At 44.5% G+C, this 55245-nt stretch overlaps 1 protein-coding gene and 1 non-coding gene across 2 annotated transcripts; one reads left to right on the plus strand and one right to left on the minus strand.

Annotated features, from left to right (window-relative positions):
- Positions 1-2443: 2443 nt before the first annotated feature.
- On the minus strand, positions 2444-51435 carry SLC9A4 (solute carrier family 9 member A4). Its single transcript, XM_068975019.1, has 12 exons — positions 51180-51435; positions 45063-45526; positions 31479-31738; positions 28983-29200; positions 25215-25417; positions 24568-24654; positions 22227-22297; positions 19268-19429; positions 12169-12265; positions 8552-8683; positions 7222-7309; positions 2444-2799 (listed from the first exon to the last, which is right to left on the minus strand). The coding sequence occupies exons 1-12, from the start codon at positions 51433-51435 to the stop codon at positions 2444-2446; spliced, it is 2394 nt and encodes a 797-aa protein (XP_068831120.1).
- On the plus strand, positions 31798-31901 carry LOC138093621 (U6 spliceosomal RNA). Its single transcript, XR_011146124.1, has one exon. It is a non-coding gene; the product is annotated as a U6 spliceosomal RNA (small nuclear RNA).
- Positions 51436-55245: the final 3810 nt, after the last annotated feature.

Below are 55245 nucleotides of genomic sequence, written 5' to 3' on the forward strand. Positions count from 1 at the left end.
ATACCTTTCCTCTTTCTGATTCGTTGTTTTTTTTTTTTTAACTCTGCATTTGTAACTTTGGGGACACCCTTGTCCCCGCCACACAGACCCTTTTGAATACAGTATAGTTAAATAACAGGGTTGCCTCCTGAACCGGATCCGGGACAAGTACAAACTCAAAACAAGGGCAGCCTTCACCGGCGAAACAGAACACCAGCGAAACCCAGAATCCGAGTTTCACTTGCTCTTAGTCACCCAAAAAAACTCCTGTGAGGAAACAAAATAAATGAAACCCCGTGGGACCTTCCTTCCCTTTAAACTGGTCCAGAGCCACGGTGCTAGGTGACCCTTTATTTTAAAGTTTCTAACTGGCTGTATTTCTCATATTTCCTTGAGTTCAAAGATAATATGTCAACAGAAATAAAATACAGAAATACAAATAATTGCTTAAAGGATAATTCACGTTTTCATGTCACTGTACTGAATGGGAGATGCACACTCCCAATCAATGATTTGGCTACAGCCGCTGCGAGCTTCCCAGGTGGCACTAGAGGTAAAGAACCCGCCTGCCAGTGCAGGAGACAAAAGACCCAAGTTTGATCCCTGGGTTGGGAAGATCCCCTGGAGGAGGAAATGGCAACCCACTGCAGTATTCTTGTCTGAGTAATTCCATGGACAGAGGAGCCTGGCCGGCTACAGTCCATGGGGTCACAAATAGTCGGACACGACTGCACACACATGCACGTTGATCCTAGATCTGCATTGCTCTGCCTGAAAACAGAGTAGTGACCCCCTTCATTCGTTTTACAACACGGTTCTAGTTTCTCTGCTGAGTAAAATGTCTGGGAGTGGGGCAGGAATTGTGACTTCTTACCTGTCATACTTCTTGAGCATCTTTGGCTTGGAAGCTGGTTAGAGTCTCAGAAAGAAAAATAATTTATTAAATCAAATACTGTGGGCAGATGAAACAACATATCACTTGTTAATTAGAGGAGTGGCCAGCTCTGAGGCAGGTGTCTCTTTTATTCCCAGTGACTTATGGCCCAATTAACAATTAACACCGACTGATGTTCTAAGAAAGAGCTTTCTGTCTGTGTGGCTGGGTTTTCTCAGGAGGAGTTAGAAATAAGATACTTGACAGAGTTGAGTTTGGAGAAAAACAATTAAAAACTCCAAGAAACCACCTGCATTATTTGTGGATAAAACATACTTGCAAAATCTCTAGACAACATCAACATACTTGCTGATTTTATTTATATAAAAAATGACTTTTCCTAATTTATAAAGTTGTCAGACATGCTAGGCTTCTCAGGTGGTGCAGTGGTAAAGAATCTGCCTGCCAATGCAGGAGACACGAGAGACAAGAGTTCGATCCCTGGGTGGGGAAGATCCCTTGGAGGAGAAAATGGAAACCCACTCCAGTATTCTCTCCAGTATTCTTGCCTAGAAAATTCCATGGACAGAGGAGCCTGGCAAGCTACAGTCCATGGGGTCGCAAAAGAATCGGACATGACTGAGCTACACAGCACAAACAAACTAGAAGCAGTCTTATACCCCAGGTTGGGAAGGAGAGAGACAGAATGCTCCTCTGACGTCACCTCCACCACAGCTGCAGAACCCTGAGTTAACATCATTTACAAAACAGAAATCCAGGACAGTAACATAGCCCTTGTCAGCCCCTGGCATCCACGTTTGTCCTAGAGAGAAGCCCATGGCCTCCGAGGGAAGCAGACGCTGAAGAGGCACCAGCCAGCTTCTCAAGGCCTCACTTTTGTCCCCTGGAAAATAAGAATGTCTGATACCACCTTCTCCAGCGTCCCTCCAGCTCTGAGACGTCTTATGGACCACCAATGCTGTACAAGGGCTTTCCTGGCAGCTCCGTGGTTAAGGATCCATCTGCCAGTGCAGGAGTTGTGAGTTCAATCCCTGGGTCAGGAAGATGCCCTGGTGAAGGAAATGACAACCCACTGCAGTCTTCTTGGCTGGAGAATCCCATGGACAGAAGAGCCTGGCGGGCTACAGCCCAAAGGGTCACAAAGAGTCAGACACGACTGAGAAACAGCACACGCAGACATGAATAGAGCCAAGGGGAATTGCTGCCCAGTCCTGCTTGTATCTCAGTAATTACACTAAGCGCACACTTAGTGAATAATTCCTGTGGGGATGGATGTCTGTCCTCTGCAGAGAAATCAGCTATGAAGCACAGCTGAGAATATGGCAAAACCAGCAAGTGTGTTCCTGGTCCTGTGAAAAATCTCCCTTATAGAGTCTTACAGGATCATGTCTAATAGAGTCTTACAGAATCATGTCTTACAGAATACAGAGTCTTGCTGTCTAATAGCTTCCAAAAACCCAAACTCAATAACTCTCTCCAGACCTCTGAACATCCTGCTTTCAACATAATCAGAAGACAGTGGACTCCGGAAAAACCCAGAAACAATCCCGTGGACGTGACACCACGATACTACTTCCTTTGGAGCAAAGGGCTGTGGGCCAAGTTGCAGTCCCCGCCAGGTCTGAGCTCCGATGACAATAGGGACCCAAATGCTGGGGCCTCCTCCTCACTCTCCTCCTCGGATTCGAACTCCTCATCCACTGCGTGAAAGAGCGGTTTGGGCCTCAAAATCGCCCTTCCGCCCCTGCCCAGGTGCTCTTCTTGGCTCGCATTTCTTCGGTAACCAAAGTGTGGTGGCATCCCTGCTCTGTGTAAGCTCCTCATCGGGATGACTTCAGGTGCCCATCGTCTTTCCTGAATCGACTCCTTTGGAGAGTGTGTGTTGAACATGATGGGAGGGAGTTCTGAGTCACTGCCGTCGTGATCTGGGACAGTATGATGAAAGGAAGAAAGAACAGGACTTAAGATCTGAGAGTGGGGATTTCATATCCAGATGCAGGAACTAAGAGGGTGGCATAGTCCTCCTGGTGTTTCAGCTCCTACACTCACCTGTGGCATCAGGTAAAGTCACGTGGCTGGGCACCCATCGCCACGGTCCATCCATAGAGCTTGCTCCTCCTGTCCCAGTCTTCCTGGGCTTTAGGAGGGGTGTCCAGGCAGGACTTCTCTATTTATACAACCAACTGGGCCCCAAAGGCAAAAGAGCATTGGAAGAGTGTACGTCGGCCTCAATCCAGCAGGAAGTTCCCACACATCTAGGGAAGTGGCGTCCTAACCCAGGAGGACAAGGGCTGAGTAGGGAGGGACAGTGATCCCCACGTCACAGCCCGGTAAGCTGTGGGGACATCAGGGCACTATCTGCTGAATGCCCACCTCCCTCCATGCCCTCCCCTGGAGCCCTGGTGGGCATGCGCTGACCCTGTCCTGCAGGATAAAGACTTCAGATTTGGGAAGAAAGTGAGTGCAAACAATTGTGGCCAGATACAGATGGAGCAGTATCTCAGACATCAATTATCTGACATTTGATTACAATTCTCTGATAAAATTAAGTCCCACTTCACTACTTTCCCTTCTCAGATTTCTGGGTTACCCACTCTTTTTGCTCACCTAACAAAATTTAGAGGCGCTTCTCTGGTGGCTCAGACAGTAAAGAATCTGTCTGTCAATGCAGGAGACCTGGTTCAATCCCTGGGTTGGAAAGATCCCCTGAAGGAGGGCATGGCAACCCACTCCAGGATTCTTGCCTGGGAAACTCCATGGACAGAGGAGCTCAGTGAGTACTGTTCATAGGGTCACAAAGAGTTGGACACAACTGAGCAACTAACAACAGCAGCAAAAAAGAACCCATGAAATTTAGAACCAATAGAGCACATTTGAAGGAAAACAAATTCACTGGGACTAAGATTTCATTTAATGTCTAGATTAATTCACATCGAACTGACATTTTAAAGCATCATCTTCCTTTGAAGAACACCCCTATCTACCCAAGTCAAGACTTCTTTGAGGTCCCTCAGTAGTAACAGTCATAATGGCTAATATTTCTTGCTTCCCAGGTGGCTCAGTTGTGAAGAATCTAACTGCTAACAGGAGATGCAGGGGACTCAGGCTCAATCCCTGGATCAGGAAGATCCCCTGGAGTAGGAAATAGCAACCCACTCCAGTATTCTTGCCTGGAGAATCCCATAGACAGAGAGGCCTGGCAGGTTACAGTTCATTGGGTCACAAAGAGTCAGACACAACTGAGCACAAGCATGGAATTTCTTGCACACTTACTTGGTTGGAGGCATTGGTCTAAGGGTTTTATCTGTGCTAAATGGCTTCACTCAGGGCAACACTTTTCTCTGTGAGGGGTACCAACATTCTCCTCTTTACAAAGAGGTAATGAAGCATGGAAAAGTAGAGCTTTATGCTTTCTTCATATAAGTCCTATATATATTTTCCTATGACTTTGCCATTTATACTGAGAGCATATATGAAAAGTCTTTTACGGCATCTATTGAAAGGGCCGTTAGACCGATTTACCTGGTAAATAATACATATGCATTTCCAAATGTTAAACAAACCCCACCTCTGGGATAAATCCTTTTTTGTAAGGTATAGTAAGCCTTTAATATTCTGCTGTTCTTTTATTTATAAGACTATTTAAGATTTGTACATTAGTAGTGGAAGCTGCTACCATAGCTTGTGATATTGACATTCATCTCAAGAGATGACGAGACTGTCAGGCTGTCTATCACTCAAGCAACCAGCTGTTTGTACCCAGAAGAGTTTTAAAAATTAAACTACTATACACCCTATAGCTGGTGTTATTTTGTCTTGTTTGTTTGATTTTGTGTGATAGCTCTTTTCATCATAAAATACTACTACTTACAAGAGTGTGACCTGGGAACAGATGACTAGACCAATGAAACAGAAGGAAGAGTCCGAAGCTCTCTTTGGGCATGCTCAGTTGCTTAGTCCTATCTGAGTATTTGTGACCCACCAGCCCACCAGGCTCCTCTGTCCATGGGATTTCCCAGGCAAGAATACTGGAGTGGGTCTCCACTTCCTCCTCCAGGGGATCTTCCTAATCCAGGGATCCAAACTGCATCTCTTGCATTGGCAGGTAGATTCCTTAGCACGGTGCCATCTGGGAAGCCCATGGGCTCTCATATAATTGACTGTCAGTTGGAGAAGACTCTTGAGAGGCCCTTGGACTGCAAGGAGGTCCAACCAGTCCCTTCTGAAGGAGCTCAGCCCTGAATATTGATCAGACGGACTGATGCTGAAGCTGAAGCTCCAGTACTTTGGCCACCTCATGCAAAGAGTTGACTCATTGGAAAAGACTCTGATGCTGGGAGGGATTGGGGGCAGGAGGAGAAGGGGATGACCAAGGATGAGATGGCTGGATGGCATCACTGACTCGATGGACGTGAGTCTGAGTAAACTCCGGGAGTTGGTGATGGACAGGGAGGCCTGGCGTGCTGCAGTTCATGGGGTCGCAAAGAGTCGGACACGACTGAGTGACTGGACTGAACTGAACTGAAGCCATTAATATGATTATTAGGTTCCTATCTATTGACATCAAAATGTTTCCACAACATAGGGCTGAGTGAACTGGACAATTTATAAAAATTCCCAAACAATGACTATACTGTGACAATGTGTCATGTAGTGCTATGTGTGATTTTTTTTTTTTTTTTTAAAGCAGGTTCTGAGGACCTCTGCCCACCGCCGCCACCTCACATGCCCTTGGCCTTCGGGCCTCCACCACCCCGGGCCCCAGCTCCGAGGAGCCAAGTAGGTCCTTCCGACGACAGGGGAAAAAATTAAAAAAAAAAAAAAAAGCAGGTTCTGGTAGGATAGGGATCAGAATGATGTAGGTAGAATTGTAGAGGATGCTTACCAAGATACTCTACAGTGAATATCTCTGGGTGTTAGGGTTTCAAGTGCTTTCAACCTTCTTTTTTATGCTTTTCTCTATTGGTTGATTTTGATTTTATATCAAACATGCTTTTATATCAGCAAAAGTTTCATTGTAAGGAATAATTATATTCATTCTTCAAACGTTTAATTCTCAAATCCTATGTGTTTAGTTTATTTAAATTTTCAATGTGATTTTTAGTCTTAAAAATTTTGTAATATTGAAACAGAGAACATGGCATATCATATGTCACTTTATGCTAATAGAAAATCAATTTATATACTTTTAAAAATAACAGCTTTTATGAGCACAATAGGCAGTTTCAATAATTCTAAAATTCTATTTAAGTATTAGATATTACGGGCTTTCTCGGTGGCCCAGTGGTAAAGAATCCACCCGCAATGCAAGAGGTGCATGAGACGCTGGTTCGATCCCTGGGTTGGGAAGATCCCCTGGAGGAGGTCCTGGCAACCCACTCCAGTACTCTTCCCTGGAGAATCCCATGGACAGAGGAGCCTGGTGGCCCAGAGGGTCACAGAGAGTCGGACACGACTGAGCATGCATTAGATATTAAATGGGAAACATCCAATCAGTAAATTTGGTGAAAGTATTTTAGTAAAATTTAGCCAACTTTGGAGAATTCTTCTAATTTATAAACCATAGGTGAATCCTATCACTTCAAAAAACTGCCCATTTTATGTTTCTCTAAGTCAAGGGTCAGCAATTGATGACCCCCAGGTATATCTCCCTGCTGTATCTTTTGGTACGGCTCCTGAGCTAAGAGTGATTGTTACATTTCTAAATGGCTGAAAAAAATTTTTAATGATATTTCCCAATAAATAAAAATTACAAAAATTTCACTGTTTATCAATAAAGTTATTAATTCAATTAATAAGGCTATGGTTTTCCCAGTAGTCATGTATGGACATGAGAGTTGGACCATAAAGAAGGCTGAGTGCTGGAGAATTGATGCTTTGAACTGTGGTACTGGAGAAAACTCTTGAGAGTCCCTTAGACTGAAAGGAGATAAGCCAGTCAAACCTAAAGGAAATCAACTCTGAATATTCATTGGAAAGACTAATGCTGAAGCTGAAGCTTTGATACTTTGGCCACCTGATGAGAACAGCCAACTCATTGGAAAAGACCCTGATGCTGGGAAAGATGGAGGACAGAAGGAGAAGGGGAAGACAGAGGGTGAGATGGTTAGATAGCAGCACTGATTCGATGGACATGAGTTCGAGCAAACTCCTGGAGATGGTGAAGACAGGGAAGCCTGGGGTGCTGCAGTCCATGGGGTCGCAAAGAGTCATGACTTAGCAACTGGACAATAACAACAACTGTGTTCTCTTTTGCTTGTCATGTGTGTACTTACATAATATTCTTGATTTTGCCTTTTGACCTACACGCCTGAAAATAAAGAGAGGCAGCCCTGGATGCAAGTTACCTGTGAATTCAGCCACCTTCATGTCTCTGCCTGCTGGCAGAGGGCTGCTATAGGGGAAGGAGAGGTAGCGGATGTTCTTGGTTCCAGCCTGCGGGCAACAGGAGAAATAAAAAGACGAGTTAGCCCCTGTAACGGAGGGCATCACATGGCAAATAAGGAGAAGGATACAGAGTCACAACGGCACAGCCTGTTTGCATCACTGTCTTTCAGTTACTTTAAGGAAAACAATGCTTCCACCTTCAATATTTTTCCCTTTCCTCTCCTGATGAAACAGACCACGATAAACCCCTCCAAGTTCCTCCAGTGGCCCACTGGGATCAGGGTAGAGATTAGGAGCTACTCCAGACTCAACGTCCATCCAGCGTCTCCTTATAAGGTTGCCTGGTGTGTGCTCAGCTGTGTCCAACTCTTTGCGACTCTATGGACTACAGCCGCCAGGCTCCTCTGTCTGTGGGATTTCTCAGGCAAGAACACTGGAGTGGGTTGCCATGCCCTCCTCCAGGGGATCTTCTTGATCCAGGGATCGAACCCGCATCTCCTGTGTCTCTTGCATTGCAGGCAAATTCTTTACCGATGAACCACCTAGGAAGCCCAAGATATGGCCTCAAAAGGAGCAGTTGAGACGCACAGCTGGCGCCATGAAGATAAGGTCCAGGAATCTTGGCAAGAACAGATTCCTCTCTGTACCTTCCTGGTAGAGAAGTAGGCTTCCCTGATCCTTGGGCCCCCCGTCCATGGAGGGGCCCCTGGAGTCCCATCTCTGGCCGCTCGTCTAGGCTCACAGTGCAGGGAGTATGTTCCAGTCACTGGCCCAGCCTGAGCAGGCGCAGTTTGCTGCCACGCACCCCATGGACTTCCAGGTGGCTCAGTGGTAAAGAATCCACCTGTCAATGCAGGAGGCCTGGGTTTGATCTCTAAGTCAGGAATATCTCCTGGAGAAGGAAATGGCAACCCACTCCAGTATTCTTCCCTGGGAAATCCATGGACAGAGGAGCCTGGTGGGCTACAGTTCACAGGGTCGCAAAAATTTGGACACAACTGACTGACCGAACAAAAACAACCCCGGGGACAGTTTGGGCCCCAAAGGCCCTCTAGGAACCTTATTAAAAACAGACAATGGACCGTTAGCCTCACGTTAGTGTGGGTTGGAGCTTGGGCCCCAAAAGCCATGGGCTCAGAGAAGGGGGTGTCTGCTGTCCCGTACCCCCTTCGCTTCGTCTTACTCTGGCGCCAAGGGAGTGGTTGTTTGTTTAAACAGTGATAGGAGTCACCCGAGGAGGCCCCGGTCGGGGACTGGCCCAGCTCAGGGTGAGTTGGCATCGCCCCTTACCGGCTTCCCCCAGGGCAGGCTGTGGCCTTTCTTCATGCTCTCCCTGAAGGTGTTCCGACGGCGGATCAGAATCTCCTTCGCCTGCTTCTCACTCGTCTGGGGTTGGAGGTTGTATTTGTTGTAGGACAAGGTCTGCAGAAAGAAGGGGGCATCAAACATGTACTGACATCTCTGCACAGCTTCCAGCCTCTGGAGACCACGGGAAAGTCATGCACAAAAACTAGTAGAGGGACTCCCTGGTGGTGCAGAAGCTAAGACTCCAGGCTGCCGATGCAGGGGACCCGGGTTCCATCCCTGGTCAGGCAACCAGATATCACATGAGGCAACTAAGAGTCCACTTGCTGCAACTAAATATCTTGCAAGATGGAAGTGATGAAGATGGGAGATCTCGTGTGCCACAACTAAGATCTGGTGCATCCAAATAAATAAATATTTTTAAAAATGATTAGTAGAAGGAGAAGGTGACACCCACACCCTCTGAGCCTTTGCCTCAATTACAGAGATGCCATCTGCAGCTCTGGAGGAAAGGTCTGAGATCCGGGCCAGCCCACCAGGATGGAGCTGCAGTTGGAGCCTGTGCCTCTGGCTCACAGGGGCAGTGGCCCCCGCTGTGCTGCCATCCTGTGACCCTCAGAGCGGTCCTCCCGGAGGTACAGATGCCCAACTGTGGATGCCACCTTTGTGACCATCCTCAGCACTGTAGGATGCTCAGTGTTGCTAATGGTCTTCCACTAGCAACGAAGCAGACAGACAGTTGTCCTGAACTGCATCCTGGAATTTTCCTTCACGAGAACAAGAGAACCGTGGTGGAGGGAGGAGTCACATGACCTATGTCAACACAAGATGATAGCCAACCAGGACCTCCTGTATAGCTCTTGGAACTCTGCTCAGTGTTCTGTAAAAAGCTAAATGGGAAAAGAATCTGAAAAAGAATGGACACATAGAGATGTGTAACTGAATCACGGTGCTGTACACCTAAAACTAACACATCGTTAATCAATGACACAAATAAAAAACAAATATTTTTTTAAAAATAAGAAAAAAATAAAGGAGACTTTAGGGGAAAAGTGTGGCTAATTCCAACTGCAATGTACTGTATTAGCTACATACTGATTCTGAAGACATTAATTTTGTCAAAAGAGTATAAAATATCTTATTGGTAATTTTTATTTTTATGACACATTGAAATATTTTGGATGTGTGCCCATGCCTGCATGCTAAGTCACTTTAGTCATGTCTGACTCTTTGTGACCCCATGGACTGTAGCTTTCCAGGTTCCTCTGTTCATGTGATTCTCCAGGCAAAAACACTAGAGTGGGTCGCCATGCCCTCCTCCAGGGCGTCTTTCCAATGCAGGGATAGAACCCGTGTCTCTTCTGTCTCCTGCATTGGCAGGCAGGTTCTTTTACCATTAGCTCATAAAGTAGGTTAAATAAAATATATTATGAAATTAAAAAAAAAAAAAAAAAGAAGATGGGATGAGACAGGAAAGACCGAAAGAGCAGGACAGGTGAGTCTCATTCTCTCATGGAACAAAAGTGGAAGCAAAAATCGTCTCCGGTAGAGCTCCTTGGTTTACCACGTATGTTCTCCCCACAGGACTCGCTATCACCTATCCGCTCATCTCGGGCAGCAAGGAAGGGAGATCCTGCAAAGCTTAGACGGGAGAAGCCTGGGGGCAGGCTGAACAGGCGCTGATAGAAGAAAGATGACTGTCTAGGAACGTGATAAGAGAAGAGAGGATGGACAGGCAGCCTCGTTTACGGTGGGCTGGAATTCCAGTATTTCTCTCATTTCCCCGTGAGTGAGTGAAAGTCGCTCAGTCGTGCCTGACTCTTTGCGACCCCATGGACTATACAGTCCATGGAATTCTCTAGGCCAGAATACTGGAATGGGTAGCCTTTCCCCTGCTTCAGCGGATCTTCCCAACCCAGGGATCAAGCCCAGGTCTCCTGCATTGCAGGCAGATTCTTTACCAGCTGAGCCACAAGAGAAGCCCAAGAATACTGGAGTGGGTAGCCTATCCCTTCTCCAGCAGATCTTCCTGACCCGGGAATCAAACTGGGCTCTCCTTCATTGCAGGCGGATTCTTTACCAACTGAGCACTTTCCCTAACCTCACTCTCCACCTCCATGGGGAGAGTCTCAGTACCAGGCACCCTTGGGGCTGTGACTCTTTTGCAGGCTGGTGTTCTTTCGACCAGGAAGTTCTTACCTACTTATCTAAGGCAGAAAGTGATAGTCTTGCTGAAATGGTTTCACTTGGAAAGATTTGAAAGCTGCTGGGTTTACTTGACGCGTGTTATTTGCTCCTGACCTGTGTTCCTCCAGCAGGTGCAGGGCCTTTTGCTGACACATTCCCCTTGATCTCTGACCTTCTCAAAACAGCAGCCAGAAAATATTCACCTACCCCAGATCATGTAATTCTGAAGTCATGGAAAGAGCTGTGGCTAGGCAGTTGGAAGACCTGGGTTCTTAACTCAAATTTGTTTTGTGACCTTAAACAAGTGAGAGAACTCTCCTAGGGCTTTCCACGTGGCTCATTGGTAAAGAACCCACCAGCCAGTGCAGAAGACTTGGGTTTGAGCCCTGGGTTGGGAAGACCCCCTGGAGAGGAAAATGGCAACCCACTCCAGTATTCTTGCCTGGAAAATCCCACGGACAGAGGAGCCTGGTAGGCTAGAGTCCATGGGGTCACAAAGAGTCAGACATGATGATAACAGAAACAAAAACCAAAACAACTCTTCTAACCTCAGCATCTTCTACTTGAAAATGAGGAACTGTGACTAAATGATTTTGGGGGAATCCCATGACATAGTCACAAAACCAAGGCCTTAGCAGTAAACTCACTTATAACCCTGCTCAACAATTGGGATGTTCCACTGAATCCTCAACCTTAAATAGCTCCTAATTAGAAGACATTAGTATAAATGTCATTTGATTAAGTCAAAATTTCAAAAGAACTCACCTGAATAGCCTCTATACCTTTTCTAAAACTGATAAATAGTATGCTTGATAGGTCTCTTTATTGTGGGGGGGAAAAAAAAATATATATATATATATATGTATATTGGCCAAGTGGCATGTGGATCTTAGTTCCCAGACCAGATATTGAACCCATGCCTTAGAAACTTGGTGTCTTAACCACTGCGAGGGACGTCCCTGACATGTCTCCCTTTTTTTCCCTCAGGCTTTCAGCACTGTGGTTTTGAAATTCTAATCTAAACCATCCCAGTTTTCTAAGCTCTATTACAACCAATCATGCTGAGACAGCTCCATCACCTCTGGCATCCTGGGGCCATATTTCTTCCCTGGTGGACAAGCTTCATCATCGGTCTGTCTCTAAACGGGGAGGGAGCCCTGCTGATCCTGGAAAGTCAGGTCTGCAGGTTGGGGCAGCCTGACCCCTAAGGCCAGCAACTGCATCTGCAGTTTTCTTTCTACCATGGGGGCCAATTTTGCTGCAGAAACATAACAATTAACTTTCTGTTTTCCAAACTAAGCAGAGAGAAGTTGCTCAGCAGGAAGGCTGCTTGGGAGAGGGTTACCTGAACAAGAACTGATATCTGGAGGACCGGTTCCTAGAACAGCAGTAGGGGACAAGTCTTATATACACACCCTTTGTCGAACTTGGTACATGTTGCGTGTCAGAATGTCCCTCATGGACGCCACGTCTTCAGGGGAAAGTCTTTTGGTTTCTTTTGTCCTCTGGGCCCTGGAGACATCATTGGAGGGAAGCTAAGTGTTATTCTTTCATCTTGGCAAGACAACCACAAAACCATCAATTTACTTTTAGGAGTTCCAATACCCAGAACCCCTGTTTTTCCATAAGCTTTCCTATTGTTTTAGGAAATTCGTAGAAAATATTGGCACATGTGTCTTGACTTGCATTTTGAACATATGGTTTCTTTGTCTATAACTTTTATGTGAGAATTATTCTAACTCAAATATATATATAATTTTTAAAATTTTAATAGGTTTGTTTTTATTTCAATGTACATTAGGAAAAATTACTACCAGCATATCAAACCACTTATTTACATTAATATAAATTTCCTATTTTAGAATCTTACAAAATATTTTTGCCCATAAAAAATTTGTACTGTATGTAAGGTGTAAAGAATAATATAATAAAAAAGCATGTGCACATCTACCATACAGCACAGAAACAGAACATTATGAGTAATTAGTTTTTCCTCCTCTTTGTCTCTCCCTGAACATTTCAGTTTAATCAAGTCTGAGAATTTTGTAGTTGTCCCTCCATTTCTAATGTATTTTTAAAAAGTGGTGACAAACCAGTTATTTTTTCCTCCATATCTATTATGAATCAATTATATGTTTATAAAAAAATAAAAATCAATGATTAGAAAATACATTCTTAGAAAGGATACCACAAAATGTAAATCAAATCATTCACCGTTAGAGTCAGCACAAATAAGCTTATTCCTTGAAGGCTCACAGATAACACCAGGTAGTCACATTTGGAATAGCACTAATTTATGCTTCCCAGGTAGCTCAGTGGTAAAGACTCTGCTGGCCAATGCAGAAGACGCAGGTTCGAACCCTGGGTGGGGAAGATCCTCTAGGGAAGGGAATGGCAACCCACTCCAGTATTCTTGCCTGGGTAATTCCATGAACAAAGGAGCCGGACAGGCCCCAGGTTGCAAGGAGTTGGACGAGACTTAGCAACTAAACAACAACAACCTATCCAGTATTAAAACTTTGAGTACATTTATCTTGGAATTCTCTCTTTAGGGATTTTATCTCAGGTTAAAGAATAATGGGAAGAAACTAAAATCGTATTTTACAAAGAGAGTTAAACTATCTCCACCTCCACCAGGAAAACCAGCCCAGCTTGGAGACACTGGACCCTCTGAGATTCTAGAAGCAGTTGACTTCTGGCCTCCTTGACCATGAGCACCTCCACCCCCCAACCCCTCCTGAAAGGGCTCAAAAGCCAAGTCAGGGCCAGGTTAGCCAACAATGCACAATTGTCCTCGGAGGTTCTCAGTCATGGCATCGCTATGTGCAGAATTCTCATGTGACACATATTCAATTTCAGTCACTTGGGTCTAGTGGTTGTAATTCCTAAAAACTTACCGTATGAATAATATATGCTCACTGTAGAACATATGAACAAAAAAAAGAGACAACTAAGGAAAATTAATCCTATCTTTTAATACTGTCACCTCCCTTGACATCTTGGTATAAACCCTTAAGGAGTTGTGATTTTTTTTTTCTTTCCTAGGTGGAGTTTTTTGAAATGCACACGTGTGCTAATTTACTATTTTCCACGTGTGCATGCATGCTCAGTTGTGTCCAACTCTCTGAGGCGTCATAGAATGCAGCTCTCCAGGCTCCTCTGTCCATGGGATTTCCCAGGCAAGAATATTGGAGTGGGTTGTCATTTCCTTCTCCAGGGGATCTTCTCAACTCAGGAATCAAACCTGCACCCCTTGCATGGGCAGGTGGAGTCTTTATTACATGCTTCTAAAGGTCTTAGGATAATTGACCGTAAAGATGAGTAGTTACTGCTTTCAATACAGGCCACTTTTTAAGTTCTTTCCCCGCCAAACAGTAGCATCATTGCCAATAAACAGCAAAGACATTTTGTAAGTACTGTACAACCGGTAAAAGGATTTCAACCATTTGAATCCTGAAAAATCACAGGACGCCAGCATTTACTTAGCAATGCAATCTGCCAACGGACTAATACCCTTTCTACTAAATCAGTGAAATCAGTTTCTATATCTCAGAGCTGAAAATATCAACAGTATTGATATTCAGTTACCACCCTCCGTGATTTAAACAATATTATCAAGCTATTTCAACCTAACTATTTAAATGTCCTTCAAACAAAATTCATTCTGATGTAGATACACCCACGTGTTCCCACAATCTGCATCTGCACACATTCCTTTATTATGGTGGAAGGAATCTATTGCTAAACAGAAACTACAGCTAATCAAACAGTTCCACTTCCTGTGTTCCTAATAAACTGACCAAAGAGGGAAAAACCATGGGTAAAGGAAATGATAAAGTTAAACCTGAGATAGGAGATCTCATTTGGCATTCTCCCCAGTTTATAATTAACCATTTTGGGAAGGATCAGATTGAGTTAAAGCCCATTTAGGTTGCTGGTTGGATATATAATGCAGGGGTCCCAGAGGCACTGCCTCATATTAATCCACACTGAGAAGCTGTAGCTATAAAATTATAAGCAAGAATTACTGACCCAACCAAGGTGATGCATGCATTTTCCTACCTGCTACTTCATTAGCAAAATCACCCCTGAAATGATCATATCACGAGCACAGAAAAGATAAAAAGCCATAGAAAAACTGAATGTTAGTAATCTCTAAGTCAAAAAAGTAAAATTATAAACTAAAAGACTCTTGGCACTGGAAGAAGACATAAAGGAAGTCTTGATCGCCTTAAAGAAAAGGTCACTGGTAATTTCATGGCCATTAAGATCAAACTGGGAAAACAGGGATGTAAATGTATTTGAATAAAGGTTCAGATTTCTCTTAATCTTTTGAAAAAAAAAAAAAAAACCCAGAGGCTCTAATAATGTAAAAAGAATTTTCAGGACTTCCCTGGTGGTTCAGTGGTTAAGAATCTGCCTGCTAATGCAGGGGACATGGGTTTGATCCCTAATCCTGGAAGATCTCACAGGCCATGGAGCAACTAAGTCCAGGCACCACAAGTACTGAAGCCTGCATGCACTCGAGCCAGTGGTCCACAAGAGAAGCCGGTGCAGTGAGAAGCCTCACCCCTGGAGAGTAGCCCCTTGATCTCCACAGCTAGAGAAAAGCCCACACACAGCAATGAAGACCCAGAGTGGTCAAAAATAACAATAAATACATACATTTATTTTTAAAAAGAGGTCTCAATTCTAAACACAGCAATGTAGGTATGAAATCTAGTAGATGTTATATTCATGCCATAATTTGAAGTCCCAAAAGATCAAATATGTCTGGATTTATCTGGAAGAATCCATGCTCCTTTAGTAGCTTTATACATGAAATCCAGGAAAACGTATGTTGACCAAAGGACATGCCCACTGAGTAAACAATGGTACCAACAGCTCTTCTCTGTGTGTGGCTGCCTTGTGTCTTCTTAGAAAGGTCACCAAAGTGACCATCACTGAGGATGAATGAGGACTGCATAATCATGGCCCCGGCTCCCCACAAGACAATACTCCATCACAGAAGTGAGCACAGCATGAGAATCTTCATTCTAGACTCTAGAATGACTCTAGAATGTCTTTGGTGTCAGCATGCATGACTGTAAACCCACACCTAGCAATATGTGATCAACTGAAAAATTCTTAAATTATAATCAACCAATATGTGCTATATATATATATATATATATATATATATATATATATATATATGACCTTATAAGTATTTGGGAGTTTTTAAAGACAATATTCAGAAGTCATATAGCTGTAGTGTGTTATGCCTATGTGTTTATTATAAATATTTTAATATCTCTTTGTGTGCTGAGTTGTTTCAGTAGTATCTGAGCCCACTAGGCTCCTCTGTCCATGGGATTTTCCAGGACACTCCAGAACCCACTACAGTGGGTTCCCATGCCCTCCTCCAGGGCATCTTCCTGACCCAGGGATCGAACCGGAATCTCTTATGTCTCCTGCACTGGTAAGCAGATTCTTTACCACTAGCACTTTAATAGCAACCAAATATTTTTTAATCAGCTTGAGCCTTCACCCACTGATGTTTCTGAAGAGCTTACTGCTCATGGGTAAAGAAAGCAAGGTGCCTCATATTTAGAATAATAATCCAAATACATACTTATCTATGCCATAGAGTTGTTTTGAGAGTCAAAATAATGCATGTAAAAGTAATGGAATTCTCTAGAATCAGCAAGGCAATGGCACCCCACTCCAGCACTCTTGCCTGGAAAATTCCGTGAACAGAGGAGCCTGGTGGGCCACAGTCCATGGGGTCGCTAAGAGTCAGACACGACTGAGTGACTTCCCTTTCACTTTTCACTTTCATGCATTGGAGAAGGAAATGGCAACCCACTCCAGTGTTCTTGCCTGGAGAATCCCAGGATGGGGGAACCTGGTGGGCTGCCGTCTATGGGGTCACACAGAGTTGGACACGACTGAAGTGACTTAGCAGCAGCAGCAGCATTGTCTACAGTGTGCATAGACAACTTCTGGGGGTAGTGTTCTCCTGAAGGTCACCGAGTTTAGGAATCTTAACCTCTTGGAGAACAATTGCTTCAACTTCTAAAGAAAAAAAATATGTGTGCGTCTTGTTGTTATGCTCTCATAGAGAATCACAAAAAGCGAGCTGAGTACACACTTCTTTTTCCTATTATTGTATGAAGGTTTGTTTTTTAAGAAATTAGCTGCTTTGATCTTAGAAGAGGAATTCCTCTTTGCTTGATGTCCTACAGATTTCTGATGAGATCAAATGAAGGCAATTTAAATACTAGACTTGTAGTAAATATCGATTTTACAAAACCTCTCCCACCTCGGTTAACTAACTAGTTTGGGCCACAGAAGGGGGTATCTCTAAGCTATAAGGCTCTCTTGCTAATCTTGAATGTCGGAAAAATGACTGACTCAGTCCAAACACAGCCTTCAAATGAAACTGGATTAAAATTTGCCTTGAGGTCACCTGCTTATGACCAATACAAAATAATACCGAGATCCAAAATATATTTTAGCATACAAGAGATTGGTTTCATTTGAGATAAGCACCCCTAACCCAGACAAGTCCTCACATCACTAGTGAGTAGATGTTTGAGGATGTTCCTCGTGGTCTAAGCTGCCTGCACCTCTCCTGTTGAGCATTAACAGTGAAAAAGTGAAAAAAGTGTTAGTCACTCAGCTGTGTCCAACTGTTTGCGACCCCTTGGACTATAGCCCACCAGACTCCTCTGTCCATGGGGATTCTCCAGGCAAGAATACTGGAATGGGTAGCCAGCCATTCCTTTCTCCGAGGGATCCTCCCGATCCAGGGATCAAACTTGGGTCTCCTGCATTGCAGGCAGATTCTTTACTGTCTGAGCCACGAGGGAAACCTTAGGTAAGGGGATGCCCAAAAGTTCAGGAATTAAGTGAAGTAGGATTTGAGTGCAATGCTGTAGAAAATAAAAGTAAATGCAAAATTATCAATGATGAATGAAATATTAATGGCAACATTTTAAACAAAGACAAGATCAATACCCCCCACTTTTCTTCCTGTCTCAGGGTCTCCTATGGCTCATCACGTCACTGCCAATTAATATACGTCAACATCTTCTCATTTTAGGACCGAAAGTTTCCTTAAAGCTATGTAAAACCAACCAACCGACCAACCAACCACAAAAACAGTCTCACCAAGAAATAAGGCAGAGAGCTTTCTGTTTATACCGAGACGCCCTCAGGGATGCGCTCCTTTGGCTCTTTTTCCCAGACTGGGATTTTTCCCACTTAAGAAAGGTGATGGTTTTTCTGATTCATTAGCAAGTAAGGGTGAGAAATAACACTCAGGCACTGAGGACAAGTTGATTGCTGTCTATTCTTATCTCTTGTCTGTTTGCTTTTCAAACATGAGGAAGTTAGGAGAAGGTGGGTACTCCTGATCTTCTCAAGATGCCAGAGTGGAGAGGCTGGAGTCACTTATGCAAAATATACATCGTGACTACTTTCCCCAATTTGTACACTGTTTCTTGGAGGAAAACTGGGCATCCTTGGTGGGAGGTGGAATAATTCTCATGACACTGAAGGGGTTCTTTTTAAATTCAGACCAATGTCAGTGTGCTCAGTCATGCCCCACTTTTTTCAATCTCATGGACTGTAGCCCGCCAGGCTCCTCTGTCCATGGGATTTCCCAGGCAAGAATACTGGAGTGGGTCTCCATTGCCTTCTCCAGGGGATCTTCCTGACACAGATATTGAACCCATGTCTCCTGCATCAGCAGGCAGATTCTTTACCACTGCACCACCTGGGAAGCCTCCATCAGGCCTAAAATGTCTACCAGCTCTTGGGACTATAGCTTTCCAGGTGCTCTGGCTGAAGCGCCAGGGATCCTCTTACAATGATGGAGTATGTACCAGACTTACCCCTCCCTACACGGCCCCTTTACCAACTCCCTAAGGTCCCCTGGCCCCTCTGTGCTCCTGCTCACAGCTGGTCTCACATAGACTCAAGTCATCTCCCAACTTCCCACAGAGCTTTGCCTGAGACCCAATTACAAACACAGCCTTCTCTTTAAATATCCCACCAGTCACCACAGCTCCTGCTCCTCACCCCTCGTCCCCCAATCCCAGTTAGCATCCTAGGATGCAGACCTGGTCTTCCATAGCAGACCGGAAGAGACGACTCACGGGAGAAGAGAACGTAAGACCAGCAGAGGCGCATCAGCAGGGCTTAAAGGGTAGACATGTCTAACCAGGAGGAGAAAGACTTCTAAATATGCTAAAAATATTCTATAAACTCACTTGCCCCTCCCTCCCAAAGAAAGATGTCAAAAAATTCTCCTTTTTTTTTGCTAGAAAGTACTTTTCAGAAATTAGGTGAAATTGATGGAGCATGGACCAGGCTACAAGGTGCCAAGAGGTAGATGTTACTCATCTCATTTTTACTTTGTTACATCTCTGCCTCTTCACTCCCAGGATCACCTTTAAATAGAACAATGAGCTACTGCTCTCTGTAATTCTGACGCTGAAAGTCCAGCTCAAGGGCAATGTCACTTACTGATGGGGGGTGGAAAAGGCTGTAGAACTTAGAACCCCCGACTCCACCATCTCAATCGCTTGTTTCATTTCCAGCTTCTTGTACAAAGAAACAAGGCTCGATTTTGGCAGATTCTTTCGGATGAGGATTTTCCGTAAATATTTATGATCAAACTTCTTAAACCTAAAAGTGAAAACCAATATTTTAGAAATCTTCGGGCTCTGTACATGTTATGTAAGTATATATACTTTTCTTGAAACAAAATACCACTTAACTGTATTATTCTCAAAAACGCTAGGACAGTGCCTGGAGTTCATAGACTCTGAACACTTTTTAAAAAAACATAGAATTCATACATTTCTTTTAAATAAAGAAAGAATGGCCAGATGGCCTGAATACATTGAAAATCAACCTAACAAAAGGAGGGACAAGCTATAATCAGGGCAAAAAGTAGGCATTAAATGGGAAGCAGGAGAGACCAGTTCAGTTCCCATTGTGGGAGAAGAAAGGAGGGGTTGATCGGGGCTTTTGTTGGTCCATCCTAGTAACTGGTAACAGTGGCAGCTGCACTTACAGAGATGCTGGCCTATTCAACCAGAACCCATAAGTTTAAACAGCCTGCTAGTTACAGTAGTTTCACTCATTATGCTGCAGACATTTTGGATCCTGCCAATTAGGTGGGGGCTGGTGGGAGAGCCCACGTAGACTCTGAATGATGGAGCATCTGAATAAGCCAGACACTGATGGCCGCTGATCATTGTCTCAAAGCTCGGGCTGCCCTGTTAGACTGAGCCACTCAGGGAACGTGGCGCCTTCAGTGTCAGCCATTTCTTTGGAGGAGGAATTTTCGATTCCTCCAGCCATCTTCCATTCAAAGAGTAATGTGTCTGCTGCTTTATTTCCTGGGTTGCTGGAATGTCATCTGGTGATGGGTCTCCTGATGTGTGGGGTGAATGGACTCTTAATCAGCCAAAGTTCCTCTGGGTTGAGCAGGCTCTGATTCATGGGCTCTGTGGTCTGTGTTTGGTTCATACCAGGCTCCCTCTGGCTCCAACAGGGTCATCCCTCAGCCCTCTTCATGAGAAGCAATGGTTTCTGTTTATTCCTCGATCTATTGCCATTGGCCCCTCAACTATCAGAACTTGTCTGAGTTCCTCAAGCTGGGCTCACCTTGACCTTGTGCTGGTCAAGACCAGTGGCTGCCATTGCCCTTGTGCAACTAGCCAGTGGCTCCTCCTGGTGGATGGCTTGGTGGCCACTTCCTATAAACCCTGCACATCCTGCTTCCCTTCTAGCCTTTCTCATGACTTCTTCCCAGGCTCCTCTGTCCTTCCTCTCCCTTTCCTGCCTCAGAGGAAAGGAAAAAGGAAAAAACAGAAAGCTTCTCCAAGTCCTGTCCTCGGGGAGCTTCCCCTCTTCCCAGGATCCCAGTCATCTCAGCCACACCCACATCTTTGGGTACCAAATACTGACAACTCACAATCTCTATCACCAGTCACGATTTCCTCCTGAACTTGAAACTCAGTTCCAAAAGGCGTTGAGTGAGTATGAGACACTTAAGCAGAATCTGCTATTAACTCTAAACGTTCTTCTACAGTCTATAAACTGAACCGTGACATTGCTACCTCCCTCTGCTCGCTATCTGAAGATCAGACGGTCATTCTCATTTTCCCTTGCTTCATCTTCCTTTTCTGATGTCATAGCCAGCATGTCTCCCCTAGAAGTATTTCAATATCCCTTCTGCTAATTCTTGACCTTCACTAGTCTGGAAGCTCTGTGGCTCATTGAAAACAAGACACCTAAACGCACATCCAGGTTCCACTGCATGGCAGGTTAATTGACTTCTCAGAGTTGGTTTGCTCATCTTTAAAATGAGAATAAGAACACAGGACAGTTAAGGAAATCATGTGAGAGATAACTGGTGTGAGAGATAATTCCTCTCTTTGTTTTTATTGGAGTATAATTGCTTTAAAATATCGGGTTAATAAACTCACGATTTATATAGTAAAATATATCCCCTCCCTTTTGAGCCTCCCTCCCACCCCTGGATCCCACCCTCTAGGTCATCACAGAGCACCAAGCCAAGCCCTCTGTTCTATACAGCACCTTCCCACTAGCTATCTGTTTTACACATGGTAGTGAATATATGCCAATGCTATGTGTCTCCCCATTTAATTTTTCTCTTTCTAATCCAGCTTCCACATCGTTGTGTAGTTTGCTTTCCAAAGTCCAAGTATGGCTACACTCCTATTTAATAGCCTTTTGATATGAGTCTTAAGGTCAAATTGAACTTTATAGTATCAATGGCTGTACAGAGACGCTGGACTCTGCACTGTAAAAGTGTGTCCTTGTCTTTCCAATCTTTCACCTTGTCTCATCTTTCTGACCATATCCAAACCAGGACATGCTCTCCCTCGCCTCTGCATATGGAAATGCACTGCTATTGCTGACACTTGGCAGGCTTGCATTCTCTGCATGCTCTGCCTCACTTATTTCCAAACCCACTTCCACATTATTATATACTCTATGCATTTGTCTCTGTTCTAACATGCCCCATGCATGCTCAGTCACTCAGTCTTGTCCAGCTCTTTGTACACCATGGACGGTAGCCCGCCAGGCTCCTCTGTCCATGGGATTCTCCAGGCAAGAATACTGGAGTGGGTTGACATTTCCTTCTCCAGGGGGATCTTCCTGAGCCAGGGATCGAACCCACATCTCCGGCACTGGCAGGTGGATTCTTTATTGCTGAGCCACCTCTCTAAAGCACTCAGTCCCAAGTTCACTGTCGCCCCCCGCCCCCCCCGGGAGTCCATTTCCCGGGACTTCTTCCTGCATTCTATGTGGCATGACTCCTGGCCCCTTTGTCTTCCTGGCCCCCTTCCTCAGGGTTCTCTCGAATTTCATGCTCAGCTCCCAGGGGAAGCTTCCGAGGTCCCCACGTCACATCTACCCCTCCCTGGGGCTGAAAGCGGCCTCTTACTTGTCTCTCACTTGGTAGTGGCTCCACTGCCCACACACATCTTCAACTCCAGCTTTCAGGTGGTCCATCAGCTGACAAGAAACACAGAAAAATGATTGCTAGTGAAGCATTAACCCTACAAGACACACAAGGAAAGTTAACACGCTGTGAAAAACAAAGGAGGCTTTAGTTTCCCAGCTCATATCTTCTTTTCTATCACTCTGTTGATAGAACTGAAGCTTACAATGCCTTTCCCAGTAATGCCACCAAGTTTCATAATTCAAAGGCTCTGTAGATAAGTTCTTCAATAAAGCACATAACTTCCAAGGAAAACAAGGTACTTGCTTTGCTATGAATACTATCTTTCTAGAATGATCAAGGACGATTCTCATTACTGAAATGACATGGATATAAAGCCTAATAACTAATTATCGCTCTAATTTCATTGCAAAAAGAAAAGAAAATGCCAGTCCCTTTTTATACAGTTTCTAAAAATATAGTTTTATGGATATTCTATTAAGGAAATGGCAGCCTACTCCAGTATTCTTGCCTGGGAAATCCCATAGGCAGAGGAGCCGGGTGGGCTACAGTCCACGGGTTTGCAAAAGGAGCCAGACGTGACAAAGGAACAAAATTATAACAATAAAATTATATCTGTTTTTATCTGATCTTTTTGTCTCAGTATTTACATTTCACCATCCATGCCAGTTATACTCCATTTGCTTTATCCAAATTGTTTATAAGAATTTAGGGAAAAACACAATCTCTTTGTAATTTATTAATTTACAAATAATCTAAGTTTGTAATCAGTGAAGTTTATCATGGCTTCTAAATTCTGGGGAGAAAGTAGATGAACATACTCAATTAATTCTGAAACAATTATGCACTTTCTACCAATAATTATATCTTTTGTGATAAAAAGAGATAAATACAAAAGGGGTGAAATATCCAGGTTCTATTATGTTAGGTATGCTACCTAATTTCTTAATGTAATGAGTAGAGGGGATAAAGACAGAGACAAAAATCTTCAATCAGGTTAAAGCACAATATTTTTTAAGCTCTGTGTATTTCTTATTTATTGCGGCTGTGCTGGGTTTTTGTTGCTACTGGGTCTTTTCCCTGGCTGGGCCAGTTGGGGGCCCCTCTTTCTAGAAGCAGTGTGTGCTCTTCTCTGGTGGTGCTCCTCTTGCTGGAGAGCACGGGCTCCAGGGCACGCAGGCTCTAGTAGTTACGGCTCCCAGCTCTAGGGCACAGGCCCAGTACTTGCACGGCACAGGCTGCTCTGAGGCAGGTGGGGTCTTCCAGGACCACAGATGGAATCTGTGTCTCCCGCACTGGCAGGCAGACTCTTTATTGCTGAACCACCAGGGAAGCCCAAAGCACTTGGGCTGTATTCCACTGTGTTTGGAGGAATACTTCTTTTAAAACGCTCACTCCCTATCCCCAGCTGTTAAATACTTCCAAATGGGCTTGGAAATGTTTTCGTTTGGATTTCCTGGAATTAAAATTATTTTATTTCCATGGGTGACTTTGGCCATGAAATTCTGCACCGACTTTGACTTCATCAGTTTTTTCAGCATCAGAGGTAAGGACTCTCAGACATGAAAGAAAACTACACATTATGTGGGTCAATGGTCTTGAAGCCTGTGGCTGGAAGCCTGAGTCTCCTGGACAGCGCCTGTGCCAAATGTCCCCAGTTACTGTTTGTACTTCACCTGTGTCCGTGCCGTACAAGAAAGCACTGTCTGGATGCTCTTCATTAGGAGCTGAAGCTTCTCACAGTACATCTTCCGTGCTTTCGTTCCCATTTCTATTCCCCAGAGCCATTTGTTGTTGTTTAGTCATGCAGTTGTGTCCGACTCTTTGCGACCCCATGGACTGCAGCATGTCAGTCTCCTCTGTCCATGGGATTCTCCAGGCTAGAATACTGGAGTGGGTTGCCATGCCCTTCTCCAGGGGACCTTCCCGGCCCAGAGATCAAACCTGGTGTCCTGCACTGCAGGCAGATTCTTTACCATCTGAGCCACAAAGAAAGCCCATAATGGCCTATATGGAAAAAAAAAAATCTAGGAAAAAAACAGACCCTTTCCTAGAACCTTCAGAAAGAAAGCCAGTCCTGTAAGATCTTGATTTCATCCCAGTGAGACTCACTGTGAACTTCTGACCTCCAGAACCATAAGATAATAACTGTAAGATTCAAGCAACTGAGTCTGTGATAATTTCCTATAGTAACACTGCTGGTGGAGCTGGAGAGGAAAGAGACCATGCCTAGTGACATGTCCACACCTCTAAGTCAAGTCCCATAGGCGACCAAGAGGGCACATCTTACTAACTTATTAATCATGACCAAGAGATAACTTACACGAGTATGGAGTTCTTCGTTGATGGATTCTTTTTTATTGGTCTTTCTGACATCCAGATACCTGACCAGAGGGCCAACTGTGATTCCCTACATTGTAAACAACAAAAGAAAGGGTTTTGTTGTAGCAAAGATTGTCACTGTAGAGACCACAAGTCTATTAGCAGAACTATGGGGACTCCCAATTTTTATGTCTTTGTTTTGTACTAGTTTCTCCTGAACAAATGCTCCAGTGTTTACTTTAGTTCTCATTCAATGTTTTTAAATTCTGCAATAAAAACAGGTATTATATTTTAAACCAAGGACCTAGTTTCATTCTTTAAACTCCCATTAGTTTGCTAAGCACTAATTCCAGTTAAAATAAAAACTATTTAGTACCAACTGGAATCTTATTTTCAGTAATACACATTAGAGGTGCTATCATTCTCCTGTACCTAAGAACATTTTGATTTTATGATTCAAAAGTCATCAAAATTTAGAGTTTACGGCATGACCCAAAACATGATCTAGACATATTTGGGAATTTAGTTTCAGTATGGAACACATTTCTGAAAATCAGATAACAGTATCCTTGTCTTGGCATTTTATTAATTTAACACACAATCCTGAGAGGAATAGACTTATTTCAAATAGGAAAGAAATCTACCAACCTGAATAAATACGGTAAAATATATAACGACCAGAGTAGCGGTGACAAACAGTTTCTTCCTAGGAAAAAGAGACAGAGGGAGCAAAAACGCAAGGGAAAAACTCCCAGCTCCTCGGACACCGCTGTAGAAAATCACGCACTGGTCCTTGACGGAGAAGGGGAAAGTCCGAAACTGGTTACTGACAGAGAAGAGGACAAATACGCCTAGAAGGGGGAGAACGTGTATTAGAGGAGAGGGCCATGAATGAGCAGACACAGTGCTAGTGAATACAGGTTGTGCCATGTGCCCCCAAGCAGGGCAACTGGATCCCATCACACCTACGACTGTCCGCGCCCAACAGACCAGCTCACAAAGCTTCTCACTTCCTGGCTGGTTGTGGCACAGCAGTGCTTCAAGGCAGAAGCCTTGTTCGTGACAGGGATGCTCTGGTACATTCCCGACAGGGATGCTCTGGTACATTCCCGACAGGAATGCTCACAAGTGTGTGTGTTTCCATGTGTGTGTGTATTTGGGATTTCCCAGGTGGCTCAGCCTGCAATGCAGGAGACGAGGGCTCGATCCCTGGCTTGGGAAGATCCAGGAGAAGGACATGGTAGCCCACTTCTGTATTCTTACCAGGACAATACCATGGACAGAGAAGCCAGGCGGGCTACGGTCCATGGGGTCACACAGAGTTGGACACGACTCAGTGACCGAGCACGTCTGCGTATTTAGAGGAATACATCTTGATTCTTTTGCTATAAGAAATGGCATCTATTTTCTAATCTATTTTCATAAACTTTGCTCTGCCTTTCAAAATTAAGAAAAGCAATGGTATTACTTGGAGGGTACAAGCCTTTCTATCAACTCCTACTCTCACTGAGTCAGCAGAGGAGGTGTGTGACTTTGAAAGTGAGAGGGGCCCTCTCAGTGCCTGGGGGGTTGCTTGTGTGGGTGGTTTGGTTCTTCTTGAAACTCAATGCAAACAAGAAAGGAAGTTGGCAAGGGGTCACCAGGGGGCTTCTTACTGTCAGTAAGTGGAAACGGAGGGTGGGAGAGCTTATTGGAAACAGGTGTTGTCTACCACATCTTTCTCCTCTCCCAGTGGCCCACACGGCTGAATTACAACCAACGCAGGATTTCCTGGTGAGAGAAATTCCACCATTTCCTGGTGAGAGAGGTCCCTTCACTTAAGCTCCGACTAATCAGAGAATAATAAAGCACTCGGTATCCTCAGGTGACTTCTAATGACACAGACATCTCAGCAAGCATCCTGGACGCTAACTCTACTGCCCTATAGATCGCTGTAGTATTAGAACTGAAAGGGACCGAACGAATTGGTCCACACCCACCGTTGTGTGCTTGGGGTAGAAGTTTTTGAGTAGTTGACTGTCTGCTCAAGGTCAAATAATATCACCAGCTCAAGAGACAAGAATTTGAGCAAACTCTGGGAGATGGTGGAGGACAGAGGAGCCAGGTGTGCTACAATTCACGGGGTTATAGAGTCGGACATGACCTAGCTACTGAACCACCATCACCAGCAAGGTCAAACGGCTAGTTAGTGATAGTGACAAGACTTGATGTGACATTATAAATTTATATCAGAGTATTCTTAATTCTTTTCTCCCCTGAAGACCCAATAGGCACGTATATTCAGAGTTAATTTTGTGAATAATTTAAATATTCCCACATTCTTGTTATTCTTCCCTAGCATCCTTTGATAGTAGGGACACTGAAAATGCAGGAGACAATGCAATTTATTTTTTTTTTTTGATTGTATAAGAGTATTTTATTTTATTTTTATTTTTTTTTATTTTTTTATTTTTTTTAAATTTTAAAATCTTTAATTCTTACATGTGTTATGCAATTTAATGTTTTTCATTTTGCTTTGTTTGTCCCGGCTCCTCCATGGGCTAGTCATGTGACCTTGGACAAGTGTCTTAATCTTGTCAGGTCCTCAGTGTCCTCATCTGCTTTATGGAGATGATGACAGTATTTATATCAGAAGATGGAGGTTACATTCAATAAACTCAATATTTATAAATAACAGAAAACATGACCTTCTACGTTATAACCCTTCGTGAGTGAGAACTATTCTTAGCTATGATGAGTCAGGTAGTAGCCAGAGAGCTGGACTCTGACACCTGGCTCTGTCCCTCACCCTGATGTGGCCAAGTCATTTTCTTGGGAACTGTTCCATCATTTCCCTTGGATAGAAAATACAGGAGCTGGGCTGGATGGTCACCAAGGGTCAACCGTAATGAGGTCTCCGCAACATTAATCTGCTGGATGGTTTCTATTCTTGTTGGCTGGGCTGAAGCTCTGAATCTGATGCTCCTCTTGACATTAACTTGACTCTGTAGGTCCCTGCAGTATTAGAACCTAAAAGGACCCAAGAAATCTGTCCATGTACACTGTTTTGTGGTTGGGGAAGAAGCTTTCCAGCAGTTAACCTTCTGTATGCGTGCTCAGTCGCCTCCAACTCTTTGTGACCCCATGGACGGTAGCCCACCAGGCTCCTCCGTCTATGGGATTCTCCAGGCAAGAATACTGGAGTGGGTTGCCATTTCCTTCTCCAGGGGATCTTCCCAACCCGGGGACTGAACTCACACCTCCTGCATTGGCAGGTGGATTCTTTACCGCTGTGTCACCTGGGAAGCACAGTTAAGTGTCTTCCTAAGGTCAAATAGCTAATTAGTGATAAGACTTCATGTGAGATTATAAATTTATATCAGAGTATTCTAATTCTCTTCTCCTCTGAAGACCCAAGGCACACATATTCAGAGTTATTTTTATCAATGTTTTTAATATTTCTGCATTCTTGTTATTCTTTTCTACATCCTAAAAACCATTCTGAATTTAGAATGGATATAGTCAAGATGAGTTCTCAGCCATTTCTCCTAATTTCTCTCTGAGTAATTGGCTTGAAACTACCTAGCAAAGTCATGTCAAAAATGCTTCAAATATTGGTCAAAACCATTTTAAAATATAACTGCTTCCAAAAGAAATCTTATAGTTCAGTAATGAGTGTTCTTACTAATTCCAGAAACAAATATACAAGTTAAATTAAAAGGCCTTTGACAAGACATCTCATGTTTTTAAATGATGCATATTTGATAGGGATGATCGGACAGGGGAGCCCGGCACGCAGCAGTCCCTGGGATCGCAAGGATTTGGACAGGACTTAGGGACTGAACAACAATGAGTTACCTTGCCTTTACAAAGCATTTTTTTTTTTTAAAAAAAAGAGAAAGGATCCACTTCCTTTGTTTTCTATACATCATACTCAATCCTTGACTAAAACCATCTGTAATATTTAGGAGATTGTTTTCTAGCAGGATTTGCCTTCTATAGACTACAATTTGTGAGATTGCACTTTTCCTGTAACAAAAGTGTAAAAGAGAGCCTGCAGTTTATAATCTATATCTAATTTAAGGTGCAAGAAGGTACAAACTGGCAAAGATGTGATGAGCAAAGGGTACATGTACTGAGTTATATTTAAATGTGTCTTTGTGAAATTTCTCTCCTCAATTAAAAAAAATAAAAGTGCTCTGGCTCCAGCCTTGTTTTAGTGCAGAAACTTATCAGCCAGTAATTATTTTGAACTGATTGAGGAAGCAACCAGAGAACATTCCTGGTCGCCATAAGGTACCCAACCCCTCTACCCCCACCGCCAACCAGTTAAATCAGTTGGCATCATCTCATTGCTTATGTTTTAACCTTGCAGGAAGGAATAAGAAAAACAAAAAGAGAAGCAGGTAGGACTCTGTGGGCCCTGCCATGTCTTACTGATGGCCCTCCAGATCTGGCAGAAGACCAGCGTGAAGCAGATAAAGGCCCAGTTCCACTCGTGGTTCTTTCCAATGGTGGACACGCCCATGAAGATGAAGATCAGGGTCTCGCTGACGCTGCTCAGCATCTTCATGAAGTACTTGATGGTCGTGTACGAGGTCTGGGACACGTTTTCTTCCACATACTTTTTCATTGTCACCGCACAGGCTGTGATTCTGCAGCAGGAACAGAGAGAAGCCACAGGACCTTGTCCCTCACTGGAAAATCCTCGTTTCGTGACGGTGTATGTGGGTGCTCACTCAGTTGTGTCTGATGTCTTTGTGACCCCCATGGATTGTAACCCCTCAGGCTCCTTTGTGCATGGGCTTTTCCCAGGCAAGAATACCGGAGTGGTTTGCCATTTCCTCCTCCAGGGGATCTTCCTGACCCTGCGTCTCCTGCTTTGGTGGGCGGATTCTTTACCACTGAGCTCCCTGGGAAGCCTGGGATGGCACAGAGACACAAATCCTGTTTTTATCCAGACAGAACATCTCCAACTGCAAATGTTCATTTTCTTTCTTTTTCTTCTCACTACCCAAGGGGTCTGCACAAGTTGACTGTGATGGGGGAAGGTGGGAGTGGCATGGTTTCCAAAAAACAAATGGCGCATAATTCATGCAGGAGCCAGAAGCAGGACTGTTTCTATCTTGCTCTCATCAAAAGCTATGTCAGCCCTACCTCTTACCCCCAGCTTCACCTGCCTGAAACCAAAATAAAGCCAGTGCAGTCACCCAGAAAGAATAATTCAGCAAGACCCCTCATACTATAATGTTCCCTACAAAAATTTAATGAGAACATTTTCACTTAAAATGCTTCATTCTAGAGCCACTTAGCAAGTTTGAAAAGAAACGAAAGGATTTGCTTTGTCTTAGTAGTTTGTTCGATTTTTTTCAGTACGTACTAGGCTTTTATTATTCAAAATATATATATACTTTTAGTATATTAAATAAATCAGGTGGGTTTCAAAAATGCAAGACAGGTTATATGAGCCAAATACATTAATTTGAATAAACTGGCAGAATCGTTACTTAATTTTAGACTTGCGACTTCCTGATGAGAACTAGAAATTTCCTTTCGCTGATGGTATTTAGTTATTTGTACTTGGAATATAACTGCTTTACAATGTTGTGTTGGTTTCTGTTGTACAACAGAGTGAACCAGCCGTAAGTGTACATATATCCCCTGCCGCTTGGTCTTTCTTCCCACCACCCCTCCACCCATCCCCCCGCCCCCAGGTCGCCACAGAGCTGAGCTGCTTGCGCAACAGCAGCTTCCCGCTATGTTTACACATGGTCGTGTACATATGTCAAGGCTTCTCTCCCAATTCTTCCTAACTCTCCTTCCCCATCTGTGTACACAAGTCTGTTCTCTCTGTCTGCAGCTCTATTACCGCCCTGCAGACAGATTCATCAGTACCATTTCTCTAGATTCCACACATGTGCGTTAGTATATATTTGTTTTCCTCTTTTTGTCTTACGTCACTCTGTACAACAGACTCTAGGTCCATCCACATTCACTTTTAAGGAGAGAGAATGATGAGTGCCTAGACTTTGTGAAAATGAAAGTGTTAGTTGCTCAGTTGTGTCCGTCTCTATGTGTCCCCATGGACTGTAGCCCACCAGGCTCCCCTGTCCATGGGATTCTCCAGGCAAGAATAGCTAGAGTGGGCAGCCATTCCCTTCTCTGGGGGATCTTCCCGACCCAGAGAATGATCCCGGGTCTTTAGCATTGCAAGCAGATTCTTTACTGTCTGAGCCACTAGGGAAGCTGCCTAGACTTTATACTACTGTATGTAATCAGAATAAATATTTCTATACAATAAAATTGTGCCCAAGGATCTGGGTATGAGGATAACATCATTTTTAAAAAGGCAACATGATCAGATATAATAAATCAAGTTGAGAAGCCTTATTCCAAGATCTAAACAAAGATAAACATTTCAAAAATATTTTCATTAGAAAAAAAAAAATCTGAATTTCTAGTCTTATCCTATCTCTTGAGTTTTACTCCACACTGACCAGTCCTGGAGCAATGACGTGACTTAAGTGAAAGAGAAGCAAGCATAGTCCAGGAATGACAGTGCTTCCTGGCATGCTGCCCTTTAAAATAATGCATTTTTCAAGGAAAAAAGATGACAACTGAAGTGAGACCTTAACCTTGAACCTCTCCCAGCTCATCTCCGCATCAGCCTTTCTGAGCATTATAAATTGACCTTGTACTTGCTAAGCAAGCTCTCTTCAGGCAAATCACCAGGACAGAGCAAACGCAGGTGCTGGGGAGAACATTTGTTTGGCAAAGGACCTGAACCAGATTTGACAGAAGTTCAAGGAACCTGAATCCTGCATCCCTTTTGAGGACTAGCTTTAGAAGTCAGGCCTTTCCTAATTCTGGTCCACAAGATGTGGTCCTAAACTCTTCTTCTTGGATGGGAGTTGGTCCTTCGTTTGTACTCACGCCAGGATGCCAGACAGGTAGAGTGTCTCGGCCACCAAGTAGGACAAGTAGCTGAACATGAAGACGATGAGGGGTTCAATCGCAGAGATGTTCTGGGTGAAACGGGTGATAAACGCAGAAATGAATCCAAAAATGACACCAAAAAATACACCCCCACACCCAACGATGATGAATCGGGCACATCCAGCCAAAATGTCCACGGGTTCTATGCCTTCAAATTTGTGCATCTTCGTAAAGGCAATTAAGATGTTATACAAGACCTAGACGAAAAGAAAATGAGAAAAGGAAAGTAGACTTAGGTTAGAAATGAGAAACAGTTGTGCTTGCTTTGGCAGCATGGATATTAAAATTGGAATGATACAGAGACCAGCGCCGGCCCTGCTCAAGGATGACATGCACGTTTGTGAAGAGTTCCACATTTTTTTAACCCCAATACAAAATAAAAAGTTTAAAGCTTGGGAAAAAATAAAAATAAATTAAAAAAAAATTTAAAGTGTCTTAAAAAAAAAAAGAAAAAGAAATCAAGGTAGCCTTTACAAAGACATCTACATAAATTTTCCAGCTAGTAATACCAACCAGTCCTTACCATGAATTCAGATGTTAATTTGTTTAAATTATTCATTAAAATTCATGTAATTAATTCTAAAGAAACAAATGAAAAACAGTTTGCACGCAGATTCTTTTTTTCAAATTGTTTTATTATGGTAAAGTCACAGAATATAAAACATACTATTTTGACTAGCTTTAACTGTACAGCTCAGTGGTACTAAGTACATTCACAGTGTTCTGCAATCTCACCATCATCCATTTCCCAATTTTCCACCTTCCTAAACTTAAACTCTGTCCCTAATAAACACTAAGTCCCCAGCCACACAATCTACTAAATATACTTTCTGACTCCATGAATTAGTCGCCTATTCTAGGTAACTCATTATGAGTGGAATCAAACCCTACGTGTCTACACCTACTGTATATTGGAATGCATTTTCAAGCTTAGCTTAACACATGTTCTATAAACAGATTGTACCTTAATTTTCTTTTTCTCACTGTGCTGTAGAGTAGGTTTTCATTGGTTATCTACTTTATGCATAGTTGGTTTACACACAGATTCTTAACTTTGGGTCTAGCTGAATAATATACCACAATAAATTACACAAGAAGACATATTGACACAGCTGCCTAAAATTATATGCATTCCAAATAATTTCAATCTGTTCAGCTTCAGGGAGTAAGTACAATCTGTCCTATGCTCATTGTGTCTTGTTTCTGTGTGACCCCATGGACTGTAGCCCACCAGGCTTCTCTGTCCATGGGATTCTCCAGGCAAGAATACTGGAGTGGGTCGCCATGTCCTCCTCCCGGGGGTTTTCCCAACCCAGGGATCAAAACTGCGTCTCTTGTGTCTCCTGCATTGGCAGAAGTTTCTTTATCACTAAATTACCTGGGCAGCCCCAAGAAGTATAATACAGCTTTAAAGCATGGAGCACCTGCTTCGTGCCAGCCTCTTCGCTGAGTTTGGTGTCATTATCAATTGGTTTCCTCTGGCTCTGAAAGCACCCTTCAACATAGGCTCCATAATAAACAATGAAAGTCTTTTTATTGCTCTCCGGAGTCAGGATGGAATCAATTCATACACTTTGTGCTGTGCATTTGCACTGAAGATCCAGAATGTTATCCAGCCCAGCACAGGTTGTCTTTGGAATGTGAGTTGGCACAGAGCAACATTCCTGAAAGTAGTTCAAGTGTTACCAGTCTTCAGGGTGGCTTCATCTAGTGAACTCTACTAATGGAGGAGAAGGACGGTGAGGGGGCATGCAACGGCCCCTCTGCTCACAGGGCCTCATGCCCCGGTCCAGGGCGGCTTGGCCACACTGCCTTCTATGTTAGTTCCCTAGGGCTGTTGTAACAAGGCTTCCCAAGTGGCGCTAATGGTGAGAACCCACCTGCCAATGCAGGAGACACAAAGGTTCCATCCCTGGGCTGGGAATAGCCCCTGGAGGAGGAAATGGCAACCCACTCCACAATTCTTGCCTAAGATATCCCATGGGCAGAGGAGCCTGGTGGGTTATAGTCCATGAAGTCGCAAAGAGTTAGACACGACTGAGCATGCAAACACGGATATTATTTAGCAAAGCAAAGCAAAACCATGCTCTAAGAAAAACCTTGCCTGAGTTTTTGCAAGAAAATTGTGACTTATGGTTTCAAAATGAATCCAAAAGAAACTTAGTGGTTGTATCCCAACTCAGTGACTGTATTTAGTTCGATTTAACCTTTTGCCTGACCTTGGAGCAACCCATGTGCAGGTCTTAGAAGCCCTGGGTGTTGCACCTTTGAAGCTGTGTTCTTGTTCCAAGGAGTGAAGCCAATATGAGAGGACAGAAGCTAGCATAAAACTCAAAAAGCATATTTGAATGAGTTTAACTGGGACTCTGGGAGTTTATTTGACTCTTAAACCCAAGGAAACTCACGGAGTGTGATTGGGACTCAAAGATTTGCATGTTTAGGCCACAAACGAAAACTATTTTGCATTGCTCTACAGGTTATAAGAAGCAGCCTGATCTGTTCCTAGGACCTGGGAAAGTCAACAGGACTACTCCTGGCCCCAGACACCAGTGCGTGCTGCCAGGAAGAGGCTATGGCATTTTCAGAAGCTAAAGTCATACGTATAATTAAGAAGACTACACTTACAGACATAATCCATACGACTACATGGAAAACAATTCTTATCTTTCAAATTATATGGCTCTGGATATCATTACAGTTATGAAAGCTTTTCTTTGGATTCCTTTCAAATCACAATCATGTGTGTGTATTTTTAATATATTGGAAGGGGAAACTCAGCCAGTGCTAACGCTCAAACACATGCCTGGCACTAAGGGGAAACAAAATCAGATTTACCTTCTTCGCTCAGTGGGCAGGTGCAGCAACAGGACAAAATAAGAAATATATATTTTAGATAACTTCCCTGGTGGTCTGGTGGCTAAGACTCCATGCCCCCAGTGCAGGGGGCCCTGGTTCCACCCCTGGTCAGGGGAGTAGACCCCACATGTTACAACTAAGAATTTGCATGTCACAACTAAAAATCCCACATGCCACAACTAAAAGATGCCAGGGGTTGGGGGGGGGGGTGGGCAGGGAAAGGATCCTGTGTGCTGCAACTGAAAGCCAGTGGAGCCAAATAAATCAATTTTTAAAAATAAAATATTAAAAAGAAAAAATATATATGTATATGTTTTTCTTTGTCCCCAGTACCTGGCACAAAGTCCCTAAAGATCTAGCAATTCCCTGAGTCGTTTGTAATGAGTGCTTTTCAGTCCCTCCTGAATTTACACTAATGAGGTGACTCTTGCTGGGGTTCCCTCTTACCCTGCCCCCAAGGCAGGGGACTGGTTGCTGGAGGAAACAACCATGTGATGATAAGGTTGTATCTTTCATCCCCACTCCCTGACCCTCCAGGAGCGGGGAGAAAGGCTGGAGCTTGATTTCAAGCTGACTCACCAGCTATAGACCCTCCTTGGGGTTGGTTAATTTGCTAGAATGACTCACAGAACTCAGAGAAACATCTTACTAACTTGATGACTGGTTTACTACAGAAGGAACAGCCAGATGGAAGAGATTCTTAGGACAAGGATGGGGGCAGGGCTATGGGGTTCCTGTGCCCTCCCCAGGACCACCACCCTCCCCAAATCTCCGCCAACCTGAAAGTTCTCCAAAGCCAATCCTCTAGGCTTTTTACAGAGGCTTTGTTACATAGACTGGGTTGATTAAGTCACTGGTCATGGGTGACTGACTTTAATCCAGCTCAGCTCCCTTTCCTGGGGGTGGGAGTGAGGAGGCTTAAGGAGGGAGACTGGGAAGTCCAGCTCCTTAATCATAAGGCTGATTCCACTGGCAACCAGCCCTCTTCCTAAGGTTATGTAGGGGCTTTCCAAAAGTCACTTCATTAGCATAACAAACTCAGCTCTCTTCACTTAGGAAATTCCAAGGGTTAATGAGCTCAATGCCCTGAATGAAGATGAGATGGTTGGATGGCATCACTGACTTAATAGACATGCTGCTGCTGCTAAGTCGCTTCAGTCGTGTCCAACCCTGTGTGACCCCATAGACGGTAGCCCACCAGGCTCCCCCGTCCCTGGGATTCTCCAGGCAAGAACACTGGAGCGGGTTGCCATGTCCCTCTCCAGTGCATGAATTCTGGGAAATAGTGAAGGACAAGGAAGCCTGGCATGCTGCAGTCCATGGGCTCACAAAGAGTCGGACATGACTGAGCAACTGAACAACAATAGCAATGCCCTGAATGTGGACAAAGACCAAATATATATGTTTCTTCTTGTAAATCATAATATTACAAACACCAAAGGTCTGTACTTAACTCTGTGCCAGGCGTTGTTTTAAATGCTTATGTGTATCAACTCATTTGAACCCTCAGACATCCTGGTCTCCAGTTTGCAGAAAGGAAACTGAGGGTCAGAGGGGTTAAGTCACTCAACTGAAGTCACACAGTTTGCAGGTAAAGAAGTCAGGACTTGAACTAGGGCATGGGCTCCCTGTCTGTGCTCACGGGCACAATTTACTGCCTCTTGAATGGGATGTTCCTGGAGCTAGGATTTCTTTGAGGCAGGAAAATATTAATATACACCAGAGAGACTTATGGAGGAAAATTCACCCCCAAATGAATGTTTTAAAAAATCTCTTCCAAATTAGATACAGTTTCCTCTGGCAAGCTGTTCCCTGCATTCCTAGCTTGCTTTGAATTTACCACGTCATCCATACTACCTGGGTCAGGACGATCCTCTGGAGAAAGAAATGCTGATCCATTCCAGTATTCTTGTTCCCATGGATAGAGGAGCTTGATGAGCTACAGTCCATGGGATTGCAGAGTCAGGCACAACTGAGTGACTAAGCTTGCAAGAAGCGAAAGTATGTAAAATACCTGCCAATGTGGCTGGCCGAAGGTTCCTGCTCAGAAACTTTCAGTGGCTCCTTCTACCACCCTCTCATCCACTGTGCTCCCAAAAATGGACCACAGTAGCAGCAAGATGCCCATTGAAGACATTATCAGAGGAAGGAGAAAAACTAGAGAAGAAAGTAGGGGGACAGTGAGCAAGGGGTGAAGAGGCAGCATGGAGTGGCAGTTAGAAGCAGAGATGCTCTGGAGCCAGGCTGCCTAGGTTCAAATCTCAGCCTTGGCCAAGCAGACTTGGGGTCCTCTCAGTGAGGTGGAGGAGGGGGAATGTAGGGACCTCTCAGATGAGGTGCAGCGGGGGGATGCTGAGACCCCTCAGTGAGGTGGAGGAGGAGGGTATGGGGTGAGATGCGAGGCGATAGGAACCTTGGTGGCCTTACCTTGTTGCTTATTCAGCAAATCGATGCAGGAAAACCAGGGAGACATACAAATATAAGAACAAAGTGCCTACAGTACATGAAGCAGTGCCACATTTAAAACCAAATGCCTACTAGGAGGGAGCTAACCAGCACAGATATCCATGAGTTCAGTTCAGTTCAGTTCATTTCAGTCGCTCAGTCGTGTCTAACTCCTTGCAACCCCTTGGACTGCAGCACACCAGGCCTCCCTGTCCATCACCAACTCCCGGAGCTTACTCAAACTCATGTCCATTAAGTCGGTGATGCTATCCAATCATCTCATCCTGCGTCGTCCCCTTCTCTTCCCACCTTCAATCTTTCCCAGCATCAGGATTTTTTCCAATGAGTCAGCTCTTCACATCAGGTGGCCAGAGTATTGCAGTTTCAGCTTCAACATCAGTCCTTCCAATGAATATTCAGGACCGATTTCCTTTAGGATGAACTGGTTGGGTCTCCTTGCAGTCCAGGGGACCGTCAAGAGTCTTCTCCAAAACTACAGTTCAAAAGCATCAATTCTTCAGGGCTCAGCTTTCTTTAGAGTCCAACTCTCACATCCATACATGACTACTGGAAAAACCATAGCCTGGCCTGGATGGATCTTTGTGGACAAAGTAATATCTGCTTTTTAATGTGCTATCTAGGTTGGTCATAACTTTCCTTCCAAGCAGCAAGTGTCTTTTAATTTCATGGCTGCAATCACCATCCGCAGTGACCTTGGAGCCCCCCAAAATAAAATCTGCCACTGTTTCCACTGTTTCCCCATCTATTTGCCATGAAGCGATGGGACCGGATGCCATGATCTTAGTTTTCTGAATGTTGAGCTTTAAGCCAACTTTTTCACTCTCCTCTTTCACTTTCATCAAGAGGCTCTTTAGTTCCTCTTCACTTTCTGCCATAAGGGTGGTGTCATCTGCATATCTGAGGTTATTGATATTTCTCCTGGCAATCTTGATTCCAGCTTGTGCTTCATCCAGCCCAGCATTTCTCATGATGTACTCTGCATAGAAGTTAAATAAGCAGGGTGACAATATACAACCTTGTCGTTCTCCTTTTCCTATTTGGAACCAGTCTGTTGTTCCATGTCCAGTTCTAACGGTTGCTTCCTGACCTGCATACAGATTTCTCAAGAGGCAGGTCAGGTGGTCTCATATGCTCATCTCTTTCAGAATTTTCCACAGTTTCTTGTGATCCACACAGTCAAAGGCTTTGGCCTGAGTTGGTGTGATATAAAACAACAGCCAGCGTGCGTGGGGTTCTCCCTGCATGCTGAGCACTCACTGTTCTAAAGGCTTAACAGGAATTTTCTAGTGGTCTTAAGAGCTAAGTAATGCTATCACCCTAATTTTACAGAACTCAGGCACAGAGATGACCAGAATCTTTCCTGGATCCACACGCTGGACTTGGCTGAACAAGCCAACTCTATTTTGGAGAAAGACCGCTGGATTTCCTGCCCGCTGGACATGAGCCCGGTCTCCTCATTGGTAACATATGGGTTCTCTCCTGTCTTTCCAACTCCATAAGTTGAACATTCAAAGGGTAAGAATAAAAGAGAAGAGAAAGGGGGACTTCGCTGGTGTCTCAGTGGTAAAGAATCCACCTGCCAATGCAGGAGACACAGGGTCGATCCCCGGGTCAGGAAGATCCCACATGCCGACGAACAGCTAAGCCCTGTGCCACAACTTTTGTGCTCCAGATGCCATGCTCTGCCACAAGAGAAGTCATGAGGAACCCATGCACCGCAATGGACAGTAGCCCCTGCTCACTGCAACTAGAGAAAAGCCTAGACATCAGTGAAGAGCCAGCGCAGCCAAATACAAATAAAATGAGAAAAAAGAAGAGAATGGGAAGAGAACTTCCGGCGCACCCACGTCTGGTCCATCACGGCCAGGCCGGACGCCCTTCTGCAACTTTATTCCCTTTGCTATCGTTTCTTCATCTGTGAAATATGGTTATTCATTCAGGCCTGACAGTAAAAATCTAGAGATTGGATCAAACAGTAAACGTGCAAGTGACCCCATACAGAGCCTGGACATAGCAGCTGCCTCTCTCTTTCTGCTATGAAGCTGGCCATGAGATTCAGCTGAGGATGCGTGGTGGTTTAGTTGCTAAGTCGTGTCTGACTCTTGCGAGCCCATGGACTATAGCCCACCAGGATCCTCCACCCATGGGATTTCCCAGGCAAGAATAGTGGAGTGGCCAGTTCTTTCTCCAGGGGATCTCCCTGACCCAGGGATTGAACCCATGTCTTCTGCACTGGCAGGAGGGTTCTTTACCACTGAGCCACCTGGGAAGTATCTGCTGAGGATACTAGTTATTATTTAAAAGGTACTTGGGTTTTGTCTCTGCTTCCTCTGCCCACCACTAAGGAAGTTCTTATGATTAGAGCCATAACCTAACATTTGCAGCAAGAGGGAGAAGTTAAGTGGACAAGAGGCCTGGAGTCATCACTCTTTTCCATGGTTCTGCGACATCTTCCCTTCAGCACCAGGCAGCTCTTCCATGGATGAGGATCTGCAGTTGTCTCAAGTCACCCGCAAATCACAGGTCTCTCTCTGCTGACTCAGACTTTCTGCTGGAAGAGCCCGCGTGTGATGGCTGCCCTCCTCAATGAAAGGGTGAGTCCAAGCCCTGAGCTCAAAATACAACTGCCCTGCATTAAATACCAGTTGCTGTGAAACTGCTTTCTAAATCCAGCCCCGAGCTTCTCCAATTTCATGCAGGGATGCAGAAGGGCCCCAGCACACACTTAATATCACTGTGCTGTGGGTGACCACAGAGTGACCTGGAGTGACATGTGGGCAAGCCCCCATCTCAACCTGGAGCCAATGCCACAGCAGCTTCACTGGGTGGAGGTCACAGCAGAGCCCTCCACAGATACTATGGTCAGCCAAAAATTGCAATTTTATTTTGAAATGATCATTTTTTTAAAAAGTCCAAGTGGAAGCAATTAAACTTTGGGAAAGTCAAACAAATGTCGTTAGCAAAGAACCCCGAAGCCGACAGGTCTAGATGTAAAAATCTAGAGACAGTTGAGGCCAAGGTGAGTCTCAAGTTCAGAGGCAGCCAGGGAGATAGCAGAGCCCCGTGTTTTCATGGCCGCCTGGTGCAAAGAGCTGACTCATTGGAAACGACCTTGATGCTGGGAAAGACTAACAGCAAGAGAAGAGGGAGACGGAGGATGAGAATGGTTAGATGGTATCAGCAACTCAATGGACATGATTTTTAGCAAACTCTGGGAGATAATGAAGGAAAGGGTCCATAGAGGTCTCAAGGGGTCAGACATGACTTAGCAACTGAACAACAATAAAGAATACGTCTCGGCAAGAAAGTCTATAGGTTGCATCAAGAAAGAGATTGTTCTATGAAAATCAAGCGAGGTGATACTGTCATTTCTAAATTTCTCTAACTGTGGAGCCCTGTAGCAAGATCACAGGTGTAAAGGCTTTAACCAAGGCCACAGATGTGGAACTCTGTACCAAGGTCACCTTTGGAAGTGACCGAGCCCCATAGCAACAGTTGCTTTGAATTCCCCTGACCTGAACCATACAGCTCTCGGACCCCATATTAGGTTAAAATGTCCACCCTATAGCATCCTAACCGATCACCTAATGCCAGCCTTCTAGCAGGAGTTTCCTCTGTCTTGAAGCTATAATAATTGGCTACTATCCCGTGAAAGGTGTCAGCTCTCCCTTGCAATGGCCCACTGTTCTAACAGCATCTCTCATTCTAAAAGACTCTATTCACCTCTCATTCTGTCTCATGTCTGCAAATTCTTCTCCACCTGGCGTGCAGACCACGACACTAAAGATTTATGAAGAGGAAGTAGAATAATGGCCTCATGATGGGTTGCCAAGAGGCCTTACATGGCATTACAGTCAGCAAGGGACCCCAAGGGACTTGGATATGAGTACAGCGAGATGACGTCTGGAGGCATCATAGCTCAGAAAGGCTGCCTTAGGAGGGGGGACTGGTTCCTAGCTGGCATCCCTTATTCTACTGTAACAAAACCCAAAGTAAGAAAGCATCTAAAGGAAGAAAGGGTGAGGGAAAGGGATCTCCAAGATGAGTCTAGCTCAGTTCTTTCCCAGATGTAGCAACATTTTATATCCAGATGGGTCAGTCTCTTGACACTTAAAGGCCATGAACCAGGAGTTCTCAAACATTAGCCATTGTCTGAGATGCTGGTTAAGAATACAGATTCCCAGACTCCATTCCCAGAGAGTGTGGATCAGTGGGTCTGGGGTGGGGTTTGGATGTCTGAGTGCCCATCAGACCCACCTGGGGGATTCTGAGGCACAGAGCTCGAGGGCCACATGCTGAGAAATGAGGTCCCTGAATGGGCTGGCAGGCTGGAGTCCAGGGTCCTGTGGTGCCTCACTGACGTCTTGGCTTTCTGAGATGCTCACCCAGCAGGAAAGCTTGTGCCCATCTGATGAGCCTAGAGTCATGCTCAACACTTAGAGATTCTCATTATGAATAAAGGAAGTGATTTCTAATTTCAGGCATGGGTCTCTTCCACTTGGTGAATCCACCCCCATATCTTGGATTATTTTCAAAGCCTTCCCCTGCCCCCGGGACTATCTATTTTGACATCAAATTCTCACAATAGAATATTGTGCCAGGATGAACAAGGTCCTACTGTAGAGCACAGGGAACTGTATTCAATATCCTGGGATAAATCACAATGGAAAAGAATTTACAAAGGAAGATATGTATGTATATAACTGAGTCTCTTTGCTGTACAGAGAAAGTTAACACAACATCGTAATTCAGCTTCAATAAAACTAATACACGAAAATTCTAAAAAGAGAAAATAAAATTATGACTAACAATACTAAAAAACTGTGTGCTAGGTGACTTACATAATTAATTGTAACAGGGGAAAATTTTTTTAAAGTTTATATGATTTTTGCTTATGTACAGTGTCAGAAAGCAAAATATGAAAAGAATATGACAGTAGGTTTGACTACATACAAATTAAAAACTTTTACAGGATACCAAGATTTTAAAAAATTAAGGAACAGAATGGGAGAAAATATTTGTTTTTTATGTAGCATCCAAACGTTTAAAATTTAGAAAGTTTTAAAAGTTCTTTTTTAAAGTTTTCTTTAAAAAAGAAAAAAAAAACCAGCAAATGGTCTCAAAGAAAAGTAGACAAAAATCAGTGCTTGCATACAATAATTGGGACACACTTATTAAATATGATTCATAGTTTATATGAAATCCAAGTTTAACTGGTGTCCTATATACTTATTTAAGTCTGACAACCCTGATAGGACATGAACTTCCAATTTGCAGGATAAGAAACACTAATGATCTACAATTGTTGAAAAGATGCTTAATCATCATGCAAATTACAACAAACACTTGTAATCCATTTTTTCTCATTAGATGGGAAAACATTAAGAAAACAAGGCCCTTTGTTGACAGCAACAGAAGGAAATATACCCTTATTAATAACACATTTTCTATGGAAATATAAGCCCATAAAGATTTCCAGGAAATCTTGGCAGCTGTGTACATAAAAACTGAAATTAAGGTTTAATAGTTTATTTGGTAAAAAGAGGTGGGGTCCTGAGTGACCCTACTGCAAGCCCCCTGCAGCCTGACACCAGGGTAACATCCTCCAGCCAATAAGCTCCTTATTCAGGGACCAGTACTTGCATATCCATGTGAACTGGGGGCCAGTTCCCTGCCAGCTTGTGGAATTACTCAAAAGAATTTGATAAAGAATAGATACATGTATAACTGAATCACTTGGCTGTACACCTGAAACTAATACAACATTGCTAATCAATTATGGTCCAATATAAAAATTTCTAAAAAAGAGCAAAGAACCTCATCTCATTCTCATTATTGCCACCCAAGTAAGCTAGTACAATGCCTAGAATAAAATAGGTACCAAATAAATGTTTGTTTAAAAAAAAAAAGTCAAGCACATCTTTCCCGAGGAACCAGGAGGTACCCCATCCTTCTAACAGTGTCTTCTGCAGACACTGAGAGCTCACTCTGTTTCCGAGTGCAGCTCCCAGGTGACCCTGTGGGATGTGTTATGCCCTCCTCCCCGGAACTGTGAGTATACGTGACTAATATACTGTCATTAGTCTCATTTGTTAACTGTTGGAGTCATTCCTTAACCCTCGGGTGGGAATCCCTCCTTTATCAGCTGAATGAAGAAGAGGTGATTAGAACAGCATCTCTCAACTTTTTAAGTGCACCTACTTTTAAACACTTTTAATTTTTTCAGATTTTTTTTCAGCGTGGACCATTTTAAAGGTCTATCAAATTTGTTACAACATTGCTTCTGTTTCATGGTGTTTTTTTATTTGCTGTGACACATGCAAGACCTTAGCTCCCCAACCAGAGGTCACACCTGTACCCCCTGCACAGGAAGGTGGGAACCCCCAAGTATAACTACTTTTTAACCCAGAAACTTAACTTTCAAGAGACTATCCTATATAAAGGCACACAAGTACAAAAGAGAGAAGCGTGTAGAAACAAGAATACTTATTGCAGTATTGTTTTTGAAAGTGAAAAATTGGCAACCACATGAATATCCATCCATGGAGAAATGGTTAAATAAATCATTGCAAATGTCATCTATGAAATACTCTGCAACAGTGGAAAAGATCTAGAAAGAAGTCTAAGATTTGTTACATCTAAGCATACATCTGATGTAATCCCACCTAGTTTATGTAGAATGATGCAAGGAGATCCAACCAGTCGATCCTAAAGGAAATCAACCCTGAATATTCACTGCAAGGACTGATGCTGAAGCTTAAGCTCCAATACTTTGGCCACCTGATGTGAAGAAGTGACTCATTGGAAAAGACCCTGATGCTGGGAAAGATTGAGGGCAGGAGAAGAAGTGGATGGTAGAGGATGAGATGGTTGGATGGCATCACCGACTCAATGAATATGAATCTGCGAAAATTCCAGGAGATAGTGAAGGACAAGGATGCCTGGAGTTCTCCAATACAACTTAACAACTGAACAACAACAACGCTTACCTATGCATATGCCTGTGTTCAAGATAAAGACCAGAAGGGATATGGAAACTGGATCCAGGGGGGTGAGGAGAGGGCCAGGTGGAGGCTTTTGTTTACTCGGTATAATTTTGTACTGTCGGAGTCTTTTACACTGAAAGTGCATTCTAGTATTTGTTATGTGATGTGATATCAATGTAAAAATAAGAAAAGTGCATCAAAGTTTATAGAAGATCATGGAGACTAACCCTGGTGAAGGTTTACAGTGACATAAGGAAACAGCAGTGCAACAGCCTGTCTAGAATATTCCAGCACCTCTAGCCAAAGACACCTCTGGGGTGGATGCTCTGTGCTGATCTGGCCTGTAAAGCCTTCTCAGCTTCTCTCCCAGAGGACTCCTAAGCAAAGGTGCTCCCTCACATTCTCTATGGGAGTCACACAACTGAGTCACACAAACAAGCCAATGCATTCGTGCAAATCCGTCATCATCTCTCTCCTGACCCCTATCTTTTATTTTAACTTCATCCTCTAAATCAGGACTTAAGAAAGAAACCTAAAAGGTGAGGTCGGATGCTGAGAGAACATTAAATCCAAAGTATTGCTTCTCCCAGGCTTCCCAGGTGTCGGTGGTAAAGAATCCGCCTGCCAGGGCAGGAGACAGAAGAGACACAGGTTCAACCACTGGGTTGGGAAGATCCCCTGGAGAAGGGAATGACAACCCACTCCAGTATTCCTGCCTGGAGAATCCCATGGACAGAGGAGCCTGCCAACTATAGTCCATGGGGTTGTAAAAGCATTGGACACGACTTAGAAACTAAACAACAATAATGTTGCTTGTCCCAGTGTGAAAACCCAGAAGAGCCTTTAGCAAGGGTTTCTGCAAAGTGAAAACCAAATTTACTAGACTTATGCACCCTCTCCTCTGGTTCTCTCTTTAAAGAAGACAGTGGGGATTTCCCTGGCAGTCCAGTGGTTAGGACTTTACCTTCCAATGCAGGGGGCTGCAGGTTCGATCCCTGGTGGAGGTGCTAATATCCCACATCCTTCTTGGCCAAAAAAACCCCACAGAACTTAAAACAGAAGCTAGTGAAGGCGAGCAGTGTAGCAAGCCAGTGTGGGCACCCTGCAGATCCCAGCGGCAGATGTGGCCAGGCCGCCCGGGGCCCATCTCTGTGCTGCCCGTTTCCCACCCCCGACCCCGGCCCTGCTCCCTGGGGAGGTGTGTGCGTCTCACCACGCTGATGCCGTCATTGAGCAGGGCTTCCCCAAAGATCATCATGTATAGCTGCTCGTTCACACGCGCCTCCTCGAACACGGCCAGGACGGCCACCGGGTCCACGGCCGAGATGAGGCTCCCGAACAGCAGGTTCTGAAGCAGGTTGACGTCGCCCAGCCCGAAGGCCGGAACCTGGGAGACCAGGTAGAGCGAGAGGCCGATGCCGAAGGCATTGAGCAGGGCGCCCAGGCCCGCCCACCACAGGATGGAGCCGAGGTTCTCGAAGAAGGGCCGCGTGGGCATGAAGTAGCCGCTCTCCAGGACGATGGGCGGGAGGAGGTACAAGAAATAGATGCTCGAGTCCATCACCGGCGGGGACTTGTGGTCCGTTCCGAAGATGACCGCGCCTACCAGCGCCCCCACGAGGATGAGCAGGCAGCTCTCGGGCATGAGGCCGGGTAGCCTGCGGTTGAGGTGGAAGCCTACGGAGCAGAGAACCACGGTGAGAGGTGGGCAGGTGACCCGGCTCTGGCCGCTGGGACACCAGGGGAGGTGGGTGCCAGGGGCCTTTCAGAGCCACGCGGATGGGTACCCAGGCAAGCCGGCGCGCATCTCCCAGCCTCAGCACCCTTGTCAAGGCTGCAGCTTGACAAGATCAAGTGCTTCCCACAGCCTGCGCAGGTTCTAGGATCTTCTCAGTCCTTCCGTGCCCTCCTGCCTGCTCCTGCTTTCTGCCTCCTCCATCCCGAGGGCTGTGAGAGGGAGAACTCGGCTCTCATGCAAAACTCGCCTTTGAAGCTCAAGCAAGAGTCTTGAGGGATCCACGGGATAAACCAGCGAATTTAATAAAAAAAAAAAAAAAAAGCAATTTGCCAGGTATAGAGAATGAACTGGTAGTTACCAGTGGGGAGGGGTATGGGGCCAGGGTAAGATATAGGCAGGGGAGTCAGAGGTGCAAACTATTAGGTGAAGCATAAGCTACAAGGATGTATAGTACAGCATGGAGAATACAGCCAATATTTTATGATAACTACAGATAGAGTATATCTTCCCAGGTGGTTCTAGTGGTAAAGAACCCGCCTGCCAATGCAGGAGACACGGAAGACACAGGTTCTGATCCCTGGGTTGGGAAGATCTCCTGGAGAAGGAAATGGCAACCCATTCCAGTATTCTGCTTTGGAGAATTCCATGGACAGAGGAACCCGGCTGGCTACAGTCCATAGGGTTGAACAGAGTTGGACACAACGGAAGACTTAGCACCCATGCATAAATGGAGTATAACCTTTAAAAATTATGAATCACTATGTCATATACCTGTAACTTATATATACATCTGCACTTCAACTAAAAATAAAATAAAACAAGCATTTTTAACTAAAAAAAAAAAGGTCTATCACGGGGATTCAACACCAGCTCCTTCCAATGTACACCTTCTCGACCAAACCAATAAATAAAGATGAAAAGTCTTTGTTTCCCTGATTTAACCAATGACATTGCCACCCAGTCAGCCACTTAAGAGGAAGTCAAGTGGCATTCTTATGGGGACTCCATCACCTCTGCTCCTCATGCATCAGCAACCTATTTCATCACTTACACCTTCCGCTCGCTGCCCTTGACGCGTACCTACTCTTCTCCACGCCCGTGGCTTTCACTGAGGGCAGGGCCTCCCCACTTCTCATCCACTCACTGCAGTGTCCTTCTGACCTCCTACGTCACCCCCCATCTCCCAGCCCATTCCTCATCCTGCTGCCAGATGCTCTATACCATGTATATCTGGGCGTCGAATCCCCACTCAAGGGATACAGTCCAAGGGGGTCATAAAAAGTCAGACACGACTGAGCAACTAAACAACAAGGGCTTACATAATCGAGTCACAGAAGGGAAGGCATTTTAGAAGCGGAGAACTCGGAGAGAACTAGGGGAGAGTAGGAATAGCCCAGCTACATGGTTCCAAAAATACCTTCATTCATCGAGTAGATTCACCTTGTTACTGAGTCCAGACTTACTCTTTGGAGGGTCTGGATGCCAGTTTCTTTTATAAAACTCAGAGACAGAGGAGGTGAGGAATTAAAGTAAAAAGCCCTATAATCTTGCAAATATCTCCTGGGATGGCTAGCACTGGGAGGGCATGTGTTAATTTCCTCCTTCCCGTAGCAGTCCACAGGTGGACCCAGTCAGGGGGTTTCCCTGAACAAAGGCACTTTGGTTTAACCTTCAGGCCGAGGGGCTGGGTTCACCACGGCAGGCCAATATGTACAGACAGTATCCTCTTAGTAAACAGAAGCAACGAGAAGGAAAGGTTAACGTAAAAGAAACAGATCCGACCTGTACTCAGATTTTGTTCTTCCCTGCAACAATCTGACTGGAGCACATTTTAACTGGGAAGGTTATTAAGGGAAGAGTTGCAAGATAATTTCGAGCTAAACAATGGAGGGTGTGAAATTCAAGGCTAAAGAGGTAGTGTTAGTCCCTCAGTCCTGTCTGAATCTATGCAACACTATGGACTATAATATGTAGCCCGCCAAGCTCTGCTGTCCATGGAATGTTCCAGGCAAGAATACTGGAGTGAGTTGCCATTTCCTTTCTTCCTCCCCATAGGCCTTGGGGGCCGTGGAAGGTCTTCTTAGGAATTTTCAGATTCAGAGCTTGTGGGCTTCCCTGACCACAGCTGTGAATTTCTCCATCTACCATTAGCAGGCAGCTTAATACAATGGAATTTAATTAGTATCCAGAGACACGGCAAAGCATACACCCTGCCCGCTGGCTTCAAGACCAGTTTGAGTTCTCCTTCTAGAGTGCTGCTTTCTCTTTTTCTTCCTTTTTTTCCTTATTTACTTATTTTTGGCTGTGCAGCATTGCCGCATGAGGGCTTTCTTCAGTTAAGGTCAGCGGAAGCTACACTCAAGCTTCGGTGCCCAGGCTTCTCACTGTGGTGGCTTTTTTTGTTGCAGAACACAGGCTGTAGTGCACAGGCTTCAGCACTTGTGGTGCACAGGCTTAGCGGCCCCGCAGCATGTGGGATCTTCCTGGACCAGGGATCGAACCCATGTCCCCTGCATTGGCAGGCAGATTTTTTAAGCACTGGACCACGAGGGAAGCGCTCTCCATTTCTTACTAACAGCTTCCTTCTTCTCCTTCTCCCCTCTCTTGCTCCTCTTCCTTCTTCAGTGAGTGCTTATTTTAATCACACTTCACTTTTAAAATACGTAAGGTAGGCAGAAGAGCCCCTGGTGTGATTTTTTTCAGGCCCTGTGTCTCCCCCGGGGTGGTCCTGCTTCCTGGAATTGAGTTTCCTGAAATGAGCCCACATCACCTGCCTGAAACTAAGGTGCATCTACTCACTGATAGCAGGAAGAGGGATCAGCCTGTAGCAGGGCCCTTTCAGGGAAATACTTTGTGAAATTTCACCTTTCACAACTCTTCTCCCTTTCCATAATGGACAAAACAGTCACTCACTGTTAGACTTTACAGTTTCAGGGCCTGAAACTTAAATGGTCACCGATAACTAAGTGCTGCCTGAAAGTCAGAGATGGCCCTTGTTGGAACATCTATGAGGCATGACTAGACTGCCCCATCTTCTCCTCTGAGGCTGGGGACCGAAATGACTCCCACACATTGCCTGGGCGCTCAATACATGTGTCTTGGTAGAAGACTGAATAAAAGAATGAATGATAATACTAGCGATTATTAATCAGATTTTGATTCAAGCTTTATAATATAGAATCTAAAGAATCTTTGTGGACTTCTTAAGTATTAAAGTTTTATGTCATTATTATGATGACGATTATTTTGCTATCATATATAAAGTTATCCAGTCAATCCTAAAGGATATCAATCCTGAATATTCCTGGGACGGACTGGTGCTGAAGCTGAAGCTCCAATACTTTGGTCACCTGGTTGGAAGAGCCGACTCATTGGGAAAGACCTGATGCTGGGAAAGACTGCGGGCAAGAGAAGAGGGCGACAGAGGATGAGATGGTTGGATGGCATCACTGACTCAATGGACATGAGTGTGAGCAAGCTCCAGGAGGTAGTGAAGGACGGGAAAGCCTGGTTGTGTTGCAGTCCATGGGGCTGTGAAGAAACGGGCACGACTTTGCGACTGAACAGCAACAACAATGAAGCTACAAGCCCAGCATTTGGATCACACTATACATTCACTAAATTTGACCTTCATTTCAAGTCGCTCAGTCGTGTCCGACTCTGCAACCCCATGGACTATACAGTCCACGGAATTCTCCAGGCCTTTCCCTTCTCCAGGGGATCTTCCCAAACCAGGAATCGAACCGGCGTCTCCTGCATTGCAGGCAGATTCTTTACCAACTGAGCTATCAGGGAAGCCCTCTTTTCACGTACAATACAAAAATAATCTGAATTCGTAAAGGCCAGCAAATGTGACATTGTTTTTCAATAGGCATGCGCCAACTGATAACTTACTTTAGTTTCCTCTTTCTATAGCGCGTTGAGTTGCATCCACATGAAAATTAAGAACATTTAGGCAGCAGTTCAGTGAACAACAGCATCCTCACAGGACTCTCAACTTGCAGACATAGTCTGGGCTCATGCAACACCTCTATAGGACTATCCGTGTTCTCTGCTGGCATAAACCATACACTGTGTGCATTGAGATGTTTAGTGGTGTAGAATGGAAGCTTCTTTTCCATTAGAAAATCCTTATTTGCACCAAGAAGAGATCTCAGGAATAATTTCACAGATGAACAAATTGAGATTAAAAAAGACAGCGTGACTAGCTAGTCAGTGGCAGATTTAGTTTCCTGGTTCCGGACCAACTTCATGCATTCCTGTGGAAAGGAAGGGAATGGGTGGGACCAGAATCACTGGCATTTTGACAAAGGACACCTCAAGGTCACAGAAGATCACTTGGACTGTTCTTAGCATCCGTGTGCTTGCAGGAAAGGTGATAGGCCCCTAGTTCTGAAGTGAGAATATCATCCCCCTGGGAAACCCCATGATTACTGAGCACTTCTGAGAAATAATGTGAGACCCTCTGTGTCACTGGGTCACGTGACCGCACAAGAGTTCTTCAGACTGACAATTTATCTGCATACCTTACAAGCTCAAAATGAATGGCAGTTATGAAGGGCGCCTAATGAATATGCCAGTGCCCCCAACATCCACGAGGAGCGAGTTCAGTGAAATGGCCAGCATCCTGAGTTAACTGTCTGATTTCTTGGCTTAACCCACACTTCACAGCCATTCCAGACAAAACATATAAATAACCACCCACATACTTCACTGTGTCTCCTTCAGTGAGGCTATCTACTCAAATAACAAAGTTTATCACTAAGGCAAAGGAGATGCTACGCTTGACCATTGAGATGATTGTATCCGCCTTCCACTCTGGAATACCTGTTTTTAAGGAGACAAGGGGTGAAGTTGGGAATTAAATGGTCTCAGAGTGGAATCCATCACTTGGGCTGGAGGCACTGAGAACCCTGGCTAGAATTTCACCCATGAGCTTCAATCTACTTTATGTCGCAGAAGAAACCACAAGTGTGCCCTTGGTTCCTCTTGGCTCCTCTTGGCTCAGGTGTAAACCAAGATTTTACTGACAGATACCATCTCTAATTCCACCTCCCTCGTCACTGAGGGCTATGAGTTGCCACTGGTTGTCTTGTTTCTTGCTTTCTGTCAATTTTCAAGGAGCACATACCACTTTTAAAAATGAACAAAGAGAGTCATTGATGAAGCCCATGGTTCCATGGCCAAGAATGAAGAAAGCGCATTTTACAGAAGAATCATTATGTGGGTCCTAAAATTTCCAGTGGGCATCACCCCAAGGTCAGCATACTTTACTCCGCATTTCTTAACGCACAGAACTTGAGATTTTTACATACCAAATAATGTCACATGACTATCACCCTGAAAGGAGATGAAATAGAAACAACCCAGAGCCCAGAAATAGGTCCTTAAATTTCATAGCACAACCTGAAGCAATAAATGGCCAGACAAAAATCAGTTATGCCTTTCCCTTGAGTCAAGAGAATAGAATTTTCATGTAATAGCAGCAATATTTAAAATCCACTTGACCCACCATCTACAAGGCATATTCATACACATTATCTCACATAGAAAACAACTCCCCACACCAGTTAAGACACTCGGGGCCCTTACCTATTTTTGCAAGTGATGCTAGGAGTATCCAGAGGGTGACCTCGTAGGGAATTTGCACGTAGTCATAATCCAGTGTGAAGACAGATATTGCCTCGGCTGGCTGGGAGCTGGCAGCAGCAAACCGGACATTAAGCTCACGCTGGGCAGAGGAATCTGTGGATCTGTTCAACTCAGAAGATGCTCCACAACACTGGAGGGTCGCTAGCAACAGGCACCAATTCCAAGGACAGAAAGGCACAAGCCTCCGAACGCCCATGCTGTGAGCTTCTCTCGGGGCATGTGCCCTGATGCACCACTCTCGTGAAGAGAGGAGGAATTTCAGAGCGCACCAGCCTCCACCTGGGTCACAGGTGATGTACACACAGCCCGTGGGTCAGTCCGGGAAGAGTCCAAGCGTGTCACTGAGTTCCAAGTATAGATGTTTTCAAGTCCCCTTTAGAGCATTTGTGTTCAGGCAACACAGCTTCTGACTCAAATGCATCCTGTCACTCAACAGACTCGAGAAAGCCCAGGGAACTAACTACCTGTGTGACTTCCATCCGATCGTGATTCGAAGAGCAATTTATGAAGCAGAAATACCTGTTCCTTTAAAGCTGTTTCCTCACGTCACTGCACACTGGTTTCATTTTGTGAGCGAAAATTAAAAAGAACACCACGGTTCTCATTCCAGGTGTCACTAGGGCCCTCCTAATCAGGAAGAGGGTCCTTCCCTCTCTCCCAGAAACCTGGGTTGCACCTGCTCCTTCTCTCCTCCCCCTGCTAGCTCCCTTGGTTTGAATGGCCAAGGCTGCAGGTAGCTCTTGAACCACACTTAATTATTTGTTCAGATTTGACTTCTGTAATGAAATGCTTTCCCTGAATTCTCTGGCAGTTACACTGCTGACACCTAGTGGTCGACGTCAGTACTACACCTTGGAAGGTTCAATTAAAGATTTAGTCAAGGCTATGGTTTTTCCAATAGTCATCTATGGATGTGAGAGTTGGACTATAAAGAAAACTGAGCATTGAAGAATTGATGCTTTTGAACTGTTCTGTTGGAGAAGACTTTTTAGAGTCCTTTGGACTTCAAGGAGATCCAACCAGTCCATCCTGAAGGAAATCAGTCCTAGGTGTTCATTGGAAGGACTGATGTTGAAGCTGAAACAGCAATATTTTGGCCACCTGATGTGAAGAGCTGACTCCTTTTTTCAAATGAGACCCTGATGGTGGGAAAGATTGAAGGTAGGAGAAGGGGATGACAGAGGATGAGATGGTTGGATGTCATCACCGACTCAATGGACATGAATTTGAGTAAGCTCTGGGAGTTGGTGATGGACAGGGAGGCCTGGCATGCTGCGGTTCATAGGGTTGCAAAGAGTCAGACTGAGCAACTGAACTGAACTGAATTGATTTGTCATTTCAGTGGTGTCTGACTCTCTGTGACTCCATGGACTGTATCACCCCAGACTCCTCAGTCCATGGAATTCTCCAGGAAAGAATACTGGAGTGGGTTGACATTCCCTTCTCCAGGGGATCTTCCCTATCCAGAGGTTATACCTGGGTGTCCTGCATTGCAGGCAGAGTCTTTACAGTCTGAGCCACCAGGGAAGCTCAGGGATTAAGGTGACCATGTAATCGTCATCTAAACCAGGTTCATAGATGAATAGATTTGAAATATGATGGAGGGAAAACTCAGCTTGCAAAGCAGAGCACCAAAGGAATTTTTATGGCATTTTAGGTCAGCAAACTAATGACCCATCTGAAGCTTTTGGTTTAATCATCTGATGACTGTATCAGCAGTAGAAACCTGGCTTCCTCTGACCATTTTTGGTGCCAGCTCCCAAGAAGCCTTGTGATCTTTGTCATCTGCTCTTCCAAACTTCTACTCGTGGAGTTCAGTGGTGTGGAGGATGTCAGCGGAATGACATCCTCTTCCAGTGGATCCCTTGTAATTTAAGTGACCAAATCCGGTCCACCCTCAAGAGACTAATTAAGGGGTGATGTACCCAGCAGAGAAGTCTCTCTTCACCTAGGACTTCAACTGTGCACAGTTGGAAGCAAAGTTTGAGGTGGAGGGTGCTGGTTTTCTTCCTTTTTACCCTCAGTTTCACAAAGCCACTTCTGTTCCGAAGGAGCAGAATTGACTTTTCTGTGCCTGCCCATGGTTAATTAGATAATCACCTTCCTCCAAGAATAGTTTTAAACAAAATGATCAGCACATCTTTTCTTCTTTCCCCTAGTAGGCGGTATAATAGACTTTGCTGAAAACTATCTGCACAGCGCTTCTGGAATTGAAGTATCCGTGCTTGCCCCAAAGCTCTTGTTACTTTGTTGGGGCTCAAATTTGATTCTTTTTTTAGGAAGAAAGGAGAAGAAAGCAGTGATAGAGAATTGGCCGATGCTGTCCAGAAACACTATTTGCTTTCCAAGCCCGCAACTAGCAATTAAGCTGGATGGCCTCAGATCAAGGGCTGGCACGTCACACCCTAAATTGAAAGCCTGCATCCCACGCTGGAGTGAAGTCAAGAGCTTTGACCCCGCTCTCAGGACAGAAGAGCTGAGCTCTATCTCTGCTCCCCAAATTCAAACTTCCACTACTCAGGGAGGAACAGAGGATGCTGCGGAAGGGTGCAGTATACTTGGGAGATTCCGCATCTTGAGGGGAGGAGAGGCACCATGGTGCTGCAGGTGGATGGGGTGGGCGTGAATATGAGCTCTGAAATGAAACACGTCTTCACACCAGAGTGTGGCTCCTGGCTCGGTCTTACAAGTCCAATGTGACTGCTTCCCTAAGGGAATAGGGATTTTATAGAGACAAGAAAGTTGAAGTTGTGTGATCCTGGGTGTCTTCTAAACCCCACAGAGCTTCAGCTGCCTTATTGATGGTGATGATGATGGTTATGATGGTGACGGTGGTGATGATGATGACTGTCTTAAAGGTGATGTGAAGATTAAGTGATATAACACATGTCTGAGAGGAAAGTGCTTAGTACATAATAGACACCAGGTGAATTTTATTTTTTTTTAATTTATTGGCATATAGTTGCTTTGCAATGTTGGGTTATTACAGTAAATTGAATCATTTATACATGTATATATATCCCAGGTGGCTCAGTGGTAAAGAATCTGCACGCAAATGCAGGAGATGTGGGTTTAGTTCCTGGGTCAGGAAGATCTCCTAGAGAAGTAAACAGCAACCCACCCCAGTATTCTTGCCTGGAGAATCCCATGGACAGAGGCACCTGGTGGGCTACAGTCCATGGGGTGGCAAGCTGGACACGACTTAGCAACTAAACAACAACAGGCTTCCAAAGTGGCACTAATGGTAAAGAATACATTTGAATCAGTTCTGATGAGATGGATGAAACTGGAGTCTATTATACGGAGTGAAGTAAGCCAGAAAGAAAAACACCAATACAGTATACTAACACATATATATGGAATTTAGAAAGATGGCAATGATGACCCGGTATGCAAGACAGCAAAAAAGATACAGATGTGTATAGCGGACTTTTGGACTAAGAGGGAGAGGGAGAGGGTGGGATGATTTGGGAGAATGGCATTGAAACATGTATACTATCATGTAAGAAACGAATCGCCAGTCTATGTCCAATGCAGGATACAGGATGCTTGGGGCTGGTGCACGGGGATGACCCAGAGAGATGTTATGGGGAGGGAGGTGGGAGGGGGGGTTCATGTTTGGGAACTCATGTACACCCGTGGTGGATTCATGTCAATGTATGGCAAAACCAATACAGTATTGTAAAGTAAAATAAAGTAAAAATTAAAATTAAAAAAAAAAAAAGAAATCACCCGCCAATGCAGGAGACATGAGACTCAGGTTCAGTCTCTGGGTCCAGAAGATCCCCTGGAGGAGGCCATGGTTATTCTTGCCTGGGAAACTCCATGGACATCGGAGCCTGGTGGGCTACAGTCCACAGGGTCACAAAGAGTCAGACATTACTGAAGTGATTTAGCATGCATGCACGCACATCATGCTTTGAGCTTCAGCCAAGCTGTGTGTGTCTCGGCGGTACATTCTCTTCTATTGCTGAGAAGTACTTAATTTTTGCATGTACAGCTATTG

The sequence above is a fragment of the Capricornis sumatraensis genome, chromosome 1, assembly GCF_032405125.1.
Source record: "Capricornis sumatraensis isolate serow.1 chromosome 1, serow.2, whole genome shotgun sequence".
Taxonomy (NCBI): Eukaryota; Metazoa; Chordata; class Mammalia; order Artiodactyla; family Bovidae; genus Capricornis; species Capricornis sumatraensis.

Excerpts from the sequence above, each read along its gene's own strand:
- SLC9A4 (XM_068975019.1), bottom strand. The coding sequence starts at position 51,435 with ATGGGCGTTCGGAGGCTTGTGCCTTTCTGTCCTTGGAATTGGTGCCTG. Across the intron at positions 19,430-22,226 it reads CACTACCAAGTGAGAGACAA|GTTTAAGAAGTTTGATCATA; the intron begins GTAAGAGGCCGC and ends TTTCACTTTTAG. Across the intron at positions 7,310-8,551 it reads GCCTGCCCTGGGGGAAGCCG|GCTGGAACCAAGAACATCCG; the intron begins GTAAGGGGCGAT and ends TGTTGCCCGCAG.